We start from the raw sequence: 60,948 nt of genomic DNA, 5'->3' as shown, positions 1-60,948 counted from the left end.
TGCACTGCAGTAACTCACCAAGGTTCCTTAGACAGCACCTTCCAAATCCACGACCGCTACCATCTAGAAGGACAAGAGCAGCAGATACCTGGGAACCCCACCACCTGGAGGTTCCCCTCCGAGTCACTCACTACCCTGACTTGGAAATATATCGGCCGTTCCTTCACTGTCGCTGGGTCAACATCCTGGATCTCCCTCCCTAACAGCACAGTGGGTGTACCTACACCTCAGGGACTGCAGCGGTTTGAGAAGGCAGCCCACCACCACCTTCTCAAGGGGCAATTAGGGATGGGCAATAAATGCTGGGCCTAACCAGCGACGCTCACATCCCGTAAACATTATTTTTTTAAAGTCGCAGGCGGCACCTCGAAGGAATGATTCCCCAAATCCCGGAAAGCAAGACAGATTTCAGCCTGTTCCTTCTGAAACATTTTAATGGAAGCTGTGATGGGAAGAGCAACAGGAAGCCAGCCGGCTGTGTGCCCCTCAGCACAGGGATATCTGTGGCTCGTGATAATATTGGCGATTTTCTTAATATCAGCAGAGTTGTGATTCAAGAATTGAAATCAAAGGAAAGGTTCCTGCAGCTCTGCCGAGTTCTCCAACCTGCCTCATTTCTTAGCTCGAGGCAGCGCAGCCTGGAATAGGGAATATAGAGACAGGAACGTACCTGGGGAAAGAGTGAGAAAAGCGTCAGTCAGGAGAGAGAATGATTATCAACAAAAACAAAGGGCGAGATTTAACGGGAATGAACCGCAGTCCCATGTCGGACGCTTTTAGCCGGGCGATTCCCAGCGTTGGCAGCAGTGAGAACGGCCCTGGTGTCAATCGGGATTCGGCTTCAATCCCGGACCTTGGCGAGGAACGCTCCGTCAAGGCTGGACTCAGTCCCATATCCCGCACTAACCAGCTCAGCTCGCCAGTGCAGGAAGAGGTCAGGGCACCATTTTAAAATGGGGCCCCGATCTCGGGCCCCACCCCCCACTGTGGCCTCCGGAACCCCTTACACCCCAACTCACCAATTAGGGGTCATCAAGCCACACGCACCCCCACCTCGTGAGGGCAGGGCACCCCCCAGGCCCGATCCCCAGCATGGGCAACATGGCATTGCCAGCCTGGCATCCAGACAGTGCCCATGCCAGCCTGGCAGTGCCACCTTGGCACCCTGGCTGTTCACGGGTGCCCTAATTGACTTGTCTTTTTTCTGCTTTGTACGCAGACGTTTCTCCCAATTAAATATTGGTAAAATCTAAACCAATGGCTTCAGTCCCCACCGCAAATCCTCTTCCCCCGAACTCCAACTCCATCCGCCCTCTCTGATGGCAATCAGAGCCTGAACCAGTTGCTGTGCCTTCAGATCCCGAGGCCTTAAATTCTGGGACACCCTCCCTCTCAATCTAGGCCCTAATCTCTGGGATTACCTCCCTCTCAATCTAGGCCCTAAACTCTGGGATTACCTCCCTCTCAATCTAGGCCCTAAACTCTGGGATTACCTCCCTCTCAATCTAGGCCCTAAACTCTGTGTGGCAGTCTGTGTTAGAAGGGTTACAGAACCTGGTAATGCCGGAATACCATTGGTGGAGAATGTACTTGTTCCCATTGGTTAAACCTGTATGTTAGCTCCGCCCTACCAGACGGGGTATAAGAGCCCGTGCCGCCCCAGCAGCTTTCTTCTGTACCTGCCCTGCTGGAGGAAACATCTAGCGTTTTGAAGCCTTCAATTGTCTCCAACCTCGCTTCTGGAGTTATTGATCGAGCATCAATTTATTACACTAGATTTTAAAGAATGGAGCTCTGAATCAAGCCGGAGTGTCTGCAACTCAGCCCCCACGCGGCGAACTCAGCGGTAACCTTCATGCACTGGCTGGCGTGTTTCAACGGATATCTCGAGACGGCCAAGAACACACCCACGGGAGAACAGAAACTACAAATTCTGCACTCGAGGGTGAGCCCAGAAATCTACACCCTCATCGAGGACGCGGACGATTTTGATGCAGCAATAGAGCTGCTGAAAGGACATTATATTCACCCTGTAAACCAGGTCTACGCCCAACATCTGCTAGCGACGAGGCGACAAATCCCTGGGGAATCACTGGAATGTGCCCCGAGGCATCTCCCATCCCCCCACAAGCTTGTGCTGCGAGACGGCCTGGCAACCCCGGGGGCCCCGCTGCTATTTTTGCGGGCAGGCCAAGCACCCCCGCCAGCGCTGTCCGGCCCGCGCATCCACCTGCAAGGGATGCGGTAAAAAGGGCCACTTCGTGGCGGTATGCCAGGCCCGGCCTGACGCTGCGGTCTCCGGAGGCGAATGCGGACCGCCACCACAACCCTCTCCACGGACCCCGTGCAGCCAACGGGCGCCGCCATCTTCCTCCTCCAGGGCCACGTGTGGCCTCCGGGCGCCGCCATCTTGTCCCGCGGACGCCACATGCCATGGGTGGGCGCCGCCATTTTGTGCACCCCCAGCCATGTGCGACCAGTGGGTGCCGCCATCTTGGATGGGCTCCCAGGACCCCAGTTCAGCTGACCACACACCGCCCGAAGAGAACGTCCAACTGTTGCCACGATTAGCCTCAGTGACCCTGGACCAGTCTCGGACCCGAACACTATCGACTACTACGACGACGGTGCTTATCAACGGGCACAAAATGTCCTGCTTAATCGACTCTGGGAGCACGGAGAGCTTCATACACCCCCGACACGGTAAGGCGCTGTTCTCTCCCCGTCCACCCCGTTAATCAAAAAATCTCCCTGGCCTCCGGTTCCCACTCAGTAGAGATCAACGGGTTTTGTGTAGCAAACCTCATGGTCCAGGGAAGGGAGTTCAAAAACTACCGACTCTACGTCCCTCCCCACCTCTGCGCGGCCACACTCCTAGGGTTGGACTTTCAGTGCAACCTCCAAAGTCTAACTTTCAAATTCGGCGGCCCTATACCCCCCCTCACTGTCTGCAGCCTCGCGACCCTCAAGGTCGATCTGCCTTCCCTGTTTGTGAACCTCACCCCGGATTGCAAACCCGTCGCCACCAGGATCAGACGGTACAGTGCCCAGGACCGGATCTTTATTAGGTCAGAGGTCCAACGGTTACTGAGGGAAGGAGTCATTGAAGCCAGTAACAGCCCCTGGAGAGCTCAAGTAATGGTTGTAAAGACCGGGGAGAAGCATAGGATGGTCATCGACTACAGTCAGACCATCAACAGGTTTACGCAGCTTGACGCGTACCCTCGCCCCCGCATATCCGACCTGGTCAACAGGATCGCACAATACAAGGTCTTTTCCACGGTGGATCTTAAGTCCACCTACCACCAGCTTGCCATTCGCACTAGTGGCCACAAATACACTGCCTTCGAAGCAGATGGGCGGCTCTACCACTTCTTAAGGGTTCCCTTCAGTGTCACTAATGGGGTCTCGGTCTTCCAACGAGAGATGGGCCGAATGGTTGACCGGTACGGTTTACGGGCCACATTCCCGTACCTCAATAATGTCACCATCTGCGGCCATGACCAGCAGGACCACGACACCAACCTCCGAAAATTCCTCCAGACCGCAAAAGTCCTGAACCTCACATACAACAAGGATAAATGCGTGTTTAGCACCGACCGCCTAGCCATCCTCGGCTACGTAGTGCGAAATGGAGTTATAGGCCCTGACCCTGAACGCATGCGCCCCCTTATGGAGTTCCCCCTCCCTCACTGCTCCAAGGCCCTGAAGCGCTGCCTTGGTTTTGTTTTCCTACTATGTGGTGGGTCCCCAACTATGCGGACAAGGCCTGTTCACTGATCCAATTTCCCCTATTGACAGAGGCCCGCCAGGCATTCAGCCGCATCAAAGCAGACATTGCAAAGGCCACGATGCGCGCCATCGACGAGTCACTCCCCTTCCAGGTCGAGAGCGACGCATCCGACGTAGCTCTGGCGGCCACCCTCAACCAAGCGGGCAGACCCGTGGCCTTCTTCTCACGCACCCTCCACGCTTCCGAAATCCGCCAGTCCTCAGTCGAAAAGGAGGCCCAGGCCATAATAGAAGCTGTGCGATATTGGAGGCATTACCTGGCCGGCAGGAAATTCACTCTCCTCACTGACCAACGATCGGTTGCTTTCATGTTCGACAATGCACAGCGGGTGAAATAAAAAACGACAAGATCTTACGGTGGAGGATCGAACTCTTCACCTACAACTATGAGATCTTGTATCGTCCCGGGAAGCTAAACAAGCCTCCTGATGCCCTATCCCGCGGCACATGTGCCAACGCACAAGTGGATCCTCCGAGCCCTCCACGAGGACCTCTGCCACACGGGGGTCACTCGATTTTTCCATTTCATCAAGACCCGCAACCTGCCCTACTCCATCGAGAAGGTCAGGACAGCCACCAGGGACTGCCAAATCTGCGCGGAGTGCAAGCCGCACTTCTACAGGCCAGAGAAAGCGCACCTGATAAAGGCTTCCCGTCCCTTTGAACTCCTCAGTATGGATTTCAAAGGCCCCCTCCCCTCCACCGACCGCAACACGTACTTCCTTAACGTGATTGACGAGTACTCCCGGTTCCCATTCGCCATCCCCTGCCCAGACATGACCACAACCACCGTCATAAAAGCCCTCCATAGTATCTTTACGCTGTTCAGTTTCCCCGTCTACATACACAGTGATAGGGGGGTCCTCCTTTATGAGCGACGAACTGCGTCAATTCCTGCTCAGCAAGGGCATTGCCTCGAGCAGGACGACCAGTTACAACCCCCGGGGAAAGGGACAGGTAGAGAGGGAGAACGGAACGGTCTGGAAGACCGTCCTACTGGCCCAGCGGTCCAGGAATCTCCCAGTCTCCCGCTGGCAGGAAGTCCTCCCGGATGCCCTCCATTCCATCCGGTCACTGCTTTGTACCACGACCAACCTCACAAACGTCTCCTTGTCTTCCCCAGGAGGTCCTCCTCTGGGACCTCGCTCCCGGTCTGGCTGGCAGCTCCCGGACCCATCCTACTCCGAAAACACGTGCAGGCGCACAAATCGGACCCATTGGTCGAGAGGGTCCATCTCCTCCACGCTAACCCTCAGTACACCTACGACGGCCGACAGAATACGGTCTCCCTACGGGACCTGGCGCCTGCTGGATACCCACACACACCCCCGCCACCAGTCCCACCCTCCCTCCGACCGGTGCACCCACAGCCGCCCCCTTCCCAGGTGGATCGGTTCTTCCACCGGCCCCGTCTAGGCCCTCCCGCCCACCGGCACACCCCACAGAAGCCCCCTTCCCAGGTCAGTCGGTCCTTCCACCAGCCACGTCGAGGGGTGATGAAGCGGCTCAGAAGCCGAAACCACGCTCCCGGAGTCACAGACGCCTGAACCTCAGCCGGCATCACCACTAAAGCTACGACGATCGCAGAGGACGACCAGGGCCCTTGATCGACTAATTGCTTCATTTTTAAATGTACATTACTGTTGTAAATAGTTAAGATGTAATAAGGCAAAACGCTGTACGAAGGTATTACGGTACCTTCATAACTGTAACTTCTACCACTTTACCACGTTGTAATACGAAGCCACCACCCCCGCCAGACTCGTTTTTTAACAGGGGGTGAATGTGGTGGTCTGTGTTAGATGGATTACGGTGCCTGATAATGCCAGAATACCATTGGTGGAGAATGAACTTGTTCCCATTGGTTAAGCCTGTATGTTAGCTCCGCCCTGCAAGGTGGGGTATAAGAGCCCGTGCCGCCCCAGCAGCTTTCTTCTGTGCCTGCGCTGCTGGGGGAAACATCTAGCGTATTAAAGCCTTCAATTGTCTCCAACCTCGCTTCTGAAGTTATTGATCGTGCATCACTCTGGTATTACCTCCGTCTCAATCTAGGCCCTAATCTCAGGGATTACCTCCCTCTCAATCTAGGCCCTAATCTCAGGGATTATCTCCCTCTCAATCTAGGCCCCAAACTCTGGGATTGCCTCCCTCTCAATCTAGGCCCTAATCTCTGGGATTGCCTCCCTCTCAATCTAGGCCCTAATCTCTGGTATTACCCCCTCTCAATCTAGACCCTAAACTCTGAAATGACCTCCCTCCCTATCTAGGCCATAAAACTGGGATGACCTCCCTCTCAATCTAGGCCCTAGCCTCTGGGATGACCTCCCTCTCTATCTGGGCCATAAAACTGGGATTACCTCCTTATCTATCTCGGCCCTAAACTCTGGGGTTACCTCCCTCTCAATCTAGGCCCTAACCTCTGGGATGACCTCCCTCTCTATCTAGGCCCTTATCTCTGGGATTCCCTCCCACTCTATCTCCTTTATTTCAAAGGAGGTCCTCTTGCTTATCACAAACAGCAAAGTTATAATGTAGGGCTTCCCATATGGTATAGGCCGCCCTCAATCCCATGTGACCATTGAGGGCCCATTAGTTGGCCACTTAATGCCTTCAAAAGGCCCAGAGGCTTCCAGGCCTCCTGATGCCTTACCCGCCCATCATAAAGTGGGGGGCAGGTTATGGGTGGGAAGGCGGGAGGCTGTAAAATTCGCCCCGCTCTCTTTTTCTAACACCTCCGGAAAGCACCTAGGGGTGTTCTCACTCGGCTATGATTTTTATACGAAGGCGATTTGTTGTTGCTGCTTTCTCATCTCTCCCAGGGCGGTGGTGGGGGTAACACACATACACACACACACGTACACAGACACACACACACAGACACACACACATAGCATCACGCGGTCCAGAGGTTGCTGAAATGAAAATTGAATTTGAGTGTCGTTGGCCTGTCAAACATGTGGAACATCAACATGTCCATCCCTGATATCTAGACACACACACACACACACACACACACACACACAGAGCTCGGTAAGGGCAGCTCAATCCATAAGGGACAGCAGCCCGGGCCACCACCCTCAGCCCAGACCGTTGTCCTGGGTGAGGTACAGCAGTGACAGGGGAGTGTCGTTGGCCTGTTCAGTTATGGCCTCACTACCTCCTCAATGTGGTGACGGTACTCGCCAAGCCGTCGCAGGATATAGACTGGGCTGTAGGTGGTCGGGCTATCGGCGCTGAGTTAACTATCTCAGGCAGGGATCCATCAGAGAGACCTGGACCTGAATCAGGCACAGACTGGAGCCCCCAATATGAACGATTCAGGTGTCAACGAATTGGCCTGCTCAAGATGTCTAAAGGATTTGGATGGTCAATCGAGAGACATTATTCCTCTGGCGAGGTGGGGGAGACCCAGGAAAAGGGGGCAGAACCTCAAAATACAGGCCAGGCCGTCGAGGGGGCGATGTCAGAAGTGGAAATCCGGAACTTTCTCCCCACAAAAAACTGTTGAGGGCGGAGCCAACTGAAATTTTCAGCGCCGGGATTGGTCAGGATTCTGTTGCGCCAAGGGGGCTTAAAAGGATCTGCAGGTCGATGGAGTTGAAATGTAGCCTTGAAATAACTGAGTGGCGGAACAGGCTCGGAGGGGCTGAATGGTCTTCTCCTGTCTCTAAGAAACGCTACCTTGCTGGAGAAGGGAGGGTGGGGTGAGGATAGGTGAGAGGGGGGCATGTTTATACGGGGTTACACTGCCGGTGTTACACTGCCGCTATTCCTCACCTGCGACTGTGATGGTCATGGTGATACGGTAGAACACGGCATCCACTGTCCCTCCCTTTAGGTGCACAGGAAGCTCGTTGTCTGCCTAAAGTGGGACACCAAACAACAAAATTCTCTTTAAAGTCACTCCAAGCCACACAATACTAAACTGTAACTGCGCGCTATTGTAGATTTTAAGTTATTAAAAGAAAAAAGACTCAAGTTAGGACACGGCCTTCCGCAAACGCAGAATATCTCAAATTGTAGAATCCTACAGTGCAGAAGGAGGCCATTCGGCCCATCGGGTCTGCACCGACCCTCTGAACGAGCTCCTCACCACACCCTCACCCTATCCCCGTATCCCACCTAACCTTGGACACTGAGGGGCAATTTATCGTGGCCAATCCACCTAACCTGCGCATCTTTGGAGTGCGGGAGGCAACCGGAGCACCCGGAGGAAACCCACGCACGGGGAAGACGTGCAGACTCCGCACAGACAGTGACCCAAGCCGGAATCGAACCCGGGACCCTGGCGCTGTGAAGCAGCAGTGATAACCACTGTTCATTGCGGTGACGGTTTGTTGAAGCATACCCTCTGTCATCATGATCCCGAGGAGGGGTTGGGGATGGGTGTGTGCGGAGGGGACGGGGGGGGGGGGGGGTCTTCTTAACCTGGTTGGCTGGTGGCCAATCCTGAGGATATCCAGTCCCAGGGCTGTCCTGTCCTGGGGGTCGGGCGGGGTTTGGATGGCTGGAGTTTGTGGGACCTGGGTGAGTGCAGTTCCTCCAACATTCGAGAAGCTCGACACCATCCAGGACAAAGATCAGCACCCGATCCACCACCTTCAACATTCACTCCCTCCGCCACCGACGCACAGTGGCAGCCGTGTGTCCCATCTACAAGATGCACTGCAGGAACTCACCAAGGCTCCTTAGGCAGCACCTTCCAAACCCACAGCCTCCACGACCTCATCCTTGCCTCGACCAAAAGAAGGACTGTGAAGACAATTCCCTTCTCCCCGAGATTGTCCAAACCTTGCCGGGTTCCCAGAAGCCCGGTTAAACCCGGAAAGCCGGTCAAAGGTGAGGTTTCCCGACCAGTAAACTATTTAGAAAGTCAGCCTTCCTCCTGGAGGGGGGGAGGTCGCTGACTGGCGCCTAGTAACGAACGTCAGCAGAGTGTAAACGGCATCTCAGGGTGCTGGGAATCTTTGACAATTTGCTCCCGTCCCCGTCCCCAATCCCACTCACACACCCATGTGCAGACGAGCAGAAGGGAAAGTCTGTGGCAGGGTGGAGGGGAGGAGAGAGAATAAATGGAGACAGGCTGGCGAGATTCTCCGACCCCCCGCCGGGGGCGGGAATCGCGCCGGGTGGCGGGCCCCCCCCGCGATAAAGTCCCGCTGCTAGAATGCCTGTCCCGCCAGCGTGGATTAAACCACCTCTCTTACCAGCGGGACAAGGCGGCGCGGGCGGGCTCCGGGGTCCTGAGGGGGGCGATCTGGCCCCGGGGGGGGTGCCCCCACGGTGGCCTGGCCCGCGATCGGGGCCCACCGAACCGCGGGCGGGCCTGTGCCGTGGGGGCACTCTTTTCCTTCCGCCTTCGCCACGGTCTCCACCATGGCGGAGGCGGAAGAGACTCCCTCCACAGCGCATACGCGGGGATGCCGTGAGCGGCCCCTAACGCTCCCGCGCATGCGCCGCCCGGAGATGTCATTTCCGCGCCAGCTGGCGGGGCACCAAAGGCCTTTTCCGCCAGCTGGCGGGGCGGAAATCAGTCCGTCGCGGGCCTAGCCCCTTAAGGTTGGGGCTCGGCCCCCCAAGATGCGGAGGATTCCGCACCTTTGGGGCGGCGCGATGCCCGACTGATTTGCGCCATTTTGGGCGCCAGTCGGCGGACATCGCGCCGATTACGGAGAATTTCGCCCAGGGTTCAATGCAAAAACCAGAGGACGTGGCGATGGGACAAGAAAGAAACATGTGTCTAGATGAGGTGTGAGTGGCTGGATAGCAGCAGCAGAATTGTACTCAGCGACAATCTGTGACTCGAGCAGAGTCTGGGAGAGTTTATTTATCGGACAGATGTTAAATGTTCAATCGGGATAAGTGTGAGGTGATGCACTTGGGCAGGACAAACAAGGCGAGGGAATACAGGATAAACGGCAGGACCCTGGGAGGCACCGAGGATCAGAGGGACCTTTGTCTGCATGTACACCGCTCCCTGAAGGTAGCAGAGCTGGTGGACTTCCGGTTGCGGCGATGCGGAGCTAAGCCGCATGTTTCGGCAGCTCCCGCGATAACGGACTTTCGGGCTCTCCAGAGGAGCCCCAACAGAACTTTTTTGATTTGATCCCATGTGGGAAGGTGCAGTAAGGTCCCCCCTTACGGCATATGGCCGAGATCAGCAGTGGAGCGGCGAGAAAAGAGGCTCTGGAGCAGCGGCAAAAATGAGGGGGGAAAAACAAGATGGCGGAGGGCGGAGATCGAGCAGCATGGGGGCCGGACCAGCAGGAGTTCCTTAAGCGCTGTGTTGAGGAGCTTAAAAAGGAGGTGCAGGCGCCGATGCTGTTGGCGATCGAGGGGCTGAAGGAGACCCAGAAGGCCCAGGCGGTGGAGCTTCGTGAGGTGAGGGATTAAATGAATGATAACGAGGACGAGATCCTGGGCCTGGCGGTAAAGATGGAGGCGCACGAGGCGGTGCACAGGAGGTGGGCTGAGAGAATCGAGGTGCTGGAGAACAGGAAGAACCTCTGGATTCTGGGTCTCCCCGAAGGAGTGGAGGGAGCTGATGCCGGGGCGTATGTGAGCACGATGCTCCATTCGCTGATGGGTGCGGAGGCCTCTCCGAGCCCCCTGGAGCTGGAGGGGGCTCACCGGGTCCTGGCGAGGAGGCCCAAGGCTGATGAGCCGCCAAGGACGATAGTGACAAGGTTCCATCCCTTCGCGGACAAAGAAGGTGTTCTGAGATGGGCCAAGAAGGTGCGGAGCAGTAGATGAGAGAACGCGGTGATCAGAGTCTACCAGGATTTGAGCGCGGAGGTGGCAAGGAGGAGAGCTGGCTTCAACCAGGCCAAGACGGTGCTGCATAAAAAAAGAGTCAGGTTCGCATGCTGCAGCCTGCGCGACTGTGGGTCACTTATCAGGACCGACACCATTATTTTGAAACGCCAGAAGAGGCTTGGACCTTTATCCAAACGGAAAAACTGGACTCGAACTGAGGGGCTGTGGTTGTGGGGGGATGTTGGTTGTATACGGGGTTGTAAATAGGGGTAAAGAATACTTCATGGGTGGGATGATGGATGGGGATGTGGGTAGAGTTCTGGTTAAAATTCCTAAAATTCCTTTTTTCTTTTCTGTAGACGACATGATGATGATGGGGAATGTGGGCGTCGGTGCTGGAGGGAGGTGAGACTCGGGGATGGGGGAACTGGGACAATGGCCGCAACAGGAGCTGCGCCACAGGGGGCGGGGCTGGCTCAGGAAAGCGCGGGCTTTTTCCCGCGCAAAAAAGGGGGGGGGGAATGGAGGAAGGTAAGGAGGAGGAGAGACTCCCACACGGGGGAGATCAACGGGAAGGCAGGGGAAGCCGGGGTCAACAGAAGTCAGCTGACTCACAGAAGTAATATGGGGGGAGCAAAAGAGCTAGATGTGGATCTAGCGGGGGGAGGGGGGGGAAGGGGGGAGAGGGGGGATTTCAGGGTTGCTGCTGCACTGTCCGAGGGGGAACTGAAACTGGAAGAAGTGGTCGGGATGGGGGTTCCCCGCCTGGGGGACTGGTGGGTGCGGGAGGCGCGAGCACGGGACTAGCCTAGGATAGGAGATGGCTAGTCGGCGGGAGGGTGGGGGGGGTAACCCCCCAATCCGGCTGATCACGTGGAATGTGAGAGGCCTAAATGGGCCGGTTAAGAGGGCCCGAGTGTTCGCGCACCTAAAGGGACTGAAGGCAGACGTGGTCATGCTTCAGGAGACACATCTGAAGGTGGCAGATCAGGTCAGGTTAAGGAAGGGATGGGTAGGACAGGTGTTCCAGTCGGGGCTGGATGCGAAGAATAGAGGGGTGGCAATACTGGTGGGAAAGCGGGTGTCGTTTGAGGCCAAGAACATAGTAGAGGACAAGGGAGGCCGCTACGTGATGGTGAGCGGTAGGTTGCAGGGGACGGAGGTGGTATTGGTAAATGTATACGCACCGAACTGGGACGATGCTGGATTCATGAAACGGATGTTGGGGCGTATTCCAGATTTGGAGGTAGGGAGCTTGATAATGGGGGGGGGGGGATTTTAACACGGTGCTGGACCCAGCATTAGATCGTTCCAGATCTAGGACGGGGAAGAGGCCGGCTGCAGCCAAGGTGCTTAGAGGGTTTATGGACCAGATGGGGGGGAGTGGATCTGTGGAGATTTGCCAGGCCTTTGGCCAGAGAATTTTCTTTTTTCTCCCACGTACATAAGGCCTACTACCGGATAGATTTTTTTGTTCTGGGCAGGGCACTGATCCCGAAAGTGGAGGGAACGGAGTATTCAGCCATAGCCATTTCAGACCATGCCCCGCACTGGGTGGAGCTAGAGCTGGGGGAGGAGAGGGACCAACGCCCGCTGTGGTGGTTGGATGTGGGACTGCTGGCAGACGAGGAAGTGTGTGGGAGGGTGCGGGGGTGCATCGAAAGGTATCTGGAGGCCAACGACAACAGGGAGGTGCAGGTAGGAGTAGTATGGGAGGCGCTGAAGGCGGTGGTCAGGGGAGAGATAATCTCCATCAGGGCTCATAGGGTGAAGAGAGAGGGCAGGGAAAGGGAGAGGTTAGTGGGGGAGATTTTAAGGGTGGACAGGATATATGCAGAGGCTCCTGATGAGGGACTACTCAGGGAGAGACGAAGTCTCCAGACGGAGTTCGACCTGTTGACCACAGGGAAGGCAGAGGCACAGTGGAGGAAGGGACAGGGGGCGATATATGAATATGGGGAGAAGGTGAGTCGGATGCTGGCACATCAGCTCCGTAAGAGGGAGGCAGCGAGGGAAATAGGCGGAGTCAAAGAGTGCAGGGGAACTACGGTACGGAGTGAGGGGAAAGTGAATGAGGCTTTTAAGGCCTGTATAGGAGCTGTATAGGTCCCAGCCCCCAGGGGGAAAAGAGGGGATGCGGCGATTCTTGGACCAACTGAGGTTCCCGAGGGTGGAGGAGCAGGAGGTGGCTGGTTTGGGGGCGCCAATTGGGGTGGAGGAGCTGGTTAAAGGACTGGGGAGCATGCAGGCAGGAAAGGCCCCAGGGCCGGATGGGTTCCCGGTTGAGTTTTACAGGAAGTATGCAGACCTGTTAGCCCCGTTGCTGGTAAGGACCTTCAATGAAGCAAGGGAGGGGGGGACCCTGCCCCCGACAATGTCGGAGGCGACGATCTCTTTGATCTTGAAGCGGGATAAGGACCTACTGCAATGTGGGTTGTATAGACCGATCTCGCTCCTTAACGTAGATGCTAAGTTGGTGGCAAAAATGTTGGCCATGAGGATTGAGGACTGTGTCCCGGGGGTGATTCATGAGGACCAGAGGGGATTCATAAAGGGTAGGCAGTTAAATACTAATGTGCGAAGGCTCCTAAATGTGATAATGATGCCATCGGTGGAGGGAGAAGCGGAGATAGTGACAGCCATGGACGCGGAGAAGGCCTTTGATCGGGTAGAGTGGGAGTATCTCTGGGAAGTGTTGCGGAGGTTTGGGTTTGGGGAGGGGTTTATCAGTTGGGTTAAGCTCCTGTATAGAGCCCCGGTGGCGAGTGTGGTCACGAACCGGCGGAGGTCGGAGTATTTCCGGCTGTATCGAGGGACGAGGCAGGGGTGCCCCCTGTCCCCTCTGCTGTTCGGGGAAATGGAAGGGGGTGGTCCGAGGGGGAGAGGAGCATCGAGTGTCGCTGTATGCAGACGACCTGTTGCTGTATGTGGCGGATCCAGTGGAGGGGATGGTTGAGGTAAAGCAGATCCTACGGGAGTTTGGAGACTTTTCGGGCTATAAGCTCAACGTGGGAAAGAGTGAGCTCTTTGTGATCCATCCAGGGGACCAGGGAAGAGGGATAGACGACCTACCATTGAGGAGGGCGGAAAGGAGCTTTCGGTACTTGGGGATTCAGGTAGCTGGCAGCTGGGGGGCACCGCATAAACTCAATTTGACGCGGCTGGTGGAACAGATGGAGGAGAATTTTAAAAGGTGGGACATGTTGCCGCTCTCGCTGGCGGGCAGGGTACAGTCGGTTAAAATGGTGGTCCTTCCGAGGTTTCTTTTTGTATTCCAATGCCTCCCAATTGTGATTACTAAGGCCTTCTTTAAGAGGGTAAGCAGGAGCATTATGGGATTTGTGTGGGCGAGCAAGACCCCGAGGGTAAGGAGGGGGTTCCTGGAGCGTAGCAGAGCTAGAGGAGAGTTGGCGTTGCCGAATTTGGGTGGTTACTATTGGGCAGCCAACGTGGCAATGATCCGTAAGTGGGTGATGGAGGGAGAGGGGGCGACGTGGAAGAGGTTGGAGATGGCATCCTGCCAAGGAACGAGCCTGGGGGAGATGGTGACGGCACCGCTGCCGCTCTCGCCGACAAGGTACGCCACGAGCCCGGTGGTGGCGGCAACGCTAAAGATCTGGGGGCAGTGGAGACGACACAGGGGTGCGATGGGAGCCTCGGTGTGGTCCCCGATCAGGGGTAACCATCGGTTTGTCCCAGGAAGGATGGACGGGGGGTTTCAGAGCTGGCATCGGGCAGGGATTAGAAGAATGGGGACCTGTTCATTGACGGGACTTTTGCGAGCTTAGGGGCGCTGGAGGAGAAAGTTTGGGCTACCCCCGGGAAACGCTTTCAGGTACATGCAAGGCGGCAGGTGAGGGAACTCCCGTTGCTACCGGCACAGGAGATTCAGGACAGGGTGATTTTGGGTGTATGGGTCGGAGAGGGCAAGGTGACGGCGATATACCAGGAGATGAAAGAAGAGGGGGAGGCTTTGGTAGAGGAGTTGAGGGGTAAATGGGAGGGGGAGCTGGGGGAGGAGATCGAGGAAGGTCAGTGGGCTGATGCCCTAGGTAGGGTTAATTCCTCCTCCTCGTGTGCCAGGCTCAGCCTGATACAATTTAAGGTGGTCCACAGAGCGCACTTGACGGGGGCGAGGCTGAGTAGGTTCTTTGGGGTGGAGGACAGGTGTGGAAGGTGCTCAGGGAGCCCGGCGAACCATGTCCATATGTTTTGGTCATGCCCGGCACTGGAGGGGTTCTGGAGAGGAGTGGCGGGAGCAATATCTCAGGTGGTGAAAGTCCGGGTCAAGCCAAGCTGGGGGCTAGCACTATTTGGAGTAGTGGACGAACCAGGAGTGCAGGAGGCGAAAGAGGCCGGCATTCTGGCCTTTGCGTCCCTAGTAGCCCGGCGAAGGATCTTGCTAATGTGGAAGGAGGCGAAGCCCCCTAGCCTGGAGGCCTGGATAAATGATATGGCTGGGTTCATAAAGTTGGAGAGGATAAAGTTTGCCTTGAGAGGGTCTGCGCAGGGGTTCTACAGGCGGTGGCAACCGTTCCTAGACTATCTCGCGAAGCGTTAGAGGAAGATCGGTCAGCAGCAGCAGCAACCTTGGGGGGGGGGGGGTGGGGGTGGGAGTGGAGGGGACGTCCTGGGAGGAGGGGGGAGGGGGGGGAAAGGGGGGACTGCCTGGGAGGGTGGATGAGCAAGAGATAACATGAAGGGTTGGGGAAACTGGCACGTACGGGTGAGGGCCAGTGTACACAGCTGTGTAAATATATCATTTTGCCATGTATATATCTTGCTCTGCGCGATTTCTCGGTTTTTTTCCGGGGGGTGGGGGGCGGTTATTGTTTGTAAGGGAGAAAAATTGTGTTAAAAAACTTTAATAAATATATATTTTTTAAAAGAGTATCATGACACGGTGTCACAGTGGTTAGCACTGTAGCCTCACAGCGCCAGGGACCCAGGATCAATTCCAGCCTCGGGTGACTGCCTGTGCGGAGTTTGCACGTTCTCCCCCGTGTGTGTGTGGGCTTCCTCCGGGCGCTCCGGTTTCCTCCCACAGTCCAAGGATGTTCAAGTTAGGTGGATTGGCCGTGATAAATTGTCCCTTAGTGTCCAGGGATGTACAGGTTAATAATATTAACAATCTTTATTGTTGTCACAAGTGGGCTTACATTAACACTGCAATGAAGTTACAGTGAAAAGCCCCTAGTCGCCACATTCCGGCGCCTGTTCGGGTAATACTGAGGGAGATTCAGAATGTCCAATTCACCCAACAAGCATGGTGGGAGAATGGGCCTAGGTAGGGTGTTCTTTCAGAGTGTTGATGCAGACATGAAGGGCTGAATTGCCTTCTTCTGCACTGTAGGGATTCCATGGTTGAGATGCGACTTCAATAAGGGACTTACGACATTAATTATTTTTTATTCCTGTAATTTAAAATGTCCCATGTCACGGGTACCTGAAAGATCTTCTGATGCTCAGGCACCTTGTTTCTTAACTGGTTTCTGACTGTTGTAGAGAAGGTTCTAGAGGCCAGGTACGGCAGAGCCTGAGGAGAGAAAGAAAAGGCAATGTCAATCGTCGGCCATGTATGACACTGATCGCTACCCTGTCCACTACACTGCTGAGCTTTCCAGAGCTGTTGGGCCTGGTCTCCGAATTAACTGAGGCCTACCTCCGCTGGTCACTGTCCGAGGGGCTGGATTCACAACTGTGATATCCCATCTGACCCTGACATGAACATCCAACACCGTATCCTCTCTGTTACAAAGATCGTCTGTCTCAATCTCTGCAACATCAGATGGTGGAGCAGGCTCGAAGGGCTGAATGGCCTCCTCCTGCTTCTATTTTCCACGTATATTTCTATGTGTCATCTTATTCCGCCCCCCCCCCCCCCCTCAGCTCATCTGGGACCCTCATTTGCACCCTTGTTACCTCCACAATTGACTATTCCAATACTCTCCTCGCTGGTCATCCATCTTCTATCCCTCCAAAAAAACATTGCAATATCTAAAACTGTGCCACCTGCATCCTAACCAGCACCAAGTCCCATTCAACCATCACCCCTGCACTCAATGACCAACATTGGCCAGAACCTTCTCCAATTTCAAATTCCTCTCCTTGTGTTCAAGCACCCTCATTGCATCAGCCCCCCCCCCCCTCAGCCCTCTGCAATCCCCTCTATTCCTACGACCCTCCTCCGAATCTGGTCTTCTGCACATCCCCAATTTTCACTGTCCAGCATTGGCCTTATAAATCTGGGCCCAAAGCGAAGGTCTAAGCCGCTGCTCCTTTAATACATCGATAACGGCCTGCATTTACATAACACCTTTGCCCTCGTAAAATATTGCACAGAGGCAATCATCAAACAAAATCTGGCACTGCGTTACATGAGGAGATAGTCGGACAGGTGACCAGTAGCTCGGTCGCAAGAAGAGCCTTCGACCCAGATTATACGTCCAAAATTGTGGACGATTCAGAAATTCTAAGTTCCGTCCCTGATCATGGCACTTCCGATTTTCAGAGGGTGGGGCGGGACTGGAGTGAGGTCAGAGTTCATGCATGCACGGTTTACAGAGGCAGTTGGCTATTTGAATCACCTGCGGCCACCACTGAGGTGGGGTTTGATAGGCCAGGACTGTGAAACCTGGAGGGCGCAGATTTGACCAGGTAACAGCAGTTCTGAACTTGGTGATTTCATTTGGACAGCCAGAAAGTAGAGGTGAGGTATCCCTTCAGGAGGGTTAAAAGTAAACATGACTGTGCGTAAAATCAACATGAACTAATTGGAACTGTCAAAGCTTTTGAGGAACTGCCAAACTGGCACAGAACTGTCAAAGAGTTGTCAAAGGATATTAGGTGAGCTGGCATGGAGGGGGTAAGGGTCAATGGTGTTGGGTGGGGCATGGGTTGGCACTAAGTTGGCATAGGGACCATAAAAGGCCAGGGGAATGTGGGGTTAGGAGGGACTTTAGGGGTGGTTAGAGGGCACGATGTGGCTGAGGTTGGTATTGATGGGGTATTGGGAGAGTCTGGAGGGGGGGGGATTATGAGGGACCTTCCTTGTTTCAATCTTTACTCTAATGGAATTCAGTGAAGTGCCGGAACTTTCGGACATGCATTCAGCCCAGTCCGCTTCGCCACCGGGCAACCTCCGCCTTCATTCGGGGGAGGGAGGGGGGGGTGCGGCGAGTATTTGGTTTCTCCTGAATGGAAAAGCCGGGCCTTAAAGGAGGAGAGCGATTGCGAGGGGATTTGGGATTTGGAAGGGTATTTCTGGGCTTAGGGTCCAGGCACAGCTAATGACATGACTGTGAAAGCATGGAAATAGGGGGGCGGGGGGGGGGGGGGGGGGGATGCAAGAGGGCAGAGTTACAGGAGGGCAGACAGTGGGAGGGGTTAAGACTGTGACTAATACTGCAAACACTCAGCAATGCGACCTCCCACCAGCAGGTGGCATCAGACATCAGTCATGTGACATCCGGTAGTAAGTTGGTAGTAAGGCGTACGCAAGGATCGACGTACTTTGGGTAGTTCCAGAACAACCTTGTTTGTGTGGATTCTGCATGTTACCCTTCCATGTGTTAAATAATAAATCATCATTCTAATTAACTCATCAGCAGTTCTGCATGAATCTTTGCAGGGACAAGGCAACAGAACGCAACAGGGTGCGGGATTGGAGGTGATTACAAAGTTGGGGACAAGGCCATGGATGAGGTTTGAAACCAAGGACATGCCCTCTCAGATCGAGGCGTTGCCGGTCTGGGGGCAATATTCCCTCATCCGTCTTTCTGATGAATCCTGCTCAGTAGCATTTCTGTAGCACCTGGGGCATGTCAACATGTTAAAGGTGTCAGACAAATGAAAGTTGTTGTTGCTACGCTGTGCCTCGAATATATTCGATGACGCAGCCCCGTGGGAAAGCGAATTGCAAAGACTAACGATACTCGCAGAGAAAAACAATTCTCTTCACCTCCGTCTTAAATCGGAGACCCCTTTATTTTGAAACTGTGGCCCCCTGGTTCTAGGTTCCCTCATGGGTGGAGGGGCAAACACCCTCTCAGCCCACATTTACAACCTTAAATGTTTCAGTGAGATTCCCGTATTTTAGAAAAAGGGCGATTCTAATGTGGGTGCAGGAACAGAGGGACTTGGGGGTGTATTTCATCATAGGATCCATACAGTGCAGAAGGAGGCCGTTCGGCCCATCGAGTCTGCACCGAATCTCTGAAAAAGCAACCTGCCTCGGGCCACTCCCCCGTCCTATCCCCGTAACCCCACCTAACCTGCACATCTTTGGCCTGTGTGAGGAAACCGGAGCACCCGGAGGAAACCAATGCAGACACGGGGGGAACGTGCAAACTCCGCACAGCCAGTCGCCCGAGGTCGGAATCGAACCCGGGTCCCTGGCGCTGTGAGGCAGCAGTGCTAACCACTGTGCCGCCGTGCCGCCCTCGCTCTTTCCCCACAGTCCTGGGACGGCACGGTAGCACAGTGGATAGCACTGTTGCTTCACAGCTCCAGGGTCCCAGGTTCGATTCCCGGCTTGGGGGCCACTGTCCTTGCGGAGTCTGCACGGTCTCCCCGTGTCCGCGTGGGTTTCCTCCGGGTGCTCCGGTTTCCTCCCACAAGTCCCGAAAGACGAGCTTGTCAGGTGAATTAGACATTCTGAATTCTCCCTCTGTGCACCCGAACAGGCGCCGGGATGTGGCGACGAGGGGCTTGTGTGTGTTAATGTAAGCCGACTTGTGACAATGAAGATTATTGTTACATAGCATTACTCCAATTCCCTTTCGAACATCCTGAGTGAATCTGCACCCAACGCCCCTTCAGACGGCACCTTACAACATCTCGCTGCGTTTAAATAAAAAAGCCCTCGCCTCCACCCTGGACCGTCGATTGTTTAACTTAACTCGGTGACCTCTGGTGACCGACCGTCCGAGCAACTCCTTGCTATTTGCTTCATCAAAACCCCTCATAATTGGATCAGCTGTCCAGAGATACCCTCGTCGCCTTGAGTGCTGCAACAGTTGAGGGTGGTGGGAGTGGGGACCGCGGTGGGGAGGGTCAGAGGTCAAGGCCCCGCCATTGTGTTCACAATATCTCCTTCCCACTCCAATACCCGATATTTGTTCCTCAAATCTTCCCCCTTCCCCTCAGCGTCAGGGAGTGTTCAGTCAGTAGCAACCCACCCACCAAGAATACAGCTTCAGAATAACTGCTCAACCTTAAGCTGGGCTCTCTCCTCTTCGTTTCCATGGAAACCTCTTTATTTTCCAGGAAGTGCTTCCTGCTGCCGCTGCTGGTGGGGGTGAGGGTGCAATTGGCACAGTCGTGCCTTCAGGGTCGCTCCAATGTCACCGATAACTCCTCCTTCGGTGACGCCTCAGGGACTCGGCGGGTGGAATATCGCACACGAAACAGTTTTGTGTCTCTTGTTCGTGACTCAGGCCCGACCCCATCCTCGAAAGCCGTGCGGCTGCCGTACTGAGTCATAGAATTTGCTGACTAATCCCCCGGGGTAACCACACGACAACTCAGAGAACTCAAATCCTCCACGTCGATCTACCTGGCTAGAAAATAGAAGCAGGAGGAGGCCATTCGGCCCATCGAGCCTGCTCCGCCGTTCATTATGATGATGGCTGATCATCAAATTAATACCCTGATCCCGCCTTCCCTCCATATCCCTTGATATCTTTATGAAATGAAATGAAAATCGCGTATTGTCACAAGTAGGCTTCAAATGAAATTATTGTGAAAAGCCCCTAGTCACCACATTCCGGCGCCTGTTCGGGGAGGCTGGTACGGGAATTGAACCGTGCTGCTGGCCTGCCTTGGTCTGCTTTAAAAGCCAGCGATTTAGCCCTGTGCTAAACCAGCCCTTTAGTCCCAAGAGCTAGATCTAATTCCTTCTTAAAATTACACAATAACTCCCGACAGCGCAGAAGGGGGCCATTCGCCCCATCGAGTCTGCACCGACCCTCTGAAAGAGTGTCCTACTTCGAGGCCCTCTCCCCACCCTAACCCTATAACCCCACCTTACCTGCATATCCTTGGTCACTAAGGGCAATTTATCATGGCTAATCCACCTAACGTGGAAACCGGACTGACCACACGGCGTCGGCCTTGGCCCCGGAAACGACAACGGCAAACCCAGCCCTCTCGCCCCTGCAAAGTCCTCCTTACTAACACCTGGGGGCTTGTGCCAAATTTGGAGAGCTGCCTCACAGACTAGTCAAGCAACAGCCTGACAGAGCCAGACTCATGGAATCATACCACACAGACAATGTCCCAGACACCACTGTCACCATCCCTGGGTGTGTCCTGTCCCAGCGGCAGGACAGATCCAGCAGAGACGGCGGCGACACAGAGGAATACAGTCGGGAGGGAGTTGCCCTGGGAGACCCCAACATCAACTCTGTGATGTGTTGGGTGCTCTGGGTCCGTGGAACACATACAGGCCACCAACACTTAAAATAGTGCAACACTATTTTATTAAGTTAGAAACTGTTGAACATACTTTCACTGTGGGTTAACACGATGTTAGATTAAACTAAAGACCTATGCCTTGTCCTAACCAGTCTATGCACTCAGCACATGGTGAAGATCTGTGCTGCAGGCTGTAAGCTCTGTCCTACTCGGAGGCTGCATCCCGAATGAGCGGGAACTCTGATGCCCCCTGTCTTTATAGTGCGTGTGCTCTCACTGGTGATTGGCTGCGGTGTTGTGTGTGTTGATTGGTCCCGCTGTGTGTCCATCAGTGTGTGTGTCTGCACCATGATATACTGGTGTATATTATGACACTCAGGACCCCATGAAGTCTCCGGGCTTCAGGTTAAACACGGGCAAGGAAACCTCCTGCTGATTACCACGTACTGGCCACAATCAGCTGATGAATCAGTTCTCCTCCATGTTGAACATCACTTGGAGGAAGCACTGAGGGTGGCAAGAGCGCAGAATGTACTCTGCTGGGGACTTCAATGTCCATCGCCAAGGGTGGCTCAGTTGTACCACCACAGGCCGAGCTGGCCGGGTCCTAAAGGACAGAGCTGCGAGACTGGGACTGCAGCAGGTAGTGAGGGAACCAACAAGAGGGAAATACCTACTTGACCTCACCCTCACCAATCTGCCTGCTGCAGATGTATCGGTCCCTGACAGTATCGGTAGGAGTGACCACCGCACAGTCCTTGTGGAGACAAAGTCCCGTCTTCACATTGAGGATACCCTCCATCGTGTCGTGTGGCACGACCATCGTGCTTAATGGGATAGACTTCGAACAGATCCAGCAACTCAGGACTGGGTATCCATGAGGCATGTGGGCCATCAGCAGCAGCAGAATTGTATCAGTCACGATCTGTAACCTCCTGGCCCGGCATCTCCCCCACTCTACCCTTACCACCCAGCCAAGGCATCAACCCTGCTTCAGGGAAGAGCGCAGGAGGGCCAGGAGCAACATCAGGCCGACCGAAAAATGAGGTGTCCACCTGCTGAAGCTCCAACACAGGATTACTTGTGTGTCACACAGCATAGGCAGCAAGTACTAGACAGAGCGAAGCGATTCCGCAACAAACGCAGAAGATCTAAGCTCATTCGTCCTGCCACATCCAGCCGGGAATGGTGGTGGACAATTAAACAACTCACTGGAGGAGGAGGAGGCTCCACAAATATCCCCGTCCTGAATGATGGAGGAGCCCAGCACATCTGTGCAAAAGACAAGGCTGAGGCATTCGCAACAATCCAGCCAGAAGTGCCGAGTGGGTGATCCGTCTCCGTCTCCTCCGGAGGTCCCAGCGTCACAGATGTCAGTCTTCAGCCAATACGATTCACTCCACGTGATATCAAGAAATGGCTAAAGACACTGCAAAGGCTATGGGCCCTGACTATATCCCAGCAATAGTACTAAAGACTTGTGCTCCAGAACTTGCCGCACCCCTAGCCAAGCGGTTCCAGTACAGCTACAACACTGGTATCTACCCGCCAATGTGGAAAATTACCCAGGTGTGTCCTGTACACAACAAACAGGACAAATCCAACCCAGCCAATTACCGCCCGATCAGTCCACTCTCCATCATCAGAATAGTGATGGAAGGAGTCATCAACAGCGCTATCAAGCGGCACTTACTCAGCAATAACCTGCTCACGGACGCTCAGTTTGGGTTCTGCCAGGGTCACTCAGCTCCTGACCTCATTACAGCCTTGGTTCAAACCTGGACAAAGAGTTGAACTCCAGAGGTGAGGTGGGAGTGACTGCCCCTTGACACCAAGGCAGCGTTTGACCGAGTGTGTCATCAAGGAGCCCGAGCTAAACTGGAGTCAATGGGAATCAGGGGGAAAACTCTCCGCTGGTTGGAGTCATACCCGGCACAAAGGAAGATGGTTGTGGTGGTTGGAGGTCAATCATCTCCGCTCCAGGACATCACTGCAGGAGTTCCTCAGGGTCATGTCCTAGGCCCCAACCATCTTCCGCTGCTTCATCAATGACCTTCCCTCCATCATAAGGTCAGAAGTGGGGATGTTTGCTGATTTTTGCACAATGTTCAGCACCATTCACGACTCCTCAGATAATGAAGCAGTCCGTGTCCAAATGCAGCAAGACCTGGACAATATCCAGGCTCGGGCTGACAAGTGGCCCGTTACATTCACGCCACACAAGCGCCAAGCAATGACCATCTCCTACAGGAGAGGATCTAACCACCGCCCCTTGACATTCAATGGCATTACCATCACTGAATCCCCCACAATCAACATCCTGGGGGTTACCATTGATCAGAAACTGAACTGGGCCCAGCCACATTAATACTGTGGCTACCAGGACAGATCAAAGGCTCCTTTGGCAAGTACCTCACCTCCTGACCCTCCAAAGCCTGGCCATCTACAAGGCACAAGTCAGGAGTGTAATGGAATACTCTCCACTTGCCTGGATGAGTGCAGCTCCCACAACACTCAAGAAGCTCGACCGATCCAGGACAAAGCAGCCCCGCTTAATTGCTCCCCTTCCACAAACATTCACTCCCTCCACCACCGACGCACAGTGGCAGCCGTGTGCACCATCTACACGATGCACTGCAGCAACTCACCAGAGCTCCTTGGGCAGCACCTTCCAAACCAATGGCCGCTACCATCTAGAAGGACAAGGGCAGCAGATACCTGGGAACCCCACCACCTGGAGGTTCCCCTCCAAGTCACTCACCACCCTGACTGGGAAATATATCGGCCGTTCCTTCACTGTCGCAACATCCTGGAACTCTCTCCCTAACAGCACTGTGGGTGTACCTACACCACAGGGACTGCAGCGGTTCAAGAAGGCAGCTCACCCCCACCTTGTGAAGGGCAGCTATCGATGGGTAAATAAGGAGGAGGCCATTCATCACATTGTGTCTGCACCAACCCTCTGAAAGAGCGCCCTACATTGGCCCACTCGCCCGCCCATCCCCATAATCCTCTAACCCCACCCAACCTGCGCATCTTCGCTCTGTGGGAGGAAACCGGAGCACCCGGAGGAAACCCACACACAACCACGGGCCATTTTTATTGGCGTAGGTAAGTAAGCCTTCGAAGTAATTTTTTAAAAAATCAAAAACTTTAAAAATGTGTCTATTGGTATCCTCGCATCTCAAAAGAGAGTTTCATTTTAAGAGCCTCAGCGAAGGCCCATAAATAGGCACAATTAACAGCAACTCACAGTGCGCTGGTTTAGCACAGGGCTAAATCGCTGGCTTTGAAAGCAGACCAAAGCAGGCCAGCAGCACGGTTCAATTCCCGTACCGGCCTCCCCGAACAGGCGCGGAATGTGGCGACTAGGGGCTTTTCACAGTAACTTCATTTGAAGCCTACTTGTGACAATAAGCGATATTCATTCATTCATTAATGTGATCTGGGGCATGGTGTGTTGGTGTTAGTGGTATTGTCAGTGATCCAGAGACCCAGTGATCTGGGGACCCGGATTCCCAACACAGCAGATGATAAATCAGAATTCAATTAAAATATGGAATTAAAAGTGTAATGATGTCGAATTGTCGTAAAAGTCCATCTGGTTCACTGATGTCCTTTAGGGAAGGAAATCTGCCGTCCTTACCCGGTCTGGCCTACACATGACTCCAGACCCACAGCAATGTGGGTGACTCTTAAATTCCCTCTGAAATGGCCTCCCAAGCCACAGGGTAATTGGGGATCGACAATAATAGCTGGGCCCGGCTAGTGACTCCCACACCGAATGGATAAACAAAATGACATTTTTTTTTTGGTGGGAGTTGATTTCCTTTGCAACATTTTTCAAACGAGCACAAAAATCCCAGAAACCTGATTCTCGCTGGACGTAATCTACACTTAAAGCTCCGCACCGTGGTGAATTGGTCCAGTTTCGAAACTGCTGGCCCCTGAGCTTTCAAACCCAGTTTTCAATCGCTGCATTTATCTGCATTCCATTTACCATTTTAACTGCTTTCCCTGCCCTCTGGCCTTTATGAGGCTGTCACGACCCCTCGGGGATGGTCCCGTGGTCAATTCTGTGGTGTTCTTTGTGATTCTGTCCTCAGGATGGATGTCGTAGTGTTCACAAAGACCACTGAAGCTGAGTTCATTAACAAAGCTAACTTTTATTTACACTACTTATTAAAGTTCTACCACTTATACCTATCGGAAACAATAATCTAGTAATCTACAATCTACACTCAACTAACACTAGTCTCCACACTCCATAACTGTACTCTGATCTCTCTCACTGCTCCTCTCCAGCCTTCTCCCAGAAGCTTGTGAGTCAGTGCTTTATGTAGTTCTGCCTCTAGCTCCAACTAGTGGTTAATTATGATATGACATTAACCTTTTGTATTCTGAACATTTCCCATAATGTCACAAATTCCAATCCCACCTTGACCCAGAGTCAAGACACAATGAAAAAGGTTTGTCACTTTAATACAGAAGTAACCTTTTATTATTTCACAGTAATATAATTAAACTGACAGAAATGTAACTGACTACGTAATACCCTTTAGCTAACCCCCCTTTCCAACTCGCCCCACTCTACACACACACACACACACAGATATACAAACACACACAGATGTACACACACACACAGATATAGACACACAGATATACACACACACTCAGATACACACACGCGCACACACACAGATATACACGCACACACACAGATATACAAACACACACAGATATATACACACAGATATATACACACACACACTCATAGATACACACACACGCGCACACATACAGATATACACACACACAGATATACAAACACACACAGATGTACACACACACACAGATATATACACACAGATATATACACACACACACTCATAGATACACACACACGCGCACACATAGATATACACACACAGATATACAAACACACACAGATGTACACTCACACACACAGATATATACACACAGATATATACACACACACACTCATAGATACACACACACGTGCACACATACAGATATACACACACACACAGATATACAAACACACACAGATGTACACACACACACAGATATATATACACACACTCATAGATACACATACACACAGATATACACACACACGCACACACAGATATACAAACACACACAGATGTACACACACACACAGATAAATACACTCAGATATATACACACACACTCATAGATACACACGCACGTGCACACACAGATATACATACACACACTCATAGATACACACACACGCGCACACACACAGATGTACACACACACAGATATATACACACACACACTCACAGATACACACACAAAGATATATACACACACACACACTGACACAGACAGACACACTCACCGATACAGACACACACACACACTCACACAGATACACACACACACAGATATATACACACACACATTCACAGATACACACGCGCGCACACACACAGATACACACACACACATTCACAGATACACACACGCGCACACACACAGATACACACACACACACACAGATATATACACACACACACTCACAGATACACACACGAAGATATATACACACACACTGACACAGACAGAGACACACATCGACACAGAGAGACACACACACCGACACAGACAGACACACACACCGATACAGACACACACACACACTCACACAGATATATACACACACACACACTCACAGATACACACAGTGCACACACACAGATACACACACACACAGATAGAGACACACACACTCACAGATACACACACACGTGCACACACACAGATATACACACACACGCACACACAGATATACAAACACACACAGATGTACACACACACACAGATAAATACACTCAGATATATACACACACACTCATAGATACACACGCACGTGCACACACAGATATACACACACACACTCATAGATACACACACACACGCACACACACAGATGTACACACACACAGATATATACACACACACACTCACAGATACACACACAAAGATATATATACACACACACACTGACACAGACAGACACACTCACCGATACAGACACACACACACACTCACACAGATACACACACACACACACACACAGATATATACACACACACACACTCACAGATACACACACGCGCACACACACAGATACACACACACACAGATATATACATACACACACACTCACAGATACACACACGCGCACACACACAGATACACACACACACATTCACAGATACACACACGCGCACACACACAGATACACACACACACACAGATATATACACACAGATATATACACACACACACACTCATAGATACACACACACGTGCACACACACAGATGTACATACACACACAGATATATACACACACACACTCACAGATACACACACAAAGATATATACACACACACACTGACACAGACAGACACACACACCGACACAGAGAGACACACACACCGACACAGACAGACACACACACCGATACAGACACACACACACTCACACAGATATATACACACACACACACTCACAGATACACACAGTGCACACACACAGATACACACACACAGATAGAGACACACACACTCACAGATACACACACACACGCACACACACTGATATACACACACACACACAGATATATACACACAGGTATATACACACACACACTCATAGATACACACACACGCGCACACACACAGATGTACACACACACACAGATATATACACACACACACACAGATACACACACAAAGATATATACACAAACTGACACAGACAGACACACACACCGACACAGAGACACACACACACCGACACAGACAGACACACACACCGATACAGACACACACACACACACACAGATATATACACACACACACACTCACAGATACACACACACACAGATAGAGACACACACACTCACAGATACACACACACACACACAGATAGAGACACACACACTCACAGATACACACACACACACACAGATAGAGACAGACACACACACAGATACACACACACACACACACAGATAGAGACACACACACTCACAGATACACACACACGCGCACTCACACAGATATACACACACACACACACAGATATATACACAGAGATACACACGCGTGCGCACACACACAGATATACACACACACACAGATACACACACACGTGTAGACACACAGATATATACACACACACACTCACAGATACACGCACACCGACACAGAGAGACACACACACCGACACAGAGAGACACACACACCAACACAGAGAGACACACACACCGACACAGAGAGACACACACACCGACACAGAGAGACACACACACCGACACAGAGAGACACACACACCGACACAGAGAGACACACACACCGACACAGAGAGACACACACACTCACACAAGTGACTCCGGTCTTGGTGCGATTCACGACCCATGAGTGGGACGGCACCGACGCCACGTGGAACTAGTACAATCCCAAACAATGCTGCCGTGTGATTCGAGGGGTCGGGATTGGCAGACAAGCTGCAGCTGCCTATAGGCACTCCACTCCCCACACACACTCACCCCAGCTAAGAAGGTGGCACTTGTGCTGGAGCCCGCCCATCCTGGGGGGAGAGGGGGGCAGGGGGCTGGGGAGGCCCCTCTGCGACCCATGGCCCTAAGTTCAGAGTGGGCTGTTAGCGGCGTGCGCAGCTGCATGGCTGCCTTGCCGGCTGCGGCAATGGTGCTCCGTGCCCCCCCCCCCCCCGTCCTATTCATGTATTTGTCCAGATGCCCCTTAAACGTCACTATCTGTGTGTGTGTCACCTCCTGGCACCAGTCTGGAATCTACCCCTCACCGGTACACGTTAACTCACGTTACAGCTCGGAACTAACCTTCCCCCCTTCAACTGTGGCTCTGCGCTCTCACACAATCCCAGAATCGTTACAAGCACAGAAGAAGGCCATTCGGCCCATCGTCTCTGCACCAACTCTCCGAATGAGCTTCACCCCGTAACATTGCACCCCCCGTCCTGTTCAGATAGCAGTCCTTTAGAAAAGTTTCCCCTGAACCTGCCCCCATCACTCTCTCAGGCAATGCTTCCCAGACCCAGGTACGGCGCGGTGGCACGGAGGTTAGCACTGTTGCTTCACAGCGCCAGGGTCCCAGGTTCGATACCCGGCTCGGGTCACTGTCTGTGCGGAGTCTGCACGTTCTCCCCGTGTCTGCGTGGGTTTCCTCCGGGCTCCGGTTTCCTCCCACAGTCCAAAGATGTGCAGGTTAGGTGGGGTTACGGGGATAGGGCGGGGGATTGGGCCTGGGTAGGGTGCTCTTTCAGAGGGCTGGTGCAGACTCGATGGGCCGAATGGCCTCCTTCTGCACTGTAGGGATTCCTTTTTTTTTAAATTTAGAGTAGCCAATTCATTTCTTTTTCCAATTAAAGGGCAATCCTCCTAGCCGGCACATCTTCGGGATGTGGGGGCGAAACCCACGCAAACTGGGGGAGAATGTGCAAACTCCACACGGACAGTGACCCAGAGCCGGGATCGAACCTGGGGCCTCGGCGCCGTGAGGCAGCAGGGCTAACCCACTGCGCCAACGTGCTGCCTCTGTCGGGATTCTTAACCATCTGCTGCTGTGTGAAAATGTTTTTCCTCCTGTCGCTCCTTTGACTCGTCCCTTTAAATCTGGGGCGTCTGGTTCTCGATCATTGTCACCTCTCCTCGAAGAGCTGAGGTTCTTCAAACCCCGTCTATATTTCAGCCTTTTGATGTTGTCCTTCAGTCGACTGTCTGCGGCACCAACGTCTCGTCTCCTTCGCACACTGCCACTCTGCATTCCATTGTATTTTTGGCTCAATGTGAAGGACGCAGTGCCGCCCGATGGACACAGGCCTCAGGCCTGAGTGAGGCCTGTCCCGAGGACAAGTCAACGAGCCTCCCACATCAGCCTGACCCCTTCAACCCCGAAAGGTCAATCAGGGAGCAACCTAACTTTTACAGTCCGGAATGATTGGCGTGAGCAGGAACCAATGAGGGAGGGGAACCAGCGACCAGTGGCCTATCAGCAAGCTAAAGGGGGCCAGCACCCAGATTAATCAAGTTGGGTCGACTCAGCAGAGTGTAAGAGTTAAAATAATTGTGTTTTGCAGCATCAAAATCGACGGCAAATGATTCAAAACGAGGGTAAGAAATAAAGGCCGAGGAGACAAGGCATGCAATATTTTTTGTTACAAAAACCTGGAATTTTAACACTCGTAAAAGTTGTCCCAACTTCTGTAAAAGTTTCTTAATTCACATCGAATAGCGGTGGGAAGGAGGAAAAGAGTTTCGAAAAGTTAAGCCTGAGGTTTTACCAGGAGGTGCTTCATGCCGTGTGGTTTTCAGCTGTCCGCCCTGTCCTTCGCTTCTGGAACTACCGTCCAAGGGCATTAAGTGTGACAGCTCTGAAACGCTGCAGCAAACCCACTGCCAGGTCACAAGTAAGGGCAGCTGCAGAGATCAAACTTCAGCCGGCATTCGCCATAGCTGGGACAGTGTGAGATAAAGAAGGAAATGTTTTGCGTTGTTGTAGAACTTTTCCAAAACCCCCCCCCCTCCACCCCCTCCAGTTTTTTCCCACAGCCAATTGAGCATGTTTGAAATGCTGTGATTGTGGACTCAGTGAATGGTCACAGTGCCGAAGGAGGCCACTTGGCCCATCAAGTCTATGCTAGCCCTCTGTAAGGGCAACTCAGCGAGCCTAGCTTCCCTACCCTTTTCCTGCGGTTCTGGCATTTTCTTTCTCTTCTCTGTAATTTTTCAATTACATGGTTGAAGTAGACCCTGCCACCCTCGAAGGCAGTGAATTCCGGACCCTCAACAACCGCCGTGTAAAACTAAGTTCCTCATATCGCCGTTGGGGTCTTTTGTCAATCACTCTAAATCCGAACCCTCTGGTTCTCGAACGTTCCATCCATGGGAACAGTTTCCTCCATCTACTGTGTCCAGACCCCTCATGTCTTTGAGCACCTCTGTCAAGTCCCAGAGTCCTAGACTTTTTTACAGCACAGAAAGAGGCCCTTCAGGCCCTCCTGTCTGTGCCGGCCATCAAACACCGATCGATTCTCATCCCATTTTCCAGCCTTGTGTGCAGTGGCCTTTCACATGCTCATCAAAATGTTTCTTAATAGTTGTGAGGGTTCCCGCCTCCACCACCCTTTCAGGCAGCGAGTTCCAGGCTCGCACCTCCCTCTGGGTGAAAAGGTTTTCCCTCACATCCCCTCTAAACCTCCTGCCCCCTTACCTTAAATCTCTGCCCCCTGGTCACCGACCCCTCTACTTAGGGGAAAGGTTTATGCCTATCACCCTATCTGTGTCCCTCATAATTTTATACACCTCGATCAGGCCCCCCCTCAGCCTTCTCTGCTCCAAGGAAAAGGACCCCGGCCTAACCAGCCTCTCTCCATAGCTGAAACACTCCAGCTCAGGCAACGTCCTGGTGAATCTCCTCCGCACCCCCTCCAGTGCAATCACATCCTTCCTATAGTGTGGCGACGAGAACTCCGCACAGTCCTCCAGCTGGGCCTTAACCAGTGTTTTATACAGCTCCATCCTGTGTCATCGCTGCTCTTGTATCCTATGCCTCGGTTAATAAAGACAAGTATCGCATCTGCTTCGTAACCACCTTATCTACCTGTCCCACTGTCTTCAGGGATCTGTGGACCTGCACCCCCAGGGACCTCTGGTCCTCTGTACTTCCCAGCATCCGACGTTCATTGTGCATTCCCTTGTCCAGTTTGTCCTCCCAAAATGCGTCACCTCACACTTTGCAGGGTTAAATTCCATTTGCCACTCTTCTGTCCGTCTGACCCCCCCCCCCGTCTATATCACCCTATAATTCATGAAGGTCCCCAATTTCTCAGCCTCGCCCCTCGTCTGAGGTGTGGTGACCCTCAGGTTAAATCACCGCCGGTCATTTATTGCAGTGTAGGATCCAGGCATGATTGACGGGCAAAATTACCCAATCATTGCCATTTTCACCAGGAATTGTGGTATCATTACATACGCTGCCATCATTTTACAAAGGTAAGGACAGCAAGTTTGCTGTTGACAGTTGCACCGGGACACAGTTGACAGGGGCATCACGGCGGAACGGTGGTTAGCACTGCTGCCTCACAACACCAAAGGCCCGGGTTCAATTCCAGGCTCGGGTGACTGTCTGTGCGGAGTCTGCACGTTCTCCCCATGTCTGCGTGGGTTTCCTCCGGGTGCTCCGGTTTCCTCCCACAGTCCAAAGGTGTGCAGGTTAGGTGGGTTGGCCGTGCTAAAATTGCCCCTTAGGGTCAGGTTGCAGGGATAGGGCAGGAGATTGGGCCTAGATGCCTCTTTCGAAGGGTCAGTGCAGATTCAATGGGCCGAATGGCCTCCTTCAGCACTAAAGAGATCCTGTGGTTCTTTTCTGAAAAACGCCTCTGGCTTGGGCTTGAGACAAAATGGGTTTGATCTGCACAATGCACTCACCTTATTCAGTGAGTTTAGCATTGAGCAGGCTAATATTTACTGGAGTGAACGTTGTCAAGCTGGAATTCAGTGTTCTGTTATGGGCTTTGTTTTGCTTACCTTGTGTTTTCCAGTCCTGAAGCTGGTTTGTGCGTTAAGATCTTTTGGTTTTGATTCAGAACAAAGTTGAACAATTCTAATTGTCAGTCAGTCTGGGGCCAGCTCTGGAACGGCCCAATAAGGTTTCCTCAGTGGCTTTACGGTAGGAGATTTCCATTCCCCCTTTTGCTAACCTGTCTACCAACTGTGGTCAAGGGGGTATCGGAATGACCTTTTGGCAGTCCCTACGAGACTTAAACGTGGAGCAGAATGGCATTAGGAAAGTATGCTGCGCCCATAGGTCTAGGGATCGAAACCGTCTTCTGTTATTTACATTTTCAATCACAAAAAGAGGCTGTCCAGTAGCACATCTGTATTTTGGGGGGCACTTTGGTCGGCTGGACAGCTAGTTTCTGGTGTGGAGCCAGGCCAAGAGCAGGTTCAATTCCCCGTACCGGCTGAGGTTAGTCATGCAGGCCCCGCCTTCTCAACCTCGTCACTCCGCTGAGGTGTGGTGACCCTCAGGTTAAATCATCACCAGTCAGCTCTCTCCCCTCAAATGGGAAATCAATCTCTGGTCATCTGGGACGATGGCGACTTTAGTCACTTAAGAAGCTGTTGGGAGGGGCATCAGGAAGTTCAGTCATTCCAACGGCGTTACTCCACCTAGGTGGAAATGACCCTGATCTGCCAGCTATTCATTTCTTCAACGATGCCCAAACAGAACCTTGGGCTGTATTCTCCGACCCTCCACGCCAAAAACGCGCTCGGCGCGGGGGGGGGGGGGGGGGGACGCCGTGCGCAATCGATGCGGTGCTGGTCGGGCAAGTGGAACGCGGCCCCCGCGCCGATTCTCCGCGCTCGACGGGCCGAGTGCCTGCCGAGCCCCGCCGGCGTGGTTCACCTGTGGTCCCACCTGACGGGACCTCGGCGTTCTGGCTGCGGGGGGGTGGGGGTGGGGCGGTCCTGGTGGGGGTGGGGTGGGGGTGGGGCGGTCCGACTCCCGGGGGGGGGGGGGGTGAGCCTCCACGGTAGCCAGGCCCGCAATCGGGGGCTACCGATCGGCGGGCGGGCTCATTCCGGTGGGGGGGGGGGCCTATGTTCCTCCACCCCGGGCCCCTGTCTGGCTCCGCCATGTTGCGCGGGGGGCCCGGCGTGAAGACAGCTGCCACGGGCATGCGCGGACCCGCGGCCAGGCAGGCGTAACTGCAGGGTCCCGCCGGCAGCTGAAGCTGCGGGACCCCCCCCCCCCGGGCCCTGCTAGTCCCCTTGAAGATGGAGGATCACCCCGGGCTTTCGAGGAAAAAGTCCGGAGTGATTCCCGCCTGTTTTCCGGCAGTCGTGGGGGCTTAGTCCCCAGAATGGAGAATCCCGCCCCACATCTTTGCACCCTGGCTGGTTGGAATCAACGTGGCCGACCGTGTGGGCAGAGAAAGCAGACACTGGCTACATTGCACCATGCAACACAGCTGCACTATTCTGCAACACTGCAGTGTCTCCCCCCTCTGGCCGTTTGCTTCCAGTTCAATGTTGCTCCGTTGCTGCCCTGGTGACAGATCAGGGTGTGGGGGATGGGGGAATGATCATTAATATCACTGGGGAGCGATGAAGAGATCGTGATGGTCGGAGAATGGGGACCGAAGGTTGGCGGTGACTGGGATTCAGGGGACAAAGGATTCGGGAGAGTCAGGAAGGTGGGAATAGCGGCTGGGTTGGTTTCGACCTTTTGCGGACTTTTTAGAATTGATGTCAAATTTATAAAATTTCTGTAGAACTTTGCAGAAACTCTGGACGTTCCAGGAGCCTTCCTGCCAAAGAAATGAGTTTTGAAGAGCAGGTGGTGATGTAAGAAACGCATCAGATCAACTGGGCACAGCAAGATCCCACAAATAGCAGCTGTTTTGAGATGTTGGTTCTGGATGACATTGACCAGGGCACTGGGGTAGATGCTCAGGATCTTGCTCAGGATAGTGCCAGCGGGCTTCCTGCGAGGAAGGCCGGGATTCTCCTTGGCGAATCTGCTCCGCTTCCCCTGCTGGCGAGGACAGAGAAATTGCTGGTGGCAGGATTCCGTACTCCCGTCGCTCGTCAATGGGAATTCCCATGGAAGCCTCCCCACGCCGCTGGGAAACTCGTGGGCGGGGGTCCTCTGTTGGCCGGACCTTGAGAACTCCGCCCCGCCAGCGAACGGCCTGGAGAATTCCGGCCAACGTCTCGGTTTAGCGTCTCGTCGGAAAGGCAGCACCAATGAGAGGGCAGCACGGCCCGGGAACGTCATTGGTGCACCAGCCTCATTGAAGGCCTCAGGCCTGTGGATTGGCATTTGAACCCGCGAGCTTCCGACGCTGAGGAGGCCGAGTCCTCGAACATTTTCAAGCGCAGGTCTCGATAGGTGACTGATGAGCGGGGGAATTTCGGGTCACGGAGAGAAGTCAGGAACGTGGACTGAGTGAGTGTGAGGTTAAGTGACAGATCCGGCTCGAAGGACAGAATGGCAACCCCCATTCCTGTTTCTTATGGTCTTAATATCCTCTGGGAAAAGATTAACCCAACATCTCACCTACTCCGGCCACGTTCGTCAGCAGAATTCCTGCTTCTCCGTGTCCGAGTCATCATAATCTGGTACCTTCGCTGTTTTATAAAAATATTGAACCAACTTCCTCCACCCTTTCAGACACAGCTCCAGGGTCACAGGTTCGATTCCGGCTTGGGTCACCGTCTGTGCGGAGTCTGCACGTTCTCCCCGTGTCTGCGTGGGTTTCCTCCGGGTGCTCCGGTTTCCTCCCGCAGTCCAAAGATGTGCAGGGTAGGTGGATTGGCCATGATAAATTGCCCTTAGTGTCCAAAAGGTTAGGTGGGGTTACTGGGCTACGGGAATAGGGTGGAGGTGTGAGCTTAAGTAGGGCATTCTTTCCATGGGCCGGTGCAGACTCGATGGGCCGAATGGCCTCCTTCTGCACCAGGATTCTATGATTTAGTGAATGGATACACTTTAACATCTTTTCTGCTGATGGCTGGATGACATGCAGTCCCTGTGAGCTTTATATTTGTTTAGCATTTGACAAACAAAAGCCCAGTGCTCGTACACATTGAGAAGCAGCCTGTTCTACGGCAATATTGAGGTTTATCAGATACAGCTCTGTTTTAAATTGCCAGGTTTATATTCAGGTAAAATGGAGTCAAGGTTGTGGTCATAGAATAATAGAATCCCGACAGTGCAGGAGGCCATTCAGCCCATCGAGTCTGCATCGACTCTCTGAAAGAGAGCCTTATGCCCGTATTCCCACTAACCATTGTACACTAAGGGCAATTTATCACGGCCAAATCCACCTAACCTGCACATCTTTGGACTGTGGGAGGAAACCGGAGCACCCGGAGGAAACCCACGCACACACGGGGAGAAGGTGCAGACTCCGCACAGGCAGTGACCCGAAGCTGGAATTGAACCTGGGACCCTGGCGGTGTGAGGCAGCAGTGCTAACCACTGTGCCACCCATCAGGTCATCTGACCTGTTCGGAATATAGGCTGGTGGCAAACCTGGTTTAGTTACTAAGGGAATAAGAGAAGTCGAGGAAGTTACAAAAGAGTGCAAAATACCTTGTGAGGAGCATTTAAGAAATCTTGGATCACAATCTTCAGAGAAGAGAAGATTGATTTTTGATTTAGTTGAAGTTTAAGAAGGCAAACAGCCTTCATTGGCCGGGCATTGAGTATAAGAATTGGCAAGTCATGTTGCAGCTGTATAGAACCTTAGTTAGGCCACACGTGGAATATAGTGTTCAATTCTGGTCGCCACAGTACCAGAAGGATGTGGAGGCTTTAGAGACAGTGCAGAAGAGGTTTACCAGGATGTTGCCTGGTATGGAGGGCATTAGCTTTGAGGAGAGGTTGGATAAACTCGGTTTGTTCTCACTGGAACGAAGGAGGTTGAGGGGCGACCTGATAGAGGTCTACAAAATTATGAGGGGCATAGACAGAGTGGATAGTCAGAGACTTTTCCCCAGGGTAGAGGGGTCAATTACTAGGGGGCATAGGTTTAAGGTGCGAGGGGCAAGGTTTAGAGGAGATGTGCGAGGCAAGTTTTTTACACAGAGGGTAGTGGGTGCCTGGAACTTGCTGCCGGAGGAGGTGGTGGAAGCAGGGACTATAGTGACATCATAGATTATCATAGAATTTACAGTGCAGAAGGAGGCCATTCGGCCCATCGAGTCTGCACCGGCTCTTGGAAAGAGCACCCTACCCAAGGTCAACACCTCCACCCTATCCCCACAACCCAGCAACCCCACCCAACACTAAGGGCAATTTTGGACACGAAGGGCAATTTATCATGGCCAATCCACCTAACCTGCACATCTTTGGACTGTGGGAGGAAACCAGAGCACCCGGAGGAAACCCACGCACACACGGGGAGGACGTGCAGACTCCGCACAGACAGTGACCCAAGCCGGGAATTGAACCTGGGACCCTGGAGCTGTGAAGCAATTGTGCTATCCACAATGCTACCGTGCTACCTATTGGTTGACTGTCTGTGTGTCATGTCTCTGGTGTTCCCTCTAGTGTCTAGCTAGGTGTAGTGTATGTACATTAACCCTTTGTGTACTTACAGTGATGTATATCACCACAAAGCTCAGGTGCAAACAAAAGAGGAATTTAGGACAGCTAATGTGGGTAAAGCCAGCACTCGAAGTTGGAAGCGATGCCTGAAGTGAGGGTGTCGCAGAGGGAGGGAGGCTTCCGTTGCCGATGAAGAAGTTTGAACCTGAAAAAAGAAATGGAGCTGAAAAGACTTGAACCAGGAAGAAAAAAAAGAAAGGAATGTGAAAGTGAGAAAAAGAAAAGGGATAAACTGAAAGAAATAGAAATTAAAATGCTGGCATGGGAAAGGGGGGGGGAGCAGGAAAAGGAACGGAAAAGGTGTGACGAGAGGTTGGATAAGCGCGGGTTGTTTTCTCTGGAGCTGAGAGGGGACCTGATTGAGGTGGATAAGATTAGGAGGGACATGGAGAGGTTGGATAGGGAGCAGCTGTTCCCCTTAGTTGAAGGGTCAGTAACGGGGGGGGGGGCGGAATTTTATGTTGAAAGTCAGGAGGTTCAGAGGGATTTGAGGAAAAGTATTTTCACCCAGAGACTGGCGACAGTCTGGAATGCGTGGCCTGGGAGAGTCGCCGAGGCGAGTTGCCTGACATCATTTCAAATGCATGTGGGTGAGCACTTGGATTGTCACTATTCAAGGCCAAGGACCAAGAATTCCGGCCATACTGCAGTTTTGCCGGTGCAGTCTCAATGGGCCGAAGGGCCTTTTCTCTACTGTGTGACCCTAAGGTTGCAAGAGATACAAAGGAGAAAGCTGGAAGCTGGACTTCGGAGAGGGAAGTCAGCAACTGAGGAAAAGGAGAGGGAAAGTGAGGGAGAGATTCAGAGAGAGAAAGACACCAAACAGTATGAACTGCTGAAAGTCAAACTTAAAACAAAGGGAGAAAGGGGAGAAGATGTTCCAGGCGGTGACTTTGATTCCTTTGAGGAATTTGATTTAACTGAGAACCTTTGGTTAGAGCTTAAATTTACAGAGGGGGGAGTTGAAAGACCTCAATTGAAAAGACAGCTCTGAAATTGAATTGGCCAAGAGAAGCGGGGACGACAATGTTACCGTTTTGCCAGACACGGCGATGAATGTGTATGCTATCACACAGACAATGTGCAGGCAAGGAGTTAGTGCAAAGGGGCAATATTAAATGTTTATTAGCTTGTCCCGGAAGCTTACTAGTTGAGGTTTAGGACTACAAGTAAGAGACTTAATCAGGCTGTCGGAGATTTTGCAACAGAAATTCTCTGGAATCAATGGTTTCGAGCATTGAAGTTAAACAAGACATTTGAAAATGTAAGAGAGGCTTTTATTAGGAAGAGTTTAGAAATAGAATTACGGTAACTATCGGACATATTTAGATGAAAGAAAAGTAAAAAGATCAGGGAAGCTGCTGTTTCAGCTGATATGTATATTTCACACACAGAGTTGAGTGTAGGAAAAGGGGTCCAAAGATGTGCAGGTTAGGGGGATTGGCCATGATAATCTAAGTGTCACAAGTAGGCTTACATTAACAGTGCAATGAAGTTACTGTGAAAATCCCCTGGTCTCGCCACACTCCAGCGCCTGTTCGGGTACACGGAGGGAGAATTCGGAATGTCCACTTCACCGGACAAGTCCTGTGGGAGGAACCCGGAGCACCCGAAGGGAACCCACGCAGACACGGGGGAGAACGTGCAGACTCCGCACGGACAGTGACCCAAGCCGGGAATCAAACCCGGGTCCCTGGCGCTGTGAAGCAACAGTGCTAACCACCGTGCTACCTCGCCACCCACGGTAAATTGCCCCTTAGTGTCCAAAGATGCGCCCGGGTTAGGTGGGGTCACGGGGATAGGGCGGGGGAGTGAGCCTGGGTAGGGTGCTTTTTCACAGACTCGATGGGCCGAATGGCCCCCTTCTGCACTGTAGGGATTCGACGATGTTGATGTGAGGGATTCTGTTTCAATAATGTTACAACCAAACACCCAAAGGGGTGGATCTAGGTAGGGTGCTCTTTCAGAGGGTCGGTGCAGACTCAATGGGCCGAATGGCCTCCTTCTGCTCTGTAGGGGTTCTATGAAAGTGAATAGAGAGACAAAAGTGGGGTCGTATCCTATTTTACTATTAGAGGATTGTGTCACGTAAGTGGGACAGTCAGCATGGATCACAAAAATGGACTTACTGTGAGGATTAGCAAGGCACCCCTATCAGCAAGAGCAAAAGCGATGTCAGATTTTATGATGACCGACATCAATGCAAAGTAATGTCACGAGCAACATTTCAGAGACTTGCTAACTTAGTGATTGAGGGATTGAACAATTATTCGGCCCATTGAGTCTGCACCGACCCTCTGAAAGAGCACCCTACCTAGATCCACCCCTTTGGGTGTTTGGTTGTAACATTATTGAAACAGAATCCCTCACATCAACATCGTCTATATTGATGACTGGGTAGCATTCAGTCAAGCCTGGGAAGATCATCTACTAGACTTGAAGGAACTGTTTATCAACTGCAGGAAAGCGATTTGGTTGTAAATTTGGTTAAAAGTGAATTTATAAAAAGGGGATTAAGACACTAAAAGATTTGTTTCTTAGGGGTCGGTTTGCAGGACTGAAGGAGCTGGGAGCGAAGTATGGGCTGGAGCAGGGGGAAATGTTTAGATACATGCAGGTTCGAGATTTTGCCAGAAAGGAGATACAGAGATTCCCGGTGGAGCCGGCCTCCACATTGCTGGAGGAGGTGCTGACAACAGGGGGACTGGAGAAGGGGGTAGTGACGGCGGTTTACGGAGCTATTTTGGAAAAGGAGAAGGCACCACTGGAAAGGATCAAAGCAAAGTGGAAGGACGAGTTGGGAGAGGCTATGGAGGAGGGGTTCTGGTGCGAGGTGCTCCGGAGAGTGAATGCCTCCACCTCGTGCGCGAGGTTGGGACTGATGCAGTTGAAGGTGGTATATAGAGCACACCTTGCAAGGGCGAGGATGAGCCGATTCTTTGAAGGAGTAGAAGATGTGTGTGAACGTTGCGGGGGGGGGGCCCGCTAATCACTTTCATATGGTTGGTCCTGGCCAAAGCTAGAGGATTACTGAAGGAGGTTTTTAGGGTCATTTCTAAAGTGGTGCACGTGAAACTGGACCCGGGCCCCCGGGAGGCCATATTCAGGGTGTCGGACCAGCCGGGGTTGGAAACGGGTGCGGAGGCAGATGTTGTAGCCTTCGCCTCGTTGATCGCCCGAAGGCGGATCCTGTTGGGATGGAGAGCAGCCTCTCCACCCTGTGCCCTGGCGTGGCGGGGGGACCTGCTGGAATTCTTGACTCTTGAGCAGGTTACGTTTGAAGGATGGAGGGGTTCTACAATTCATGGGCATTATTCATTATGCATTTTCAAGAACTGAATAACACTGAACATTAGTTGGGGGATGGGTGGGTGTGTAAGGTTTTCGGGCAATTCGGCCTTTTTGGACTGCCCAAGAATAAAACCCAGAGACTGTAAACTGACTTTTCAGCCAAGAGAACGTAACCAGATTTCCCAGCAGGCTTGGTCCGCTGAGCTGAGTAGGGGCATAGGTATTTACAAACCCCCCCCTAGGAGCTACAAGGAAGAAGGAGCCAGACAACGAGATAAGATCAAAACACAGACAAAGGGGCACGGGAATACACAGGGGGCCTGCCTGCAAGCAGGACAATGGGATGGTCATAGCCCCATGCAGATGTCAATGACCTGGCCTCCACCAGAGCAGAATCCAATTAACACCCCATCAACATAGCAAGGTGAGAATAGCAGCCATCTCCGGAGCAGCTGGAAGACCTTTTGAAAATCTTCACAAGAGAGCCTAACCTTGTTATCCTAAAAAGCAGACTGTCTGGGCTCAGTATATTGCGCTGGAAAAGCCCCTTGAAGATAAGCGGTAGAAAAAACCAAGTTGGAGGCGGACCTGGGGGAGGTACTCCAATCTTGACAGAAGCCACCGGCAGGAACTCACTGGGAGGAGGGGGCGGAGTCGGCGCCAAATTCAAATCGCGGCAGGTCTGCCTGGCTGGAAGGAGCGGACCTGCGAGGAATACCCGGAAGCAAACAGCTCTGACCGGCTCAAAGGGGGCGGGACCAGCGGGAACTTTAAACTTGGACTGATACAACGCAAAGGAGGAGGAAAACCCGGAAGTCGACAGCTCTGACCGGCTCAAAGGGGGCGGGACCAGCGGGAACTTTAAACCTTACCAATTCAATGCAAAAGGGGCTGGCCGAACACAGGAAAAGCCTGGTAAAACGGGTATAAAAGGGGCTGTGTTTCGATTGAGGCTCTCTTGGCTCGACCTCTCCACCTTTGACTTGACCTCTGCAGCCTGTGACTGTAAGTACCCTGCAGCAGCTTGCGAAACTCCCTTGACCTTGATAGTGGTTGAGGCTTTGGGGAAGGGGACTTGATTTGTGTTCTGTGTCATTGCTAAAACTGTGTAACAATAAGATTTTTCGTTGTGTCCGTTATAGTACTTTCTGAATAGACTTAGTTTGTGTTAGAGTTTAAGATTTTATTATAATTTCTTCTGTTTGATGATTTTGACCTGGGTTTTGCAATAAACCTCGATTTGCTGATAATTGGAGTCGTTTAAATTCTTCAATCTCTCACCAGCGATCTCTGACCAAGTCATTGTTAAGATATTCCTCACCTTAATTCCGGGTTCAAGAATCTAGGGTCATCTTGAACGATTCACTCAGGACAGGCTGCTGGTTAGGTAATAAACAGCAGTGTCCTATTCTCTCTCTTGGGAAAGCTACTCCAGCGAAGTAGGAACCGGGTGGGTGTTGCACCACCGGCAAGAGAGAGAATCACCTGGGCATTGGTGGGGGTCTGGGTATCTGTGTGATATAAGCCTCAGGCTTCCGGTTAGGAATAAACGGCAGGCTTGATTCAGTGCTCTCTTCCGTGGAGGTGTCCCAGTGCGGCATCCCCTGGCCTCTGAAGTTTCAGTGCCAGCTGGAGAGAGACACACACAGATACTCAAACCCCAGATATCGGCCCAGTAGTGGAGTAGCAGAGATGGCACCCTCTACAGGTGGGAGGGTTGGGGGGCTGTGTGTGTTAATGGCGACTATGGGAGATCCCTAATTCCTTTTTGTCATTTGTTTGTGTGAACATGCGGGATAATGTTTGGGGTTTGGGGGGAGGATGGGATCGTTGTTATTGATATGGGGAGTGACATATTTGTCACTGATTATTGTTTATTGCTGGTGGTGAAGTAGGCCATTTTCCAAGATCATATTTTTATCTCATCTCATCAAACATCCTTCATTCATTGGACTGTTTTATTGGACCGATTGGCACCGTTTATAATGTGCCCACAATGCAGAAGGGGACACCCGGGTGGACATTCGTTTAAATCCCCTTCTGCACAGCTGGGAGACCTTTAATTCGAAATTGATGGAAGACCCTTGTTCTGCCCAGCAACAGCACGAGGCTGCATCTTAAAACGGCCCCCTGGCCAGGAGATCGGGATATCTGCGAGTCAAGACCCTGGCAGTGGGATATATGGCACAACTGTATTGCAAAGACTTATGAAAGAATGAAATAATATATTAATAAAATGGCCAAGGCTGGCAAAGAAACCAGAATAGGAGGAATAAAAGAAATGTATAAAGTAGATTAGCGTCCCCTACACACACAGCAGGACAAAGATGACATTAACACCTCATCTAGCAAATACAGAAATAAACGCATAGCACAGCCACAGACATCGGAGGTCGATTTAGTTAAGGAGACACATCAGGGGGATAATGGGAAACACATTAAAGAAGGAACGGACACTCGGAGCAAGCACAGATAATCTCATCAACACGGACACACACCATACAGATGCAAATTGACAAAGATGCATATTCTCAGTTTAAACATGTCTGAAAGATCTAAATCAAAACTACCCTTTGACTATTATGTATGAGCAAATGTTCCCGCTCGAATTTGGATTCCTATAAAAATCCAGAGCGAATGTGTAATTGTCGAGATCAACGTGGGCCAAGCCACTGTTTGAGCTGGCTGCGTGGGTCTCCCTGAAGGCTTCAGTAAATGTACAATAAAGAACAACGCTTTGAACCTTGCCTTGAGACTCGGCCTCCTGACTGCACTGGTACAAGGGATTTTTCCCTACAACAGTGGGTATAAATTTGGGAGAATATGTGAAAACGGAGGAGAATAAAAAATATTTTTTAAAAAGTGAATTGATAAAAGCAAAAGTTCCATATTTGGGCCACGGTGCTGGACAATGGGCAAATGGCTCCACGAGACGCAAAATTAAAAGTTGTTGTAGCATTCCTAAAACCTGCAGCAAAGCGGGACGTTTCACAATTTCTGGGCATGCGTGGATGTAATCGCAACTTTGTGCCAAGTTCCAAAAGCATAGTTGCCCCACTGACTGGATTGGTAAAAAAGAGCAGGAGATTCTAATGGACACTGGAATGCCTGTCTGCAATTGACAGCTTAAAGGCTGTACTAACCACCTCACCTGTTCTAGCAGCACCTGGTCATACAAAGCGGTTTATGTTGGCGACTGACGCCACTGATGTGGGTGCCGGTGGTGTAGTGTCACAAGAAGATGAACCGGAACTTGAGAAGCCAGTGGCTTAATCCCACTGAAGTTGAATCGAGATCAGAAGAACTATTCAGCAATGGAAAAATAAGACTTTAAGTTTGTTTTCACCTTTGCAGCATTTTGAAGTGTTATGTCGGCAACAATTCTTCAGAGGAGTTCTATAAACTGAATACGATCCCTTGAAGTTTCTTGAGCGGTTTCGGTACAAATGCCAGACTGCTTCAGTGGAATTCATTATTGTAACTGTTCAGTTTAAAAATGATGCATGTGTTGGACAATGTCGTCAAGAAGGTTTAGAATCATAGGATCCCTACAGTGCAGAAGGAGGCCATTCGGCCCATCAAATCTACACTGACTCTCTGAAAGAGCACCCTACCTAGGTCCACTCCCCCCCACTCTATTCCTGTAACCTCACCTAACCTGCACATCTTTGGACTTGTGGGAGGAGAGAACCCACGCAGACATGGGGAGAAAGTGCAAACATCGCACAGACAGTCACCCAAGGCCGGGATCGAACCCGGTTCCCTGGCACTGTGAGGTAGCGGTGCTGACCACTCTGCCACCCTGTAGCTAGCTAATTGAGTTGTCGGGAAATTGAGAATGGACTGGAATGAACTTTAGTCTCACAAAAGTCTTGTATATATTTTCGTGGTTGATGCACGTACACTATCGTATACTTATTTTTTGTTTATACAGATAGCAAGTAATATGAAATGGGTTGAAAAAATTAAAATATATTTTGAAATTATGATGTTTTGTTTTCCTACATTGAGGGAGGTGTGAAGATCATAGAATCATAGAATTTACAGTGCAGAAGGAGGCCATTCGGCCTATCGAGTCTGCACCGGCTCTTGGAAAGAGCACCCTACCCAAGGTCAACACCTCCACCCTATCCCCATAACCCAGTAACCCCACCCAACACTAAGGGCAATTTTGGACACTAAGCGCAATTTATCATGGCCAATCCACCTAACCTGCACATCGTTGGACTGTGGGAGGAAACTGGAGCACCCGGAGGAACCCCATGCACACACGGGGAGGATGTGCAGACTCCGCACAGACAGTGACCCAAGCCGGAATCGAACCTGGGACCCTGGAGCTGTGAAGCAATTGTGCTATCCACAATGCTACCATGCTGCCCATTTTTGATGGATTTAAAAAAATATTTGGGGAATATTGTGGTGTTGTCTGTGCGTGTGCATGTGCATAATTAATTACGTTTGGGAAGGTTAATGGAGACAGCTTGCCTGAGAGAGTTGAGAGATAAAAAGGGAAAGGTGATAGAGGCACGGATTTGTAATGAGAAGCTGCGTGAAGTGGATTTACTAGTAAACAGGTCGAGGTTTTATAAAGTTGCATTAGGAGATAGATAGGGACTTGGTTTCTCAGCTGTTAAATTCGAAAGGGGAGTTTAAAGGACTTTTGCAAACGTTTTGTGAGTAAACATGGGGTTATTAAATTTTACTTGACCTGAAAGTGGAGGCAGTAGGAAAACATGAAAGCTTTTTTAAGTTTTGGAAAGGTTGAGTTCAAAGAGGTGTTCGGAAGTTGGAATCAAATGAAAACTAAAAGAATTGGCAGCACGGTAGCACAAGTGATTAGCACTGTGGCTTCACAGCGCCAGGGTCCCAGGTTCGATTCCCCGCTGGGTCACTGTCTGTGCGGAGTTTGCACGTTCTCCCCGTGTCCGCGTGGGTTTCCTCCGGGTGCTCCGGTTTCCTCCCACAGTCCAAAGACGTGCAGGTTAGGTGGATTGGCCATGCTGAAATTGCCCTTAGTGTCCATAAGGGTTGGGAGGGGTTATTGGGTTGCGGGGATAAGGTGGAAGTGAGGGATTAATGTAGGTCGGTGCAGACTCGATGGGCCGAATGGCCTCCTTCTGCACTGTATGCTCTATGTAAACAAAAAATAAACTGATAGGGATATAGCTGCATTGAGTACGTGTGAGATGTAGATTAGTCCAGTAGCAGGACGAAACAGGTACATTGTTAAGGAAAGTGGGCATAGTTGTCTAGAGACCTCTAGGTCTCATAGCTACGCCCAATTGCAAAGCAGAGCTTGCTCAGAGAATCTAACTGTTGTGCAGAAAAGAAAACAGATGCAGTCTGGGTTTGTGCCAGACGCCATCAGTTCGAGCCTAAATCAGAAGGTTCTCAAAAGAACAGGTCCTGTGTGGTAATTATTTGGGGAGAAAAGGGTGTTTTTCTGGTTGGTGAACATAAGAACTAGGAGCAGGAGTCGGCCATCTGGCCCCTCGAGCCTGCTCCACCATTCAATGAGATCATGGCTGATCTTTGTGGACTCAGCTCCACTTTCCGGCCCGAAGATAACCCTTAATCCCTTTATTCTTTAAAAACTATCTATCTTTATCTTAAAAACATTTAATGAAGGAGCCTCAACTGCTTCACTGGGCAAGGAATTCCATAGATTCACAACCCTTTGGGTGAAGAAGTTCCTCCTAAACTCAGTCCTAAATCTACTTCCCCTTATTTTGAGGCTATGCCCCCTAGTTCTGCTTTCACCCGCCAGTGGAAACAACCTGCCCGCATCTATCCTATCTATTCCCTTCATAATTTTATATGTTTCTATAAGATCCCCCCTTATCCTTCTAAATTCCAACGAGTACAGTCCCAGTCTACTCAACCTCTCCTCGTAGTCCAACCCCATCAGCTCTGGGATTAACCTAGTGAATCTCCTCTGCACACCCTCCAGCGCCAGTACGTCCTTTCTCAAGTAAGGAGACCAAAACTGAACACAATACTCCAGGTGTGGCCTCACTAACGCCGTATACAATTGTAGCATTACCTCCCTAGTCTTAAATGCAGCATAACCTCCCTAGTCTTAGTGGCTAGTGATGTGCCTCAGGGATCAGTTTTGGGACCGCAATTGTTAACAGTTTACATAGATGATTTGGGGGCAAGTGTAATGTGTCAAAGTTAGCAGATGACACTAAGTTGAGTGGTAGAGTAAAGTGTGCAGAGGACACTGAAAGTCCGTAGAGGGATGTAGATAGTTTAAGTGAGGGGACAAAGGTCTGGCAGATGGAGTACAATGTTGGTCAGAATATCAGCAAAATGGACTATTATTAAACGGTAAAAAATTGCAGCATGCTGCTGTGCAGAGGGACCTGGGTGTCCTTGTGCATGAATCGCAAAAAGTTGGTTTGCAGGTGCAGCAGGTAATTAAGAAAACAAATGGAATTTTGTCCTTCATTGCTAGAGGGATGGAGTTTAAAAACAGGGATGTTAGCCGGGATTCTCCCAACGGGCGGCTAAATGCCCATGCCGGAGTAAAAACGGGAGTGTTTTACTCCAGCATCGGCACCCATTCCGGCCCCATTCTGCGGCCCACAGGGGGCTAGGATGGGGCTGGAGTGGCCTACGCCGCTCCACCTGCCGAACGCGGCCAGAACCCGGCCCCGCGGGGTCTGCACATGCACAGTTGGGCCGGCACCAACTAGCGCATGCACCTTCATCCCCGCGGCTGCCCCGACGCCAAATGGCGCAGGGCTACAGGAGTGGGCGTGGAGGAAAGGAGGCCGGGGGGCAGAGAGTCCGGAATGCCAATCGGTGGGCCCCAATCGCGGGCCAGGCCACTACAGAGGCCCCCCCCCAGGGGTCAGAGCCCCCCTCCTCCCCCCACAGGCCGCCCCCGGTCCCTTCAATGCTGAGGACCCACCGGCTCAGAGGGCGTTAGAATGGCGCTGGCGGGACTCGGCTTTTTGGGGACGGCCGCTCGGCCCATCCGGGCCGGGGAATTGGCGCACTGGCCCTTGCCGGCCCGGGCTGGAGAGTCGGCGCATACCCCGACCGTGCGGAGAATTGCGTCCCAGGGCAACGTGGCCCGATTCGCGCGGCGCTGCGACGATTCTCCGATCCGGTTGGCGCTGGCGGATTCCGCCCGTTATGTTTAAGCCAGGGTGGCACGGTGGTTAGTACTGTTGCCTCACTGCGCTGAAATGTTATGTTTAAGCTGTACAGGGTGCTGGTGAGGCCACACCTGGAGTACTGTGTACAGTTTTGGTCTCCTTACTTGAGAAAGAATGTACTGGCACTGGAGGGAAGCACTGGCACTGGAGGGAAGCACTGGCACTGGAGGGAAGCACTGGCACTGGAGGGAAGCACTGGCACTGGAGGGGGTGCGGAGGAGATTCACGAGGTTGATTCCGGAGTCGAGAGGATTGGTTTATGAGGAGAGACTGAATAGACTGGGACTATACTCATTGAAATTTAGTAGAATGAGGGGGAATCTGATAGAAACACATAAAATTATGAAAGGAATAGACAGGATAGATGCGGGCAGGTTGTTTCCACTGGCGGGTGAAAGCAGAACGAGAGGGCATAGCCTCAAAATAAGGGGGATTGAGGACTGAGTTGAGGAGGAACTTCTTCACCCAAAGGATTGTGAATCTGTGGAATTCCCTGCCCAGTGAAGCAGTTGAGGCTACCTCGTTGAATGTTTTTAAGGCACAGATAGATAGATTTTTGAACAGTAAAGGAATTAAGGGTTACGGGGAGCGGGCGGGTAAGTGGAGCTGAGTCCACAAAAGATCAGCCATGATCTTATTGAATGGCGGAGCAGGCTCGATAGGACAGATGGCCCACTCCTGCTCCTAGTTCTTATGATTAGGTCCACAGGTCACTGAAAGGGGCAACACGGGTGGAGAAGGTAGTCAAGAAGGCATACGGCATGCTTGCCTTCATTGGCCCGGGCATTGAGTATAAGAATTGGCAAGTCATGTTGCAGCTGTATAGAACCTTAGTTAGGCCACACTTGGAGTATAGTGTTCAATTCTGGTCGCCACACTACCAGAAGGATGTGGAGGCTTTAGAGAGGGCGCAGAAGAGATTTACCAGAATGTTGCCTGGTATGGAGGGCATTAGCTATGAGGAGCGGTTGAATAAACTCGGTTTGTTCTCACTGGAACGAAGGAGGTTGAGGGGAGACCTGATAGAGGTCTACAAAATTATGAGGGGCATAGACAGAGTGGATAGTCAGAGGCTTTTCCCCAGGGTAGAGGGGTCAATTACTAGGGGGCATAGGTTTAAGGTGAGAGGGGCAAGCTTTAGAGTAGATGTACGAGGCAAGTTTTTTTACGCAGAGGGTAGTGGGTGCCTGGAACTCGCTACCGGAGTTGGTGGTGGAAGCAGGGACGATAGTGACATTTAAGGGGCATCTTGACAAATGCATGAATCGGATGGGAATAGAGGGATACGGACCCAGGAAGTGTAGAAGATTGTAGTTTAGTCGGGAAGCATGGTCGGCACGGGCTTGGAGGGCCGAAGGGCCTGTTCCTGTGCTGTACTTTTCTTTGTTCTTTGTTGTTCTTTGATTTGGCTCACTGCGTTAAAACCTATGGGATGTTGTTTTGGGGAAGGTGTATTCTTCTAATTTAGGGTTTTGGATTGGGGGAAGTGTACTGTCTGGGTGACCATTATTGGAGTTAGTTGTCAAGGTTGTTCGTTACTGTTGCCTTTGATGTGTGTTTTAAAAGTTCAATAAATGTTGTGTTATTTGAATAATTTACGAGACTGACCGCTTCCCTTACAGGGTTTCATCTCTTTTGTCAATTTTTTTTTTCCAAATCTGAGATGAAAGTAAGAAGGATATTTAAGGGAAGTTACTGAGTGGAGAAATGTGCGCTGTGGGGGACCAATTTATTTATTGCCCTGTGCTGTGAGGTGTGAAATTTGAAATAGAAAGCAGAAAAGGGCTCGTTTCCGAATTTTGTTGGACTTCCACAGCAGAATGGAAGTGTTTAACAAGTCATGCGGTGTACCTTTACTCCTGTGACAGCAACTTTTGCGTTGGATAATATTATTGGACTTCTGTAGTTAAAATACATTGGGGATTTGTTGCCAAGTAGTTTACTTGTGTGTTCTGACCAAGTGTTTTTTTTTCGGGGAGGGGGGTTTGTAAGACTGTTATAACCCTGCACTTTAATCTTGTGTGCTTAAGATTTTTCTTCCTTCAATTTTCAAATCCTAAAAAGTGTTACTGGGATTCTGTGCTCATTCTCCTCATTTTCAGAACACAAAGGAAAAAGTTATGACCATGATACAGATTTCCCTCTGTGAGTTTGTTGCTCAGAGAATAACTTCTGCTGGTCGAAACAACAGGATCACATTGCAGTACCCATAGATTTATTTTATTTTGGTTCAGATGATACAGTTTCCAGCAATTGCAACCAAAATTACACAGAGTCTCAAGACTCCCATCGCCTGGTTTCGGGAGGAATGGGGAGGGTTACAACAGATCACCGCTTACACAGTCTTCCCCCTTCTAACGCTGGTCTTTCCTGCCTGTTTCTTTTCTCATGGCGCTTTAGTCATCGCTCAATGATTTCCATTCAGCGCCCCCCACCATGCATCGCTCTATGCCAACTGCACCAACCATGGCCTGTAGAATCTTTGGGGCTAAGCCAATTGCAGCTCAGCAAGTAACTACAGCGCCACCCAGTGCACGGGCTAAACAATGACGCATTCACCCGACTACAGCGCCTCCCCATGGAAGAGGGACTCTGCGAACGGCGAATGGATCAGCATTGCCCCAATCAAATCAAGTTTCAATATACCGGTCGCCAAATCCAGCCACAGGGATGGGACGGGAGGGGGCCAAGCGACCCTCGGCAGTCACACGTACCTTCAAGCAGGTATACCCCAACATTGGCGCTGGATGCAATGCCGAGCGTTCAGGGCATGCCGAACGGGGTCTGGCTGAATGTGACCTCATCAGGAATCTGGACCGTTGATTGGGGTTGTCAACTCTCCAGGGTTGTCCTGGGATCTGCAGGGATTGAGGATCAGTGTCCAGTCCACCGCTGTGTGCGACCCCGCAGAACAATCACCGGGGCTTAAGGGAGATTGTCTCTTTTCAATTCTCTTTGAACATTTCTCTTTCCCAGATATAAAAATGTTGTAAATGCAGGAAAACGACAGTCAAGCACCGCCCAGTTGGGTAATGAATTTGTTTTGCTCTCCAAGGGCAGTCCGTCACCAGGATGGGATGGTGGGTGTGTTGGCTGACTAGTGGTTGGAGCATGGGGGAAGGTTTTTATCCTTTAGGCCACACTTGGAGTATGGTGTTCAATTCTGGTCGCCGCACTACCAGAAGGATGTGGAGGCTTTGGAAAGGGTGCAGAAGAGATTTACCAGAATGTTGCCTATGTTAGCTATGAGGAGCGGTTGAATAAACTCGGTTTGTTCTCACTGGAACGACGGAGGTTGAGGGGCGACCTGATAGAGGTCTACAAAATTATGAGGGGCATAGACAGAGTGGATAGTCAGAGGCTTTTGCCCGGGGTAGAGGGGTCAATTACTAGGGGGCATAGGTTTAAGGTGCGAGGGGCAAGGTTTAGACGAGATGTACGAGGCAGGTTTTTTACACAGAGGGTAGTGGGTGCCTGGAACTCGCTGCCGGAGGAGGTGGTGGAAGCAGGGATGATAGTGACATTTAAGGGGCATCTTGACAAATACATGAATAGGATGGGAATAGAGGGACACGGACCCTGGAAGTTTAGAAGATTTTAGTTTAGACGGGCAGCATGGTCAGCGCAGGCTTGGAGGGCCGAAGGGCCTGTTCCTGTGCTGTACTTTTCTTTGTTCTTTGTTCATGGGATGTGGCTGGGCCAGCATTGGTTGTCCATCCCTAATTGCCCTCTAACTGAGCGTGTTTTCGCCCATTTCAGAGGGGGGGGCATTTAAGGAGTCACCCACATTAGTGTGGGTCTGGAGTCACGTGTAGGCCAGACCGGGTAAGCACGGCAGATTTCCTTCCCTAAAGGACATTCGTGAACCAGATGGGTTTTTACGACAACCGACAATGGCGACAAGACTTTTAATTCCGGATTTGTTTTGAAAATTGAATTTAAATGTTATCATCTGCCTTGATGGGATTCGAACCCGGGTTCCCTGGGCCTCTGGATTACTGGTGACAAAACCATTGCTCCTCCACCTGCCCACCCAGGTCACGCGAGGAAAACCTTCAGGAATACACTTAATCGCACCTGGCAACCTGGGTTACCATGGAGATATCTATTTGCTTAGACTATGTGGGGGCAATCCAGGGTGAAGGGGGAAGGTATGGGGGTGGGGGAGGGGGAGGGGGCTGGAAGGCAGAGCCAAACTATGACAGAAACCTACCGGAAGGAGAGAAGGCCCTTCTGTTTCTGGAGTAACTTAACACATTAAAATTAGCAGAATAATTTGACTTGGGATGGACCTTGTTTTTGCTGGAAAATCAGCGTTTCCAAAAAAACAATTCTAGATCAATATTGGCCATTCATACTGTGGGCAGTGTTGGTCTCCTTCTCTGAGGAAGGATGTTCTTGCTCTTGAGGGAGCGCAGCGAAGGTTTACCAGGCTGATTCCTGGGGTGGCTGGACTGACGCACGAGGAGAGATTGAATCGGTTCGGATTGTATTCACTGGGGTTCAGAAGACTCTCATAGAAACCAATAGAATTCTAATGGGTCTGGGCAGGGTAGATGCAGGAAGGATGTTCCCGATGGTGGGGGGTGTCCAGAACCACGGGTCACAGTCTGAGGATTCGGGGTAGACCTTTTAGGACAGAGATGAGGAGAGATTTCTTCACCCAGAGTGTGGTGAGCCTGTGGAATTCATTACCACAGGAAGTATTTGAGGCCAAAACATTGCATGTTTCCAAGAAGATAGCACTTAGGGCGAAGGGGGTTAAAGGATAGGGGGGAAGGCGGGATTATGCTATTGGGTTAGATGATCAGCCATGATAATGAATGGCGGCGCAGGCTCGAAGGGCCGAATGGCCTCCTCCTGCTCCTATTTTCCATGGTCTAAACAACGGAGTAGCTGCCACGTCAGAGGGTAGTAAACCATGTTGGTCCAGTGCCACCAGACTGGGTAAGGGTGGCATGCTCCCTTTCCTGAGGGGCAACAACCAACCTGTTGTATTTTTTAAATTCATGGCAATCCAACACCTCCATGATCGCAGAACCCAACTCTTTATTGAGACTGAACTTGACGTAGGTTACTTCGCCCTGGCCCTGCAGGATGACCACTCTACCTTACCCGCTAAGGAAGCGCGCGGATTGGCCGAGGGAAAGGGCGCCATGCCAGACCTGGTCATGGGAGCACGGTCCCAAGGATTGGGAAACAGGGCGGAAACGCTCACAGCCGTTAGGAGGGGGGAACAACAGGTCGTGTGATAGAAGGAACGATTTCAACAAACTAGGTTGAAACTCTCCCTCGTGAAGTTTCCCATCAAACAGTGAAGTAGTTCCATTTCCCAACACAAAGTGTTTGTAAGGCATGCATCTCCCCCCATAATTAACCAACGATATTGCAACATCCTGAAAACAATGTCATACCAAAACATTTACGCAGGACACAATTGGCATTTCAGCTGTGCTTATTCATTTTTAAATTGCAACATTAGCTTTTCAGCAGACCTTTTATAATGAAGGCAATTAAGTTCACACAAACAACATCTTACTACAGAATCTTAGAGCAAACTAAACTGGGAGGGGGAGTTTGCCACTGCTGTCCCCTAATTGCTGTCAATTGGCTGCCGATCTCATCGACTATGCAGGGCCCAAAACTTTTATTGGTATTTCCGATATTAAAATGCAAAAGTCAACCGCTCCCAATCAGCTGCAGTGACACCAGGGTGCCTGCTGGTGGCAGTAGCTCCAGGAGGTTCAACAGCACGGCGAGGGTGGCGAGATTGGAGGAAATAAACAGCAGGCCTATTGGTTCTGAAAGGACTGGGCCCCAGGCCCAGGGTGAAATTATTAGGGTGGCCACACTTTCTCAATCAAATTGAGAGAAGGGCGAGGAGAGTTGAGTCGAGCAAATCATTTTTTTTTAAAAAGAGTTCTCCAGAAACCGGAAAATGGGTCAAAATGCAAAGAAGTCCACGAAACGCGTGGTTAACCCTTAGGACACCCGCTGGGGGGCAAAACGGGCCAGGCCACGCCCAGTGAGCCGCGTGACGGGGAGCAGGGACCATGCGAGGAAACATTCAACATAAACGGTGGCAGAATCGTCTTTGTAAGGTGGAATCCTCGGGGCAAACTCCCTCTTTTAGGTTTAGGTCGGCTGTAAGAGCCCGAATGTGATTCAGTATCGGGACGGCGGGAGAGGCAAACACAAGCAGGAAGCGAGATGCTGCAGTTCTGGGCCTGTGAGCAGTGTCGGGGTGTGGTGGTGGCTTCAGACACTGCCGGGCAGCATTAGCGGATGCATAGTTTCCGTCGGCGAAGGAAGAACAGATCTCGGAGCTGGGCGAGCGGTGACGAAACCGTCTGCTCAGCACAACGTCACTAACGACAGTACGGTGATCGGCGGCGGGCGGGGGACGATGGTGGGAGTGGGGGGGGGATGAACAAAGACATTTATACTTCCACAAAGGCCGCATGCAGATCTCTTGCAAGGCCAGTGAGCTGAGTGAGGTCAGGGTACGATGACATTTGCAAAGAGACATTTGTGATACTCTCATTGGTGCAGAAAACCATCAGGTAAACACAGTAACAGTGAGCCGACAAGTAAAACAAGCACTTAAAGAGACAGCACACCCCCTTCCGTCACTGTATAAAACACCTCATTAAAAAAGAAACACTTTCAATGTCTAAGGGCTCCTTCCACAACGTGGAACAAAAGTCTAAGGCCTCTTGTTCCCCGTGACCTTTCATTCCTTAATTTCAATATTTTAAGACGTTGTTTGCTGTGAATGTTGGAAGTTAACTATTCCGCAGCAACTGGGAACATTTCTTAAAGGGGCAGTGTTGTCTGCTATTTTGCGGTGTGCGTGGAGAATTCCATCCTCCCTGGCAGTGGGCTCCAGTGGCCCGGAAATACCACTGGAAAAGGTTGGGAAATTGGCGGGTTAAGGGAAGCGGCCCCCCAGTGTCCAACGATCGAAGGACGGAGGTAGCAGAGAACGCGTTGGGGGATGGGCGTCTCTAATTGGTGCGTCATGGGACACAGTCGGATCTGGGAGCAGGGAACGGATTGGGCGAGGGTTAAGGGCGGGGAGGGAGGGGGAGGGGTGCAAAGGCATGTGGATGCCGCTAAGCGCATGTGGCAGGGTCTTTCTAACCCCCCACCTCCCGCCCCAGGATTGCCAAAGAAATTGGCCGGAATGTCTTAAGTCCACATCTCCACCCTTTATCGGCTATCGGTGAATGCGAAGTTACAATAAAAAAGGCCTTGATCTTCATCCCGCCACTTCCAATCAACCGGACTATCCGAGGCACATACATACGTACAAAACAATCCCTAACCCGAGAAAGAGCCGATTACCGGGGAGGGTGCTGTCTCTTTAATGTAAACAACCACAGTTGTGTCCGAATAAACACTCACCCAGATCCCAACTTGGGAATTCGCAATGCGCCATCTCAATCCCTAACCCCGTGCGGTAAACGAGGAATCCTGACACATGCAAAATATTGCTCGGCAGGAATTAAGAGAGGTTTTAAGGAAGGGGCGGAGGGGGGGAACATTGGGCGCAGTGAAATAGGACTGGCAAGAGAAATCTCCGGCACCCATGAAGCCACCAGTGAAGTTGGCGTGAGACAGGTCCCGCCTGAAATGCGCTGGAGATTTCGCGTCAGTCGGTTTGCTGGAGCCGGGACCATCCAATTGAATCTTGGCTCCTGGTCCGTGGTCTTCCGTCCCAAAGAACGGTTTGGCCAATCGATGACAGGATCTGCGGTTGAATTTCTCTGGCTGGAGAAGTCTGCCGTGTGTTTATCAGAATTCAACTGTGTTCGTCCAGCTCACTTTCAGGGTAGGCCCATTTTCATCACAATTACAGAGAAAGACTCAAACGTAAAAAACCACCGACGAGTACAAAGATTAAAAAACTAAATACACTCGATTTACTCTTTGGACAGGCGATAATACAAATTCACATTTAAAAAAATACACTTTCCACAACTGGAACGATTTGTCACACTGGGAAATGATAAAATAAATTAAAATGTACAGAATAGTATTGAACCTCGTGGTTTTCCTATCACAGCAATAGGGACTTGCCCCTCCAGGAATCTTTCAGATGCTGCAATGGATAATGGGATGGGGGAAATCTGGCAGTGTGAGGGTGGGCGACAGGTTTGGCTCCCGTTCAGCCACTCTCCAGCATCTTGTTGGCGTGCTTGTTGGCTTCATCGATGCGAGCTTTGTTCATGTCGCCCTGGTTGAGGACAAATGGTGAAGTTTAGAGTTGTGCATGGGGTACATATCCCTCCCCGCCCCCCCAACGTTCCAAGACTGTATCTGTCATTAAATCCCCCTCGTTTTCCATCATCTCGCCTCCGAAACCAGCTCTTCACTCCTCTTCCAGTGCTTGCTTGATGTCCAGATCTCACCCCTTGTAAGTGTCCCTTGAACGGCGCGAATCGAGAGTCAAAACTGTTGTACGTGTTCGTTTCTGGTTATAATGGTTATGGTTTGGGTTACCCTGGGTGATGGTCAATTTTCCCAAGACTTTCTGTGGAAGATTCACCCAGGACTATGCCCGGTAATGCTTCATCAATTAACTGGCATTAGTGGTAAATGACATCCACAAATATGGCACCAATGCTACCATTATTATAACGGGGGAACTGCCCCTTGGGTTTTTACTTGCCCCAAATAAATGTAAAGAATACATAACCCAGGCTGAGACGTCAGAGCTGTAGTGAGGGAGTGCTATACTGTCAAGAGATTCCATTTCTTCAGATAGCACCAGTTCGCAACCCCTTACCGAGGAAATATTTTCCTGCCACAGAGGGAGTGCAACAAAGAACAAAGAACAATACTGCACAGGAACAGGCCCTTCGGCCCTCCAAGCCTGTACTGGTCATGATACCACCCTTGGCCAAAACCCTCAGCACTTCCTTGTGCCGTATCCCTCTATACCCACCCTATCCACGTGTTTGTCAAGATGCCTTTTGAATGTATCTGCTTCCACAACCTCCCCTGGCAACGCGTTCCAGGCCCTCACCACCCTCTGTGTACAAACCCTGCCTCGCACATCTCCCCTAAACTTTGCCCCACGGACCTTAATCCTGTGCCCCCTGGTGACTGCGCCCTCCACCCTGGGGAAGAGTGCCTGCCCATCCACTCTATCCATGCCCCTCATAATCTTGTCGATCTCTATCGGGTCACCCCTCAACCTCCGTCGTTCGAATGAAAACAGTCCGAGTCTATTCAACCTCTCCGCATAGCTGACACCCTCTAGACCAGGCAACATTCTGGTAAACCTCCTCTGCACCCTCTCCAGCACCTCCACATCCTTCTGGTAGTGTGGCGACCAGAATTGTGCGCAATATTCCAAGTGCGGCCGTACCGAGGTTCTATACAACTGCAGCATGACTTGCCAGATTTTATACTCAATGCCCCGTCCAATGAAGGAAAGCATTCCGTCTGCTTTCTTGACTACCTTGTCCACTTGTGTTGCCACCTTCAAAGGTCTGTGGACCTGTACGCCCAGATCTCTCTGACTTTCTATATTCCTAAGAGTTTTGCCATTTACAGTATATTTCCCTCTATGTTAGGCCTACCAAATGCAATACCTCACATTTGTCCGGATTAATCTCCATTTACCCGGATTAAACTCCATTTGCCATTTCTCTGCCCAAGTCTCTGCCCTATCTCTGTCCTGCTGTATCCTCTGACAATCCTCAGCACTATCTGCCACTCCACCAACCTTGGTACCATCCGCGAACTCTCGTGGACAGAGTTCACTACATTAATTCCTGGGATGGCGGGATTGTCCGATGAGGAAAGACTAAGTCAACCGGGGGCGTGAATTACCGGCCTCGTTGCTCCCGACTTGGTGACACAAGGCCTTTGAATCTCGCGAGAGGCAAATCGTCTGATGGATTATCTCATCGGTATTGTTGGGACCTGGGTCGTGCAACAAATTGCAACAGCTCAAAAGTGCCTAATTGTAACTAACATCAAGTTTTCCCATTGGCTGTGTTGGATTTAGTCTGACACGCCCAATCGCAACTAATCAATGTGTCAACATTACGAACACAAACTGAGTTTGTTTGGACGACTAGTTCACAGTCTGATAATGGCCCAACATTATTTGATGTTTGAAGAATGCATCTAAAGTCCGTTGGTCATAAAACGTTATTTGAGTTTCTGGTTACATTTGTAAAAACGCTCTGATCCACTACCTCAAAGAATAAATTCCCCCGCTCTCATTATTCCTACCTTGGTGACGATCCGGTCGATCTGGGTATTCTGGGAGCTGATCTCATTGCCCATGTCGAGCGCCATATGCCGCAGATTTCCGATGATGCTGCCCACCTGATCCAAGTTCTCTTCCATCTCATTTTCCCGCGCGTCGTCTGTCACTCTGAAATCAGACAAGTTGCCTCAGGTGAGGTGTGGACATCAGATGTGGACAGGTGTGGACGTCCCCGGTGCGACCCAGACGGGTGACTTCAGTTTGGCCGCAATGCACCAAACCCAAAAGCCACAAACGGGACCGTTCACGTAAGCGAATCATAGAATCCCAACAGTGCAGAAGGAGGCCATTCAGCCTCTCGGGTCTGCACCGACCCTCCGAAAGAGCACTCCAGACAGGCCCATTCTGTAACCCCCGCGCATCGACCATGGACAATCCAACTAACCTGCACATCTTTGGGCTGTGGGAGGAATCCGGGGCACCCGGAGGAAACCCACGCAGACACGGGGAGAACGTGCAGACTCCGCACACAGACAGTGACCCAAGGTAATGAAATGAAATGAAAATCGCTTATTGTCACAAGTAGGCTTCAAATGAAGTTACTGTGAAAAGCCCCTAGTCGCCACATTCCGGCGCCTGTTCGGGGAGGCCGGTACGGGAATTGAACCCGCGCTGCAAGCCTTGTTCTGCTTTACAAGCCAGCTGTTTAGCCCACTGTGCTAAACCAGGCCCTGCCTCTGAATTGAACCTGGGTCCCTGGCGCGGTGAAGCAGCCGGGCTGGGCACGGTGCCGCCCAAAGCGGGGACCACTAGCCCAAGTGTGTGGCCAGTTATTCGATACCCATGGAGATTGTCATTCCTTTCTGAAAGAGTGTCAGTTCGGGCGGGAAAAGCGGTGGGGAGTCTGCCGGCCGTATGCCGGAACGTCCCCGCCAAATCCGGAAACGCCGAAATAAAATCCCGGAGGCGGATCCAAGGAGGCCAAGCGCTCAGCGGCCCCGCTGAAATCTCCGTTGCCATCGGAGGGACCGGATTGCCCCCAGTGTGTGTGGCGGCGGGGGGGGGGGGGGGGGGGGTGGAGGGGGCCGGCTGGATAACTCCTGCCTCAGATTCTAGCCCATTGACACAGGCAAGACAACCAAGCAATCAAGCATTTTCCTTCCTACCTGTCCTCACAAAAAGTCACACACCACCGAATATTTAGTTCCCGGTTTTGATCACCTTGTAACCATGTCTCTGTAACGGCCATAAGATCATATCCGTCATCCTCAATTTGTGACTTTAATTTATTGATTTTGGACTGAATACTAAAGAGCCATTCATTTTGCTTGTTACCATTTTTTCCCTTTTTGACCCCACTTGCTGCTTTTAAAAAATGTTTGTACACTCTGTCCCTTCCTGTCACACCCTGAGTATTATTACCGAAATAGCTGTCCTGTAATGCTGACATATCCTTTTGTTTTGTCAGCCGATATAATCGCTCTCCAGAACCGGCGAGAATGAAATAACCTTTATGTTTTGTTAAACTCACAAAAGTTTGCTGCTGAAATTATATGATTGGATAACATTCAAAGAAGTTAGAAAACACAGACCTCGATCCACACAAACATGGTAGTAAGAAAACACAAAACCTCAGAGCGCAGAGTGATTAATGCTCCCGGAAGTAATGGTTTGGACCATCTTCCATTCTGAGCTTCCACTGTAGCAACCAGTCCTCCCAGGACAGAGGCGAACATGGCGATGCAGGATAAGCCGTCATTTATTTCAGGGTTCACCTGAGAAAACCCAACCTCACTGCGCCAGTGTAACATTTACCAATTCCCTTCACCAGCTCATTTACAGACATCCTGAGCGGGACTGTCAGTCTAGTGTGAAATTACAGTGTTCTGCATTCATAGAATCATAGAATCACTACAGTGCAGAAGGAGGCCATTCGGCCCATCGAGTCTGCACCGAACCGCTGAAAGAACACTTTACCCAGGCCCACTCACCCAACCTAACCCGTAAACCCACCTAACCTGCACATCTTTGGACTGTGGGAGGAAACCGGAGCACCCGGAGGAGACCCGCGCAGACACGGGGGGAACGTGCAGACTCCGCACAGACAGTCGTCGAGGCCGGAATCGAACCCGGGACCCTGGCGCTGTGAGGCAGCAGTGCTAACCACTGTGCCACCGTGTCATGCATTGGAGGCGGGGGGTTGCCAATATGACCAATGGTATTCCTGGAACACTCCTCACACCCCAGCTCCCACCATAAAAAACCCAATTAAAGAGCATCGCCCACAAATCTCCAAAACGTTTCGAACGAGCTTCCAAAGAAATTGGAAAGTCGGCCTTTTTACTGCCTTGTTCGCGTCATGCTTGCTGTCATTTCTGAGACATGAATCCTGATATCTGTGGGGCCCCTGGACAATCCTGGGAGGGGGGGGATTTTGGCAACCCTCGCATATTTGTAACTGCCCAAATACATTTTGACTACGACCCTCCCCGTCAGGGGGCAGAGCGGATCGATGCCTGGGCTGGATTCAAACTCAAAAGAATCACCCCTCTTCCATTCGCTAAACATATTCCTGGCCCCAAATGGACGGGCATGGGCGGTGCCAACGGAGCTTTCAGCCCTTCGCTCGGTTTACAAACAGCATCTCTTTACCTCCGGATGTATCCACCGCTCATCGCCATCTGCTCGCGGTCGTCCATCACTCGAGCCGGCTGACTGGCCACCACGCCATCCTGATTATTCCCCCACACCTTCTTGTAGGCCCCTCCCGCCTCAAAGTTCTTTAACCTGGGAGAGAGAAAACGCACGCGGAGTTTACTTCCCCCCTCCCCTCTCAAATCACAAGGCAACAAAACCAGCGGGGGGGGGGGTATCGGCTCGCAAGTTGCTGAATAGTGACCATTAGTGCTGGAAATTAGTTAGCGCTCAAAAAAGATCCAGGGGGCGAAGCTCTTCAAGGTGAAAGAGCTTGCGTTGATCTGGAGTTTTTGGCAGGATATCCCAATGTATCTTACAGGTAACAAAGTAATATTCCAGTGGAGGAGCGCTCATTTCACACTGCAAGGTCCCACAAAGAA

The 60,948-nt window shown here is 51.5% G+C and overlaps 2 protein-coding genes across 5 annotated transcripts in view; both read right to left on the bottom strand.

Annotated features, from left to right (window-relative positions):
* Window positions 1–416: 416 nt before the first annotated feature.
* cox7a1 (cytochrome c oxidase subunit 7A1) lies at window positions 417–30,525 on the bottom strand. Its single transcript, XM_072490394.1, has 4 exons — window positions 30,348–30,525; window positions 15,995–16,084; window positions 7,570–7,654; window positions 417–670 (listed from the first exon to the last, which is right to left on the bottom strand). Exons 1-4 carry the CDS (start codon window positions 30,360–30,362, stop codon window positions 612–614), a joined length of 249 nt encoding a protein of 82 aa, XP_072346495.1. The 5' UTR covers window positions 30,363–30,525; the 3' UTR covers window positions 417–611.
* Window positions 30,526–49,836: 19,311 nt separating this feature from the next.
* Window positions 49,837–60,948, bottom strand: part of LOC140402480 (synaptosomal-associated protein 25-like) — a 404,508-nt gene continuing 393,396 nt past the window's right edge. For all 4 annotated transcript variants that reach the window (XM_072490303.1, XM_072490304.1, XM_072490301.1 and 1 more), the window contains exons 6-8: window positions 60,524–60,658; window positions 57,895–58,039; window positions 49,837–55,882 (exon numbers count right to left, since the gene is read on the bottom strand). In XM_072490303.1, the coding sequence (XP_072346404.1) occupies window positions 55,814–55,882; window positions 57,895–58,039; window positions 60,524–60,658 (349 nt within the window). In that variant the 3' untranslated portion in view covers window positions 49,837–55,813. The remainder of the gene's footprint in view (window positions 55,883–57,894; window positions 58,040–60,523; window positions 60,659–60,948) is intronic.

The sequence above is a fragment of the Scyliorhinus torazame genome, chromosome 25 (genome assembly GCF_047496885.1).
Source record: "Scyliorhinus torazame isolate Kashiwa2021f chromosome 25, sScyTor2.1, whole genome shotgun sequence".
NCBI classification, from domain to species: Eukaryota; Metazoa; Chordata; class Chondrichthyes; order Carcharhiniformes; family Scyliorhinidae; genus Scyliorhinus; species Scyliorhinus torazame.
This window is presented reverse-complemented; position numbering and strand designations above follow the sequence as displayed.

Bases quoted from the DNA above. Each gene is read 5' to 3' on its own strand.
- cox7a1 (XM_072490394.1), bottom strand. The intron at 7,655-15,994 runs GTACCCGTGACA...GTCCCACTTTAG, and splicing joins AGCATCAGAAGATCTTTCAG to GCAGACAACGAGCTTCCTGT. The intron at 671-7,569 runs GTGAGGAATAGC...CTCTTTCCCCAG, and splicing joins CATGACCATCACAGTCGCAG to GTACGTTCCTGTCTCTATAT.